Source organism: Lepidothrix coronata, unplaced genomic scaffold (genome assembly GCF_001604755.1).
Source record: "Lepidothrix coronata isolate B3197 unplaced genomic scaffold, Lepidothrix_coronata-1.0 Scaffold59, whole genome shotgun sequence".
Taxonomy (NCBI): Eukaryota; Metazoa; Chordata; class Aves; order Passeriformes; family Pipridae; genus Lepidothrix; species Lepidothrix coronata.
In genome coordinates this window covers 1,360,383-1,432,471 of record NW_016690239.1, presented here as the reverse complement: position 1 = coordinate 1,432,471, position 72,089 = coordinate 1,360,383, and the positions used below count along the sequence as shown (strand labels likewise).

General features: G+C 36.5%; 1 protein-coding gene across 6 annotated transcripts; it reads right to left on the bottom strand.

The window, feature by feature from the left end:
* Positions 1–14,166: 14,166 nt before the first annotated feature.
* Positions 14,167–46,919, bottom strand: SLC39A12 (solute carrier family 39 member 12). Of its 6 annotated transcripts, none has more exons than XM_017817288.1 (13): positions 46,784–46,919; positions 45,318–45,670; positions 41,095–41,376; positions 38,398–38,605; positions 36,797–36,999; positions 32,771–32,942; positions 29,833–30,005; positions 27,915–28,067; positions 26,598–26,708; positions 24,240–24,303; positions 20,078–20,236; positions 18,587–18,774; positions 14,167–14,307 (listed from the first exon to the last, which is right to left on the bottom strand). In XM_017817288.1, exons 2-13 carry the CDS (start codon positions 45,585–45,587, stop codon positions 14,179–14,181), a joined length of 2,112 nt encoding a protein of 703 aa, XP_017672777.1. In that variant the 5' UTR covers positions 45,588–45,670; positions 46,784–46,919; the 3' UTR covers positions 14,167–14,178. The 6 variants fall into 6 exon arrangements, with proteins under 6 accessions (XP_017672777.1, XP_017672778.1, XP_017672782.1 ...); XM_017817289.1 differs by having other exon boundaries at positions 36,797–36,969; XM_017817293.1 differs by having other exon boundaries at positions 45,552–45,670.
* Positions 46,920–72,089: the final 25,170 nt, after the last annotated feature.

Here is a 72,089-nt window from a genome sequence, read left to right as displayed (position 1 = left end):
CGTAGTTCAAATTAGGTCAGGTTCTCTGAGCATTGCCAGATAAGTCACTCCAGAGAAGAGATCATATTTTTCTAGTTTGATTGTTGCAGTGCTCTGGGCTTCTATCAGGTATTAAAACTGCCATAAAATGAAGCTGGTTTATTGCAGTTCTTTAAATTTGCTAAAACTGTTGTTCTTCAGAGAATTTATAACACTGACAGCTATTACATAGCCCTTTTTGCATAGTAGCCTGAAACCCAGATCGAAATATTGAGTGTACGTCTCTCCCCTATATGGATGCCACAATGTCATACCATTATGCCAAAGAATCCAAATTTGAGTCCCAATCAACAAACCTGAGCGACATGTTTATCTAATTCCCATTCTGATACAACTCCCCTGTACATTGTAGCTGGTGGTGTTTTGGGACCTGGGGAAGTAATGTAGCAGTGCATTACCTAGTCATGAGCTGGACACTCCAGACAAAGCCACTGCTATCACTCTGATATTGTCTTGCACTACATAGTGACAAAAAAAACAGGGAATGCTATAGCTACACTTATTACCATCTTTTCCATTTCTCAGTAGTAATTTCGCATGAAGGCAATTTAGTTTACTTTGGTGATAAATAAATAAATAAATAGATACAACTCTCACTTCAAGATTTTGTACCAGCCACTGTTTTAAATACACAAACCTTTAAAGGGGAATCTGTTCAGAGAGCTATTATTATTTCCTTGCAAAATGTAATCACTGAAGAGACATGAATTATCCACCTAAGCTGCTGGACCTCTATAAGATCTTGGATAGAAAACAAGCTTCACATGACAGTAACCTATTTTTCACAGCAGCTCCCAAATCTTCTCTTCTGTTATTTTAAAAGCCTCAGACAATTTGATCTTGCTAGGAATTCCCAAATGAGAAGAAAAAATGCAGTTAAAAGAGAGGAATGCTTTAAAATGAGAAAAGATAAATATTGCTTCAACATTTTTTGAAGGTCTAAAGTCTTTTTCTCACTTGGTCTTGGTACAGTAAAAGAAAACAAAATACAAAACAAAACAAAACAAAACTAAAAAAGCACCCCACAATCAAATGTCAATATTTACTGCAAAGCCTGTTTTTGTGTATCCAAAAATTTTAAGGATGACAGCCAAATGTCTTGTCAATTCACTGGGAGAGCCCACATAGAAACAGCCCTTCTTTGTTGTGATATCTAGTGCATATTAAGGGAGTAAACTTTCCTGCCAGAAAAATACCTCTTAATTTTCTTTTCTACTATCTTGCATCTGGCCCATGCCATAAATAAGGGGTTAAAATGAAGTATACAGTATTTGTAAGAATGCATTTACTACCACTTTCATTTTCTCCAGATTTTCTTCAGACCATAAATGTGTTCTCAGGGCCGACATGCAATATACAGGTAGAGTCACCACTAAAATTGTTAGTATTTTTGTACAATTTATGATATGCACAATTTATGACCAGAAAAAAATTACATTTAGAAAAGATCATCCATATCATCTACTTCTGTTTTGTATTGTTTATGACTAAAAGATGTTTATGACTAAAAGATGTCAAGAAACAAATCCCATGGATTGCAAACCAATGAGCTTATAACAATGAGAAGAATTACACTTCTCAAGGAAATGCATTTTAAAGATTTCACATTAAAAATTTACTTGGAATTAAATATTATTGAAACATAGCCTTCCTTGGGTGAATAGAATTATTTTAGAATTACATTGCTGTTTACAGCACAAGAGATTGTCTTTCATTGTATCACAGTAAAATATGAATCTTAGGGTGAATAAAAGAGCTTTCCCTGGAGGAACCACATGTTGAACATTTTGGAGAAGAAGAGGCTCAGGGAGCAATAGAGACCCTATTGCTCTCTACAACTACCTGAAGGGAGGGTGTAGCCAGGTGGGGGTTGGCCTCTTCTCCCAGGCAACAAGTGACAGAACGAGAGGGCATAGTCTTAAGGTGTGCAAGGGAAGGTTCAGGTTGGACATCAGGAGGAATTTCTTCACAGAAAAGGTGATTAAACATTGGAATGGACTGCCTAGGGAGGTGGTGGAGTCACAGTCCCTGAAGTGCTTTAAGAAAAGACTGGATGTGGGACTTAGTGCCCTATTCTGGTTGGTGTGGTGGTCAGGGGTTGGACTTGATCATCTCAGAGATCTTTTCCAGCCTGGTTGAGTCAGTGATTGATTCTGTGATTTTTTTAAAATTTCATTTGAACTTTTAGTTTGCATTTTGAGAATTGGAGAGTTGGTTTGGATATTGTCACATTTGAGTAGTGTTGTAGAAGCTTGACTTGCATTTAAACAAACTTTCCTGAGTAGGAAGATAGTAACTTGGAGCTGCTTGTTGAAACTCAAACTTCTGTTAAATCTTTGAGAATCAGGGTGAACTGCATCCTACAGTGATCTTTTTAGTTTACTGTGTGATCAAACAACCTAATAGTCTATCGTTGCTTCCTCTCTCAACTAAATTTTCCAAGTTAGGGATAACAAAGTTGCAACACGCCTTATGAACAGACTGGAGGAGCAGCACTACCCCCACCACGGCTCTTTCAAAGAACAATCAGCCAGCGCAGTTGAATTTCCATGACTTAAAGCAGGAGTCAGTCCTGAAACTGCTAAAGAAATGAACCAGGGGCTCTGAAAACTGTTCTAATTAAAGGGTCTCTGATTTATGACATTTGTATTTAATTAAATTATACAACCAAAATGTGTTGAGATCATCTTTGAGATATATTCAGTGCATCATTGTAATTCAGTCACATTTGTCTTTAATTTCTTCCCCATTTCTCTTAAGGTGATTTCTGAAATATAAGGGGGCTATTGCTTTAAATGGGGACACATTCACTTAGATAAAGAGACATCTTATTAACTTGGCATTTTAAAGCTCATGTTCCAGAGTTATGAGCAACTTTGGAAAGACAAGAAGTGCTATCCAAATAGAAAATTTTATCTGATGGGCACATTTTGGGATTAACAAAAGCATTTAAAGCTCATAGTACAATCAAATCTGTGCAGTGTAGGAAACTGAACAAGTTTATTGATAGCAAGGAAACTGTTAACCTATTAAAAACAAATGTTATTCTTTGAATTTCAGTTTTCCAACAAGCTTATTAATGAGACAGTGTTTGGGTACTTTACATATTGACATAGTTTTGGCAGAAATGAAGACAGTTGTAAGTAGAGTTTGCAATTTTTATTTAATTTTTTCAAAAATGCTTATTTGTTTAAACTTTTAAACATAAAAATCTGCGGCTCTAATGTTTCTTGTGCAGCATAAACTGTACTAATTTGAAGGGATGGGGACTAGCTGGGAGTGCTAGACAGAACGAAATAACTATGCAATATCTGTCTCATCTCACCTCCCTTTTCTAGAGTCTGTAGCAGTAGTTTGACAGAGAACACTACACTGTGGGGGCTCTATAAGGTTCGATAAAGAGGACAAAGTCAGGGTGAAGTTGTTATATATGCATAATTTTTAGAGTTACATAAGGTTGTTAAATAACTCCTTTCAATTTGTAAACTCCCTAAAATTCATCTTCTGTCACAGTCTGACCAATTTAGAATGTATCTTTCGAGGGTTCAAGACCTAGAAATTAAGCATTTTCTACGGCGCAGTGTGAACTGTCTTCTGACAAAAAGTATGAGAGATGGTTAAGAGAGAAACACAGATCCCTATGCTTAATCTAATGCACGAAGAACTTTGCTGGAGATAGTAGCTTGTTGCTTTCATCAGGAGGAGGTTGAAATTCCAGTCTCCTACTCCCCAAAGGACTATGTTTACATCACACGACGGCGATGCAGAGGAGCGACACTCCTCTACTCTCATTAGAATTCCATAAGAATTAATTTAAAGTAGAAGATCAGAGAAAAAGAAAAGAAGGAATGTGACTTGCAGGTGGGTTGTGCTGCCGTTCAGAGGGACCTTGACAGGTGAACGGGAGTCTCATGAAGTTCAACAAGTGGAAATGTTAAGTCCTGCCCCTGGAGAGGAATAATGCCACGCACCATTAGAGGCTGGGAACAAGCCTGAAAGTAGCTTTGCAAAGGAGGGTTTTGCCCTTATTTACTTTAAGGACATGTTGCTGGCTCATGTCCAGCTTGTCCATCAGCATTGCCAGCAGGCTGAGAGAGGTGACCCTTCCTCTCTACTCAGCTGTATGAGTAGATGAGATGTATCCGGAGAGCTGGGCCCAGTGCTGAACTTCTCAGGACAAGAGACACTTGCACATACAAGGTCAGCAAAGATCTATAAAGATGGTTAAGGGCTTGTAGCATTTGCTGCATGAGGAGAAGCTGAGAAAGTTGGGACTGATCAGCCTGAAGAAGAGAAGACTTGGGTGCATGATATTCACGAGTATGGATACTTGAAGTTAAATAGTTCTTGTGAAGAAGATGGAGCTAGACTCCTCTCAGTGGTATCTAGTGATAGGACAAAAGGTGATGTGCACAAATTGAAAGAGCGTGACTGAGCACTGGCACAGGTTGCCCAGAGAGGTCGTGCAGTCTCCATCCTTGGAGATCCTCAAAGCCTAGCTGTACAAGACCATGGACAATCTTCTCTATCTGAGCCTGCTCTGAGCAAGGGTGGTGGGACTAGAGAATCTCCAGAGGCATCTTTCCACCTCAGCTCTTCTCTGAATCTGTTACTCTTCAGCCTAGCGAGCAGTTTATCCCTTGTGGATTCTAGTGTTTGCTTGAAGAAACTGTAGGACCTGGAGAAAATGCGCAAGCAGTCCTTGGAACTGGTACTAGCTAGTTTTGGACTAGCTTTTGAGTATTCTGATCTGCTGTTAGGTTTTATGCAATTTGGCAGAACTGCTTTCTTCAACCAATATCTAAAAGGGAAGAGTGACCAGATTCAGATCTTCAATGGAAATGGTGTGTGCTCTCAGGAGAGGATTAGATCCAGTTCTCCAAACGCAGACTGGTTGAAGGATTAAGCCTGCAATCTCAAAGGCCTGTGAACTGTAGTGACAAAGGGGAGACTGAGATATTTTGCTCTTTTTTCATTAGCCATACTTAGAAAGAGATGGTTTCTGTACAGGATATTTGGGGCTTTTCACTGACAGTTCTTTTCTGTTCTATTGCCCTTGCACTTTCTTGCAAAGTTTAGTGCAGAGGTAAGACCATACACATAAGAGAGTTTCTTTTGTTGTATATAACTACTGATAGACAAATTGACAAACTTACCAAGCCCTTTCCAAAGTGCTTGGAAGTCTCTGGGGTTTGTATTCTGTTGATCTGTGGTAGAAGTCTTTACATTTTCTCATCATTCTGCAGAACTCACCTGATGGGATAACATGATAGACAAGGCATGGCAAAATCTCATTTAGGAAGGAACTCTCTTCTTCATCAGATTTTCCCTGAGAGAGTTTGATTGATTATTTTCTCATTTAAGTAGGTAATATGGAACACTGTATAATTAGAGTGAAAAAGGTACATGTAGCCAACAATAGTAAAGACAAGCAATCTAGTGCCAAACTGTTACATTATCATTGATGATTATTATCTAGCATCACAGAGATACCAAACACTGCTTCTTCCCTGTCACTGCATGGGGATGTGTTCTGTCTCATTTGTCTGATCTTCATAGACCTAAAAACTGCAAGGACCCATTCACACTGTAAGGTGCAGTACCATGTCATTTAGAAGCTTACTTTCAACTCCTTTTTCTTTTCTTCGCCTTAGAGCAGATTAATTATGGTAGAAGTATTTGCAGCAGCCTGTCTGTCACCAGAAAACAATAACACAAGGCAGCTAGAACTGTAGGGGCAGACTTACTGGAAGGGTATTACATGATCTGGTTAAACTTAACAAATCAAATTTGCTTCTATTTTGTTAAAAATCAGTTCCACAATGGATTAGCTAATGAAGTGTCATTGCAGTGACTGAAGGATGTAAACCAGATATAGGTTTTTGAGTTGGTCTGCAGAAGAGATGTTTATATCTTACATTTTAAATAGACATAGGGGATAAATGAACATGCAATGTGTTTTTCATCAAACTTACTGCCTAAGAACTTTTAGTACTTGAGAAACAGTGCTGGTTGCCAGCTGTATTTCAGATGATCTCCTTATCATGTAGATCTCAGTTACAGAGGCACTGTGCAGACTTGTGGGTTTTATTATAAAGAATGCAAAAGCCCATGTTGTCTTTTGTTTAAAATATCACAAAGCAGAAATTATTTCTTTTAGTAAAATTTTGCTGATATAAAACTAACCTGAGAATTCAGAAATGGTTTATGTATTTACAGGCTACAAAGTAAGCACTGATTTTAGGAGCATAAGGGAGCAAAGTCTGAATCTGATATCTGATGCTATTTTGTAACCATAAGTATAGTGAACGTGAATGTGTCTTCTGCCAAGAATCTGTGTGTCTTACCATGTGAACCACCAACTTCACTGGGGAAAACTTGGCAATTCTTTTTAAAAGGTGGTTATTCCTGAAATATGTAGGACAAGACTGCAGAGAGAGAGGCTATTTACTATTCAAATAGCCATTTTGAACATACAAAAATGTAATTCCTGAGAAAGCCAAGGGCTTGAAGGTTTGTTCTTCCTGTCTGACATACCTTTTGTGCTGTGAATTCTGAAGGAAGAAGGAAAGATATGTAATATGTCTTATATGACATTAATATGACATATTCAAAAGCAACTCTTGATATTGCTGTGGTTTGCATTCAGACCAGAACTACAAACTGCATGAACATATTGCAAGCTCTTATCTACTTCAAGTCCTTAGAAATTTTCAGTTTATATTACCTAAATCAAATAATTATCCATAATTAGAAACTATTTTTCTATGGCTTTTTCTGTAGTACCAGTAGGCTGTAAAAGTGAAAGTGGTTAGCAATTATTTTACTGAGAATTTGCAAAACGTCAGGCACTTGCCCAGTGTCAGTTAATATGTCTCAGCTGGGAAGGAATAACTTTAAAAAAGAGTAATTGAAAATGTGCAGGAGACCTGATCACTTGTGGTCTGGTGTAAACTGACTGGTGAACACCAGTGTTGGTGTTTGCACCACAACACCATGAGGTTTAAATAATTTGTTAGGGTTTTTTTGTTGTTTCTTTATTTTTTGTTTTAAAGCTGGAGTATGCTTTCTGATAACCAAAAAAAAAAAAAAAAAGGAACCTCTTCTGACAAATAAGGTTTTCTCCAAGACTGACAAAAAGCACCACTTCACTCAAATGAAATACGTAACAATTACTTCTAGAAAACACTTCTATTCTAGAATTACTTCCATGAAGGAGAATCAGGGTCAAGAATGAGGGGTTAATTATGTGCAATCCAACCTAAGAATTTTTATGGTGTATTAAAATATTACATGATAGAAAGGAATTTACAGCAAACAGTCATGTGCCTTCTTAGTCCACCCTAATAATGCCAGAAACACCAGATACTCAGCTACTCTGTTGTCTAGAGAGAAAACAAATGGCATATTTTTGCTAATTACAAGTAAAGAAAGCCAAATTGAAAACTAGGTTTTATGGTAGTAGAAAGTGATAGAAAATGGTCTATGCTCTCTCATAAGCTTACTTTACTTCTCATTACTTGAGATAGAACTGAAATCCTGCACACAAAATTATACTGATTTCATCAACTATGAATATGTATTTTCCAAACTATATGGCTATGAACATATGGATCATATTTTTTTTCAATGCCTGTCTCAAGTTTAAGAGTTATTAAAAGTCATCTGTTTAGTAATATGTGAACTATTTCCAGTATTAAAGCTCAACTTCTCAGCCATAACATTTTCCAGAAACATTTGAGGGAATTTTGTGGGGTTTGTGTTTGCCAATGAGAATGGACTACCATGAGGAGGGAGTAATATTTTTTATGTATTTGTTGTTTGTTTTGTCATTTACACTTTCATCTACAAGAACTTTCTCTTGGACACTTCCTAGTTCTGGCTTTCTTGCTATGTATCTGTTTTACCCTATTTGTCTTAAATTGAAAAGGAAGATGCTTTGCATTTGTGCAGGATGATGAATCACTGTGCAACTTAGAGTGTGTTACCACTTGTGTTCATTTCTTTACCATATTAAAGAAGAAACCTTATTCTCCATTGCGTCTTTTCCTCTGAAGCCTTGTGCAAAGTGCACAAAAAATTATCATCAGTGAAGTTCTGGAGTATAACAGAATGATTCTAAAGTGCTTGGGACTCCTCATGTGGATTGCACTTGAGAAAAGAATTGCATTCACGGGTCTAGCTCAGTGTGGATGTCATGTTTTCTGAATGTTGCTATGCTGTCCTGGGCATACTACACTATCATACATATATTGTCCGCTTGCAACTTTCTAACCTTGCTGATAACTATAGTTACTTGCTACTGAGTCACTGTACCACGTATATAGCTGATATTAGGTTGTATACTTAAGTGCAATACCCACCCACTTCTGGATTGGGATGGCAGCCATAAAGTAGGTGTACTCTTGCTTCAGAGCTCATACTACACCTTTGCACAGTAATATGTAGATGGCCTTTGAACTCCTGAAATTAGGACACACTACCAGCTGTTAATGATGAAACCACCCAAGACCACCACAACACCACCAACACACTGATGTGTGGAATCAAAAGACTGATTTACTTGTGTTCAGTACAAACAGCAGTGTCTCTCCAATAAGAGGTGTATTGCTGGTACCACTGTGTAGATAACAATATCTCTTTCAGTGTGATCCTCAGCAAAATTTCCAACATTCTGTTTCCCTTTCAGAGCATAAGAAGTCATGAATAGTTGCAACACAGTGGTCCAAAACCACCAGTGTGAGTGGTGGAGGAGAACAGGTAAGAGCTCATATCATATGGGTTATGGTATTTGCATAGCAGGTCACAGGACAAATATTAGAAAGTCCTTGCCAGACAACTTAAAATGAATTTTCCTCCAAGGTGGTGTGCTGGGAGATACAATGACAGGGACACCTGGGACGCTCTGAAACAACTGTCAGACCTGAGCTATGGCTGCTATTCACCTTGCACGTGCCCCAGAGAGGACAGCCTGGGCATCTACTCAACACACCAGTGCAGGCATTGTCCTGGTGCCTTCCCTGAAGCATGAGAGTCCATGGAGACGAAGTTGGTACGATCTTAAATTAAGACTGGAATATGTCATAATAATTGACTACTCTATTCCCCTTTGCATATCTCTTGTCATCCCTCTGGAACAGGTCAAATTAGGTCCTGCTGACCCCCGGGAAAAGGATGAGAGAGGGTTCCCCAGCCAGCTACAGTGGTACAAAATTATGTCTCATGTAGAGACATCTATAGCACTGCATTAGCAGTTGGTTGGCATTATCTTGGGCCAGTATGTAAATGGTTGCTAGGTGCACTTAGGGTGACAGGTAGTCCTGTGTTTGATGCTCTCTGGCAATGTCAGAGTTGAGACCCTGGGGCAGAGAGACTGCCTAGACACGCTCCCTTTAGGTGCCCTGCAGCTGTAATGTGGAGTTGGAGCACCCTGGGAATCCCTTGGGTCACCCTGGCTGCTGGGGTCCTGTGGATTATTGCACTGCTAGAGCCTGCACTCAGAGGGGTATCGGTCAGACTGCTTCCATGGTATCTTTTATATCCATAGCCAAGACAACATGAACCATCTGAGAATTTGCCCTGAAGTGAGCTGTTGCAGGGTCCTACAGAGACAGCTATAAAGCCTTTGATCATCCTGCTGCAACTGCTGAAGTGCCACGCTGAGACGCCCCCCTCTAGATTCCCCCTGTCTGCTCTGTTTCCTGTCACCTCTGCAAGGAGAAGCAGCACCAGCCCTCTAGATTCCTGCACCAGGATGCTGTTCTCCGCTGACGGAAGCTTGGCAGTGATTTCAATGCATCCAGATGTCTAGGCAGGGTCTCCCATTGTGCTTGGTCCTGTTATCAGGGACATAAAAGGAAGGAGGCACTTCTTACATTCCCCTACGTGACCCAAAGCAAAAGTTCTATGTGTGGATTTTTTTGTTCTTTTGGGGAGAAAGGAATGTAGGTGGGTCTAGTAAAATAAATTGCAGGACTTTTTGTTTTGATTAAAGCTATTGTGTAACAACTGCTTGTATTTTCTGTAGTCACATTCCTACAGCTACACTCACAATAGAAGGCAGCTTATTTTCAAAATGAGAGGAAGACTTGACAAAAGGTTGCAATTAAGAAAGAAAACTAACAACATTGATAAAATATGCCCTTATTATAAAATTATTAGCCCTAATCCATACTTCAGACAGCTATAAACCTGGTTTTGGTTTCCAGCTGCAGGCTAAAAATTGTTACAATGATAATGAGCTTTCTCAAATGCAATGCATGGTGATAGAAAACCAATCCAAATATAAATAAGAAAAATATTTTTCTTAAATGAAAGAGGTATTTTTTTCTCCAGAGAAATGCCACATTCATGTTTAAAGCATAAAATAGAGTAAAGGAATAGACAGCAGTATTTAAAACATGCAGATGAGCTCCAGAAGGCATTAGCATAGCTGGCTGCAAAGAAGATATTATTTATCTTAGGAGTCACTGGGTAATGTGTAACATATACAGAAAAGAGAGGTACAAGGTCAGCTCTCATGCTTAGAAGTGATGGTAGTTTGGAATTGGAAATATTTTTTATGAGGCCTTCTGCCACTTAACTTCCAGGAAAAAATACTGTGGCAAACGAATTTTGTCAACCTTTCCTTTTCTCTCTAATTTTCTGTGTAGGAAAGCAAGATATTTTCTATATTTTTCATCTTGAGAGTTCCTGAAAACTAAGAATAGATGAAAGGGAGACATGCTAACCAGCTTCTTCCAGAAAAATTCCTATATCTACAGATTCATGTATTTTAGGGTTTCAAAGGAACATTGTGATTATCTAGTCAGAACTGCCTGAGAGGCTGTAAAACCACACCGAGTAATCTCTCCATCTCTACATCTGTTTGAGTAATTGCATACCTCTTAGAGAGATACCTAGTCATGATTTAAGGTCTGCAAGTGATGAAGTTCTGTAGTCCTTACTCAGGATTTGACTCAGTGAAAACACTGGCATATTATGCTCACTGTCAGTTAGGTTTGAAGGAACAGAAAGAAATTTAACTTGCTTTAAAACAGTTCTGTTTCAAATCTGTATGAACAAACTCTACAGAACTTAAACTGAAAGAGAATGCATAATAAGAACACTTGTGCACAATCTTCCCTTTTGTAAGGACACAAAAACATATTCTATTATTTTTCTTGGAATTTTTAAAGAACATTGACTGAAAAGATGAATTCTGCAAGTGGATCTCTTTGGTTTTAAACTTATTTACTTTTCTATTTTAGTGATCTCTAGGAAGAGTTTCCAGCCCTCTGTATGACATATTGTTCCTAACATACATTCTAGCCTTTTTTTACCTTCAGTATCTTTTTAAAGACACCAATGTAAAGAGATTTACAGTAGAGGCACTAACTGTAAGTAGTGAGATAAGTTCTCTCACAAGTGCCACAGGATTTCAAACTTCCATAAACTAATGAGACTTCAGGTGTTTGGATTTGACATCAGAGCAAAATAATGACTGAACTGCTCACTTACTGACAAACACCACAGAAGCATAAGAGCTCTGTTGCAGAAATAAGGACTAACTGGCATTCTGATCAACATATCTGTGCCTGTGGCGGGAGCTGTATAAATATATTTGGTTGTTAATGTGACCAAGCTACCTGAAAAATACATATAGACAAAAGATGGCATTTTCTGAACAGATGTGGATACAATATGTTCACAGATCATGTCAGGATGTGAACCTATGCTGATATGCAACTTTAAAGTACACACTGCCAGAAATTACTTTCCCTATTTCAGACATATTAATAAATAGTAGAAAAATATTTCAGAATATAATATTATCAAAACATGCTCGTATTGGTAATCTTGTTTTCTGTGGTAGTGAACATTAGGCCTACATAAACATTCAAACTATGGTAGCTCTTCTCTTTGAAATAACAAATGTTTCCAATATTCATTCACACCATCTGATACGAGAATAGATTTTGCTTACGTCCAGTGATGCCCTGCTATTGCTTGAATTGACTATCACAGCTGAAGGTCATGGAGTGACTCGGTGCCAATAAAAGCAGATGAAATACTGGGAAACCACTTTTTAAAAATCTTACCTTGCTAAAAGGAAGCCCAATTGCCTGAAAAAAATGTAAACTTTGAAAAGATAAGCATCAGTCATGGCTTCTCAGCTCACCTTTTAAAGTTACATCAACAGAAAAAGCAGTCAAAATACTTGCACACCTATATAAAAAAAAAACCTAGGATTTTACTTTGGAGCTTAAAAATAGCTCAGTTCATTCCCCTAATCAGATAGAGACTTCCTGTGTGACTGGGAGTAAATTCCTTGGGACAAGGTTTCTGAAGGCACGTAAATGTCTACATTTAGATGCACATTGGAGTATTTCCTGCAGATTTTCATAACTAACAAGCACTGAAAATCTGCCTTTAAATTGATCTTTAAGTGGTTTTTTCCTAATGGTTAGTCTGTGAGTTATTAGGATCATCATGAATGTGGGCTATCATTGAATCATAGAATATTCCGAGTTGGAAGGGACTCATCAGAATCATCGAGTCCAACTCCTGGCCTTGTGCAGGACACCCCAAGAATCACACCATGTGCCTGAGACCATTGTCCAAACGCCTCTTGAACTCAGACAGGCTTGGTGCTGTGTTTTCACTTTATATTTTTTGGATAAGTAAGTTTGATGCCTATGAAGATTTTGAGAACTGACAGGTCTGACAGTTTACTATAGGAGTGTAGACTGTTCCCACCTATAATATGAGAATAATTGTACCTTCACTAGGAGCTATCAAATAAACACAGGACACATTGTGAGAAAGTTATTTTGTGTCATGATGTAGCCATATTTCAAGCTTGACTTAAACAAGGAAAAGAAAATTTCCAGTTGCTGCATAAAGAATATGTTTTTTTCTGTAACTTGCTCTCCCTATTTCCACAACTCATCAAAGAAGAAAGAAAGAACACAACATACAAAAGTGTAAACTAGGTAGGGAAGAAGTCCTCAAATCAGAATTTGATAGCATGTAAATACCTGAAATCACACAGCAGAGTGCTGCTCAGTACATCCTGGTAGTTTCTCAGCACCTCAGAATCAGGGCAGATTTTGTATATTTGTTTCAGACTTGATTCTTGCATACTAAATTAAATGAATCATCTCAACTTATGCAGAATTTCCTTGAAATCAAGAGGACTAATTACACAAAAATCACTCATGATTGGAGGAGTTGCAGTGAGGCCACATGCACTTAAGCCAATTGGAAAAGCTCTTTCCAGAATGCACATTGCATATGTATGAATAAGCTAATTGCTGACAGGAAGGCACTACTGGTGTTTATTAAATGCAATGTCTCAGAAGCAACATTTGGCTCAAGGAATTCCTTCATTTGAGGAGCTTGGAAGGGATATCAGTGAAAAACAATTAAACATATTTCTTATAATCCTTCATAAGCATTTGCTTTGAGCAATCATCAGGGGTGAGATAATGCAAAAGCGGAGTTAGGTCAGTGCTTAACTGTCATAGATTCCATCACAACTGTATTGCAGTTTGAAAAGATTTCTACATCATAAACTTTTACACTTGTCATTTTTTTCCTGCCACGGTGGACCAGTAAGATATTACTGCTGAGGATCTTTATGTTGACGAAGTAGACAGTGCAGATATTATGAGACTGGTACATGCCATTTAGCAGTCTAGTTTCCCTATGCTTTTTAGATTTATAGAAATACTTTAATTTTTTGTACTAAGAGGCAAAAAACCATTTCTTATCCAAAATATTCAACTATGGTTAGTCCACTTTAATTATTGTATATAAAAGTGTTTTATTCTTTTCTTCAAATCAGACTGGCAAAGATCATTTAGAGCATTCAACTAGAATGGTCTCAATAAAAACTAATCAAAAGCTCCTGTGAGTTTGAGCATGGGATCTGGTAAACTCAGTAACAAATAAAACATAATTCTAAACATTCATGTTCACAAAAAAAAAAATAATTACAAAATCTGAACAATAAGTTAATAAAGTAAAATAGTTATCTACTCTTCAGATATAAAATCCCAGCAACTTAATTTATATATCACTATAGCAGATATGATAAAATTATGAATAAATCTATCCACTGTCATAAGTGGTACTTCAAGATTTCCAACAGAAAACTTATATTTTAATTTTCTGTTCATAAATAGCCAAAAGTAAGAGGCAAAGCCAGCCTAATAGTAATCCAAAGTTCTGTAGGAGAAACATCAACCAGGGTCGCCGCGTCTGAATATGAGTCATTTCAGGAAGCTAAAAAAAGAATAAGACACCAGAATGAGAGCCAGATACATTCATCTGTGGGAAAAAAAGTTATGGGAAAACAAGGCAAACTTCATTTAAAAAAACAAAAACTTTTCAAAATGCTGAGCTTCTGAATGTAGTTATTAATGTGCAGCATTTTCTGTACATTGTAACAAAGCTGATCTTTACAGTGAAATATTTAAATTAACCAAATATATGGGCATTAACCGAATACTCATTTTGGTTCTTTTACTGACAAGAATTATAAATGAGATTCTGAAATTTGTTAGCCTCTCAATAGTTTGTAGCAATTTCATATAGCTATCTGCAAGGAAATGCTTATTTAGTAAAATTAGTGATTCCCTTTTGTGGGAATAAATTAGTTGGAGTATTTTTTGTTTGAGTTCTAAATATAGGGTCAATCATGCTCTTTCTGAAATAACTGGCAACACTCCTATTTACTTGGGCTTTAGTAAATGCACAAGAGGAAAAGAGGATTTTTTAAATATGCTTGAAAAAAAAGTGTTTAATATTTTTCTCTGTGAGTTTTAAATCATATAATCATACTAAAAACTACCTCACTCTAAAAACCTTCCACTCTACATGGTCTCTTTTATCAAAGTTTTAAACTAAATGTATGTCTAAACAGAGCCTGTGAAAATGATGCCTCAGGCTCAAATTCTCTTAATATTTTTGCTTTATATCTTATAGACACCAGGGGAAACAGTAATGACTGCTAATACTTTCACATCAACTCAGGAAATAAATATAAAGCAATGGTCTGGTGCTGACCTCTGGGTTTGGTTGGGATTTTTTGTCTGCTCCACTCGCAGCCTGCACTTGAACAAAGCTACTGAGTTCCTCTGCTCTTTGGAACCTCTTCACAGTAGCTGTAACAGCAGCAGCCACTGGGAGACAGTGGAGTGGTGCTGATCAAGGAGGCTAACAGGAGTGTTTGCTATGCTTATCATTCCCTCTGGTCAGAGAGACGGGTCTCAGAGGCTGCTTCTTTTGCACTCTTCTTTCTCTGGAAGTTGTCATGGGCCCAAAAGAAAACTGTAATGGAAAATCAGCCTCCCCTTTAAAGTTTTGTTTGAAAATAACAGGCAAACCCAAACGCCCTGGATCTTCACTACAACTAGGCAGTGGTTGGTTTATGAGTTTATGGTACAGAAACTCATGTAGTTATACTTGATCTGTATTTAAAGATAATTGGAAACTTTTAACCCAAAGCAAGTGCAAACACTTCAAAGTTCTGGATGTAAATCAAAATCTGAACTGACATTTTGTAAATGCCCAGAACACATGGGTTTTGTTGTGTATTTAAGCAAAAACTGTTAATTAGGACCGAAACCTGAATTCAGAGTTCCAGTCTAGACATTCAGTCTTTCTTATTTATCCTTATAATCAGTCTATTTTGTCCTCTTCTCCACTGCCTGAGTGAACAAGTTCTCCAAACTGGAAACTTTTCCTCCTCCTGCTGCAAAATTTAGTCTTTTCTCTTATTGCTGTCAGTGACAATTTCTGAGTTATACACATTAAGTTTCTAAGAGAGTTTTTAAAAAGAATTCTCATCAGGTAATGCCCTTCCCATGTCCAGTGCTGGTGTCTGCTCCCTCCATCTAACCTCTGTGCGTATTATCAACACACAGACCATTTCTGTAACCATATCTAGTGTGACATCCCTGCTTATCTGTAAAAATAAAAGCTGATTGCTGTCACAATATCAGCTATGGTTCCCCAATTCTCTCTGAACAACAAAGTGTGCGGTACAACAGAGTGAATCTCGTTTAGGAAGCATAAGCCTATTCAACCAGCAGATGCAAACCACTTCAAAAATTGAGGGAATGTAGCACCACATCAAGGGACTACTCTATTCTCACTCCAGTTCATGTTATCATGACCACACAAAAGATAAGAAGAAATAGGAAGCAGCATGCTGAAAGGAGGCATGAGAGGCCATGTACTGGTTAAAAAGGAGTTCTACCAAGCTGGGGTATATATGGCATGACTGTTGGACTGCAACAGCCAAGTAAATCACTTTAAACACTTCTCCTTTATTTTCAAAATCAAAAATATTTGTAAGATTAGTCAGAGCAAACATCCGTTTTGCATAATTTCTTGGTGAAAAATGATGAAGGATATAAATGATTTTATCTTTTGACTTTTTTCAGTTTCTAAAATGATTAGTCTACCCTGCTTGCTAAAGGAGCTAGAATGTCATTTGTCAAAATGAAAAACCTTTAATCAACCACAGAAATAGTTTAGTGCTAACTTGACTGCGGCAACTGTTTCACAGTGCTGTTCTGTCAATAAACCTCCACTCATACCCCTCAATGTTCCTCAATGCAGAAACCAGTGAGGTTGTTCAGTTTTACTGAACTGCTGCTCTGACAAGCACATGAATATGTGAAAGCCCATGAAACAAGTACCGAAAATTACAGTCAAGCTTTGTATTCCATTAAGTGTTTGTACACCATTGGCAGGAACACTGATTGCTGTTTGTAGATGAAAATGCAGCAGAGAATAGAAGCTACTTCTGAGCAGAAAGTTGAAAAATACATAAAGAATGGCTCATTTTCTTGACATGTACTATACAAACATACAAAACTTTTCAGATCTATAGATTCCCTTAGTGCTACATGAATAATTTTTTAAAATAAAATAATCCCTGGGATATTTGACACTTCTGACAAACATAGATGAGCAAACCAGAGAATATACAGAGAAATAGATACAGAGATACAGAGAATATATAGAGCCTATTTATAAAAGGTATTGAGAGAAATAAGATCCTCCTCTCTCTCTTCTTTCTCCACATCAAGACCAAGATCACAATGACAAGCTGAGAACAAGGGAAAACATGTCCCTGTCTCTGCCTGGAACTGTATTATCTCTTGGGATTTACAGCTGGCACAGTGCTTTGAAGACTCAGGGAAAAACATGGTATTGTTCTAGAAGTTTGTGGATCCCTGATGAATGCTGATCCTACATTGATTGCAAATTATGTCTATATCATTCTTAGCCTATTAGTAAAACCATGCCTACTCAGTAGGTAGGCAGCCTCATTTCCAAATTTTGCAGTCTCAGAACAAGCTGCAGCTTGGTACACAGTGTTCTTGTCTGTTATTTACCACCTCAGTCAAGACTGTTGACACATCCACAATCCTGAGGCAGTTCCCTCTTAAGCTCTTAGGAGCACTTTATGTTCACTTTAGTTACAATAGCAAAAATAGGATAAATACTACCAAGGTCTGAGGTCAATTATTATAAGCAGGATTTTAAATAGGTTTTAATACTGGAATCAGGTTTAAAGTATTATGCTTGAACCTGGTAACTAATGTCTCAGGCATAAGGTGGGGGGTAGTAGTGAACACAGCTGAGAGACAGCCAGGCTTGGGGAAAACACAGTAATAATTTATGAAGTGACATTTTTTTTTCTCCCTCTTCATCTAATCACTCAAAATATTCCATCTCTGTTCAGGAGCTTGTAGGCAAGTTTACAACAACACATGAGAGTGAAAGATCATGTGACAAAGCTGGGAAGGCAATCAAGTTCTGCGTTGCTACAAGTGTAACAGTTAGCCATCTCTTCAATAAATGATGGGGCCTGAGGCATCTGCATGAGCTAGGGTACTTTCACATCTTTGTACAGTCCTTAGACCTTTCTCCTACTGCATATCTTCACACTTTATTTTTCTATAGTCAGATCATTGCTATTGAACTGGGACTATGAAAAATATTGGGCAAATACAAAAACGTTAGGGCAATGTGATGGCTTATGAATCACTTAGGAGCTCAGCCAAAACTAAGACAGAAAGGAAGAGTGTGGGATAAGCATCTTTGCATTTTAGTTCAGAAACAGCAAATTCGTATTGCAACAATGGATGAAAATTATATAAAGAAAAGGGCACAAAAAAGTAACCAGCTTCTTCAGGATTTTAAAAAACCCTGCAGGTTCAAATGTTTAAGTTTTACTAAGTAACTAAAAATATATTGTTTACCTTTCCCCCTTTAAAAGTCCTTTATGCCTTTCTCATATATTAGCCTCCTAGTGGCCTTTATTTCACCTTTTCATTACTAATGACACCTAGCATGAGAAGGACATGAAACAAAACCAGATTGTTGTTCTAAGTACTGTACATGCACAGGGCAGATGACATGCTCTTCCCAACAAGCCTATAAACTCTTTTTCTCTCCAAGTTCATCCACCTGCATTTGTCTGACACTCATCTATGATGTGTGGCTAAGCTGAAAGGAAAATATACCCATAGACTGAAGTTCTCACCATTTCTGCTAAAGATAAATACAAGAACATTCCAGCTGTAACAGTAAAAATCCAGTTTTGAATGGATGGGTCAGTTGATAGAGAAAGGCCAATATAAAGTCCTAAGAATGCTGTCAGTGCACTTATAAAATTCATCAGAATTGCAATCTTCGTGGGGAGCCCTGTACTTAGCAGCACAGCAAAATCTCCTGCATAGAGAAAAAGACAGAAAATTTATTATTTAGCTGATAAATGTATTTGGAAGACTATTGGTAATAAAACATGAAGAAAAATAATTCAGACATGCACAAAGATAGTGAATGGCATAGGGCTGCCTTTAGCTTTCTGTAGAATTTAACTCATCTCATATGAAAAAAATACCCAAAACCTCAAAACAAAAAAAAGTAATATTTACTTTATTTGTTTAGCTGTTCCTAAAGATAGCATACAGTATACAGGAGCAGCTTACTGTTAGTTCTCAATGTTCCATGACATTTCCAACTTGGATACAAGCAAAAGTGAAGTCACATGTTTTCCCAGAGTTTCTAAATCTTTCTCCACTGGAAACTTGCCAGTTCCAAACATGTGGGTATATTTGCAGGATGATGTTTGAGTGTTTTACAGGTGTTACAAGTCAGAGTAACCTATGCCAGTTTGATTCCAGTTCGAGATTTCATAACAGGCCCACAGAAGAAGATTTTAAAAATTCTACTCTGTGACTGTAAAAATGCCACTGACACTAGGGCATTACTGCCCTGGAATTAAGAGGGTCTGTCTTTGGAGGTCACCGTTGAGTATTTAAATTTTCTCTGCTATTCAAACAAGAGTCACCAGTTTTACAGCAATTTCCCATCCCATCTTTTTGTTTGGGGAAATTTTCTACATAGTGCATCAATTCTTCAGTCATTTAAGGATGGAAATGAGAATCTGCAGTTCTCATCTCAAACTTTCCAGTTTATACGTGTTCATCAACACAATGTGAGGAACAGCTTCAGCTATGCTGAAAGTTTTACCACAAGAAGTTAATTGAGGACAATATTCAATAGAACAATCTTCCTGTCCTGTCCACTGGTAAAATAGGTCATATACTTTCTTTTAGTACCTTATTATTCTTGATTAGCAGCAGGAAGGAGGGTAACATGGGGAATATTGAAACTGCTGCATATTGAAAGTCTTGGATACCCATTGTGTAAGGCATGTCCATTATGCACACATGGTTCTTGCTCTCAGCTTATAATTTTTTGTCTCTGTACACATAAGAATAACAGGTCACCCTTGGCCTGATGTCCCTTACATTTGGAGAAAGTGAGATGGGATGGCATCCAATAATGAGTGCAGAAGCCTTCCCTGGGTTTTGGGAAGGGGAAAGAAAGTAGGAGTCTTTCACATTAATGTTATAGTTCATGATGTTATAAGCAAGAATTCCCACAAATATCATACAGGAAAGAACTCTTTGGGAAACCTGGAAATACAAAGCCAATCAGGAAAAATACATATATATATATTTCTTACCCATTTCATGAGGAATTTCATGGCATAAAATAGCAACAGTCGTTGTCACACCTGTTTCTGTTGAGGATGAGAATGCTGCTCCTATCACTAGGCCATCAGCAAAATTGTGAAGACTGTCACCCACCAGAACCATTATTGCTAACAAGCTGATTTTCTTACCTCAGAAAAGATAAAAAAAGAAACAAACAAATAAAAAGCCCAGAAGTTTTAACACAAACAGATATTGCAATTTTTGTTATTTACAAATGATTTGGTTTTTTGGTGACTTTGCATTTAACATTACGATAATAGTCAGAGGAAAATTGTGTTTAACTTCTTTTCCCTTGTTACTGCGTTTCCTTCGATACATTTAAAACTAAAAAAGTGGCTTGCAGTACAATTCACAGATGGAAATACCAGGAAGTAATTTCCTTATTCTTACTAGGTTAACTATTAGACAAAATGTTAGGTTTGAGTCTAGTCTCAGGATACATCCTAAGGGTTTCTATTAATCATTCTTTATTTGTCACAATTCACACAAGTTTTCCTAGATGTTATTCCTAGATGTTATTTTTCTGGAAGTCACAGGATTGCACAGCTATACTGAAGATGAATATTTGGTCTCAGGCAGCTGATTGTTTTAATCCTGTAGAGCTTGCTAACACTGAATAATATTTGCAGGGTCTATTTTTTATGAGACTGTATTTCAGTGAAAGATAGAGATGAAAGACAACAAGCCTTAGAGTATCACTACTAGTACAGGGTTACAGTATGCTTATTTCCAAAGTTTGTTCCAATCAATTAATGGCTATTATGCTCATAATACTTCTATCTGGAGCACCACTGATGGGTGCAGGTGGCTGTTTGTCTTTCCCATTCTGTTCTGTGACCTCATTTTAGCATGGAACAATATACTGGCTGTTCATGATAAGACATCTGACATGAGTGGAAAGGTGCTACTAGGGGTGCAAACACTGAAATCAAGCTAGAGAATTAGGGACAGTCTCTCTGTCCAGCCTGCAGCACAGACAGCTGGGTGGCATGCTGAATGGATTCACAGGGAGAGAGTTTATCTCTTCAAGTAGCAACAAGGCTCCATATAGGTTCAATGTCTAAACTTAGCAACACATAATGGGCTCCCCTATCCTGTACTTTGTTTTATTCATTCTATCCACAAGCTCACAAGCAGGACTGCCTAATGTTTCTCAGGAAACTCATCCAGCTTCCCTCTACACAGAATGGACAGAACATTTTGAAAAGGGCTGGTTTCATGCCTGAAGAAGCAGGGTCGTGATTTGGGCCCTAAATATGTATTTTCCTGACTTTTGATGACCCCCATAGTCATAATACGACAGACTAAGGACCTAAAGTGGAGCTGTACAAAACTGCCTGAATATAGTTATTACCAGATTTCACTTCAGTAATGTTTCTGAGAGATGACTGTTTTATAGTGACAGGGAAGATGTTTTTCTTACAAAAACTGGCTAGAAATGAAGTCTTCAGACTATTATAAAAAAAACACACAGCACATAAAAGCTTAACAACCGTATTCAGAAAATCCTCCCTAGTTGCCTGGGAGCTCTGTGGGTTCAGAGGAATTGGCAGGCTTGCTAGGTTTTCCTGCCAGCTTACAGAGCCGGACGTGGATGTCCCCAGCTTGTACAGTTCTTTCTAAACACTATGGGCAGTTTATAATCAATAGTGCAGAGCATGAATTACATAGAAATAATAGATTATTGCGCTACATTAAGTTTGTGATTTGTAATAAGCACTAGTAAGGACGAAATTGTGGCCTGCCCTGAGATCTTATTAGTCTGTTTTGTTCAAGTATCTTATTGTTGAAGAAGATATACCATGATTACTGGAACTCACTCCAGCATGTTGTGTGTAATGTAACATAGGGATCAGGTTAACATTATGGTGCAATTGCAAATGTAAGCTTCGTGAACTTACTTGACAGAAAGTTAAGAAGATGTATGTATAAACAAATCTGAATGTTTATCTTAATTTACTTTCAGCCTATTTTAAAGCAGCTTTGTTACTGGCAATTATCTCACTGCATTATATTCCAACAGAAACTATTAACTATAAACTTATTATCTTAACTATTTCTACAAAGCCTCTTCTTCTTCAAAAATCTTATACTTTTTTTTTTTTTGCTTAAATAGAGAACCAGAACTCATAGCAAATTCTGTTCCATAATTTTCATAAAAACCCCAAAACTAATGGGTGCAGGACTTCAATCATAGATTACACTTTTAAAGTTTTGAAAAAGAGTTTAAAGCAAACATTTATCCATAAAAAGATCTTTTTCCAATGTTTCAATGCTCATACTGAAAAAATATTTCTAGTAAAGATAAAGTGTCACTGAGTATACCAAATATAAAATGCTACTGTTTGGTCTTTTCAGATATTGACAGAATTATTGTGGATAAAAGAGGAGGGGGCCTGTGAGACATTTTTCGCTTCAGAAAGCTTCTTGCTTTCTGAGTCACTCACTGGCTGTCCAAGGTGACTGACTCCTTTTTCAGTCCTACTTGACATACATTTACAGTGAAGCCTCTCCGTGGACGAAATGCCAGGCTTCTGCCCTAAAGCTGCAGATTCCATTCAGTTTTGGGGAAAAAGCACCTAAAAGTTTAGCTCAGTACCAAGGTACTCAGGTATGTTTATGCACTGAGCCATTTAAAAGAACTCTAACAATACAAACTTTTCACAGAATCACAGAATATGCTGAGTTGGGAGGGACCCACAAGGATCTTTGTGTCCCACTCCTGGCCCTGCACAGGACCATTCCCAAGAGACACACCATGTGCCTGAGAGCATTGTCCAAATGCTTCTTGAACTCTGTCAGGCTTGGTGCTGTGATCACCTCTATGGGGAGCCTGTTCCAGTGCCCAGCCACCCTTTGGGTGAAGAACCTTTTTCTAATATCCAACCTAAACCTCCCCTAACACAACTTCAGGCCATTCAGGTCTTATTACTTCTCACCAAAGAGAAGAGATCAGTGTCTGCTGAAATTAGGTATTCACAAAAAAACCCAAACAAACAAAATCCAAACCCAAACAAAACAACCCCCAAACCCCAAAATAGCCCCTCCTTTCCTACTAAGACTTCATTTACTGATTTCTAATATGGAGGTAAGACTGAGGTATCAAGATAAAATGATACCAAACAAAGATTATTGAGAAACTATCACAAAATTAGTTACTTAGAACAAATAACATTGAGATGACTAGAAATTAGTGTGTGCTTAGCACATAATGATGATTGAACTGAGTGGAAATATCTAGAGATGAACTACGAAGTCACACTCAAACTGGCACTGGATTGTGTACTACTGGAGACTCGAGACTGAAGAAATGAAAATCCTCAGAAATGGAAATTAAGTCCACAAGAACAGAGGAGAACATTAAAAACCTAGAAGATAATGACATCATTGAATAAATCACACTAATGATCTGAGATCTGAGATCACAAAATTAAGGGGAGTTGATTATAGTAAATAAACTGATTTCAATTAAAATCTTATTCCCTCAGGTGAATGACTGCAATTCTACTGAATTTACCAAGGTCACAAGGTACAGTCAAAGGCAGAATCTGATTTATACTCTATTTTCCTATTTTTTTTTTATTAAGCAGCAACAAACACAGAAGACAGGAATTATCTGAAATTGTCTGAAGAAAACAGATTATACTAAAACTGAGAGCCATCAGGATCCTGTAATTTCACACCTGTAATAAATCATTACTGGTTCAAAGAGGCTATAGCTTTACTGTGTAAGAGAAGAAGGAAGCAGAATTATATTAGTATAGTGAGCCAACAAAACAAGCATTCCACCACCTTCAGAAATAAGCCTGAGCTAAGTTTATAATTACAAAAATCTGTTTTGTATTAATTTTTGAATGTTTCCCTTTAAGAATAGGCTTTAGAAAAATAGATTGCAACAGTGAGACAACAAACACTAAAGCAAGGACAGTATAAGACTAACGAACTTCACAATTACAGGGCTGGCAGCTGAGAAGGTCTTTAAGTAGAGATTAAATTATGTAGCCAGGCGCCATCAGATGTGGCGACGTAGCACATAGCAAGCACAGAGCTAAGCCAGCTTCAGACTTTCAATTCCATCTTAGGTCTGAAGGATTTTCCTGTTACTTGTCTAGTCTTTTTATTGATACTAACTTTTTTTGCTGATCGCCTTGCTCTCCGGAGGAACTTCAGCAGATTCAGAATCTTCTGGGCTTCTCTAGTTAAAAGTAAAGATAATGGATCAGTGTTAAGGGGCTCTTCCAATTGCTGCTATAAATACTGGAAAATGTCAACTAAGTTCAAGCTATTTGAATAAAAGATAGTCAATTGTTATTTGCACAGATATCATTAGAATAATTTATTGACCACTGGCAGTGTGATTGGTACTGCAGAAACACATGAGAAAGAAATCTCCCTTGCCCAGAAAAGGTGACAGTCTAATTCAGGTAGGAAGATATTCAAGCACTGTTGTTGCCCAAGAAAACCATATTTCTGCTTGAATACCTAAAAATCTGAGCCAAATGTAAGACTAAAAAGGAGATTATAATTCAAATTACATGCTTTGATTTTGTCATGACTAGAACTGTAGTTTCCTGATGGAGAAGGTGTCCATAGGATTTCCAAGGAATAATAGGTAGAATCTCTGGCATTCATATTCCTCACAGTTACTCTGTGAAAACACAAGACTAAGAAAGATGATCATAGATAGGTTTCACCCCCTTTCAAAATACAGGGGGTTTTCTTCAGTGTGGTGCAGCCTCCAGTGCCCTGACTCTTGGCTTTTATCTGGGGCTTTGTCTTGGCACTAGACATCACTGATTGGGCATAGCAGCACACGAGTAGACTTCACTACAAGGAGAGAAATTTACCCTTATTTCAAGTGAAGAAAGAGGCAGTATCTTCATCCTTATCCTAGAGAGTTAATTTGATGCATCTGCCCCAACATTTAATTAACAGATATTGCAACTGTGGGGAGAGAAGGGAGAACATGAGCAATCTCTCACTCTCCCTACCTCCCTGGGGCTTTGTTTTCTGACTAGAGAAATTATTAGAAATTCATGTGAGGGAGGGATAAGTCAAAAAACTTGTTTGCTTGAAACTAGAAAAACTGAATTTATCATTACTACTTTTTTTCCCAAAAAAGTGGGAAAACCTATTATGGTAGCCAGTGAAGAGTCAACAACAGCACAAGAGTTCGGTGTTGGGACAGCAGCTACCACTCCAAAAACTGTAGCAGGGATGTATGTTGAGTAGAAAATAGAATATATTAATTGGCTGGCATTAGCCTGCTTGTGATGTGGGATATGTGCTGTAGAAGTATGAGGAGAGAAGGAGAAAGAATGTTTTTCAAATTCTGCATTTTAAAGGAAAAATAAATGTCTTGAATTCCTGTGATTGCAGCTAGTCATATGAATTCCAGTAATTGTTCCACTTCTCCTATAATATTTATTCACATGCCACTTGTTTGAACTCTGAGTCAAAACTGCAAGACTAATCACTGACCTGAAGGATTTATAAGTTTTTCTTAGTCAACAAGTGTTTGTCTTAGTATTACTCACATGATTCTGAAAAATTGGCTGCTCTTGTACAAACCAGTTAAGCCAGGATAATTCATGTGATCTATATAGAACTTTGGGGGGATCTTGCAGCTGAGTGGAATGACATGATCATTCATTATCATAAACAGGAAGCTATGACGTGGCTCACAAATTAGTAAACATGTTTCACTCGTCTGTTTGCTCTGTTTTCAATTGAGAGTTTCCCAATTGTGTTTTAAAGATTAGCAGTGACTCATGAGGCTCTTGCCCATCACAACTAAATTAGTAAAATGGAGTTCACATTATGGATCTCTGGAGAAACTGATTTAAATAACCTATGTACATAGGTACTGCATATAAACTGAGAAGACTTGTTGGAAACAAAAAAAAAGAAAAAACAGGTTAAGAGTTATGAGTCAATGTAGTTTGCAAGGATTTATCTCTCTGGATACTATCTATAGGCCAATATAAAACCATGTAACTTTTTATAAGTAAGTACCATTCCCATATATCCAGCTTGCTTACGCTACCCTTAAAATCTGTGGAAAAATGCTCAAGAACAGTCCAAGGTTTAATCTGCTCATTAATTATGCACTGAACTCTCACTGTAGAAAATCATGAAATTTTTCCCCTGGAGAATCTGCCTTTACATATAATCAATTTTTTGAAAGAAGGAAAGAGGAAAATCTTCAAGAATTTTATTAACAAAATGTAGTGCAGGAGGTGAATTGTTATATCAATCTGAGACACGCTGAAGGAAAGTTATTGTAAAATATTTGCACTTGAAATCTCTGTAAAAGCTCATTACAAACTTCAAAATCTAGAGATTCCTAATAATCATGTCATGTAATAACACCAAATCAATATAAACTGAAAAATATTACTGATTTATTACATTAATTTGGTTCATTTTTTTGAGGAATAGAGAAAGAAGAACATAAAATCAGGGAAGTATGTCATATTGGTAACCTACCAACTGTATGGTTGAAGTAGATTTGCCTCTGCCTGAATGTTCATTTAATTCAGATTCCACTGGAAGATCATGGGAATGTCCCCAGTGCCCATTAACTAAAGAAAGGCCCTGCTAAATGAAGATGCTTTGCAATTAGTTCTGAAACCCATGAACACAGGTGTAGTATTTCTCAGCCTTTCGTGAAAATTTAACATTTTTAAGAATTAATTTCTTCAAAATGAAATCTACTTTAAAAGATTGTTGGCTGGCATCACTTGTTTCCTAATGCCTATTTTCTTAAAAAACCCTGAAAAGTGAATCAGATAAACCAGTGACAACCATATGGGTGTGATACAACTTAATTTTTTTTAAAAATCAAATTAAAACTTGAAGCCGAGATGGATATAAAAACTAACTCTGAGAATTAATCTAGTTCTCAGTAGAAAAAGTTAAAAAAATTGTGGGATAGTGATAAAGCCCTTCTCCCAAATAAGTAACAAAAAGGACTTCTTTTTACCAAAAAAATAAAACATCACCAGCATCAAAATATTCTCATTCTATTAATCTCACACAATATTCTTATGGCTGACTCAAAGATAATGGGAATAGGGACTCATTGCTGCATATCTAAATCAGGCCATTCTTTGCACACCCTGCAAAACAGAACAAGCAAAGGTTTAGCCTCTTAAGCGACATAAAGATTGTGTCTCATGCTGAGAAACCTAATGAGCCATCATATTTTGTGTTACATTATATCCTTGTGCATAATCATATTTTTAGGCTCCATCAACACTGAAATAAAGTAATAGAATTACTATAAACATGTCAGTGAGCAAGGAGATAATATTAATATAGGAGGTTAGGCCCTACTGACTGCAACGTACATATTAGATTTTCAAATCATTGAGATCAAAGACAATTTGGAAATTTTTAAAATTTTCAAGATCATTCTTGAAAATATCTTATGCTTACATCTATGTCTTTCTCCTTTTCAAACAGGGCCTACAGTAAACAACTGCCATTGCTCTTTCACATGGATACATACTTTTCACCTGCTCCTATGTGAGTCATAAATGCATGCTTATGGAACATATTCGATCAACTGTTCCCTTCTTGAGTTATAAATATATTGAACACATTCATGTAGCATTGCACAATCCACAGAGCAAAGCAAAATAGAAATTGAAGGTCAATCTGGTAGGAGCACTTAGGAAAGCAATTATCAATGCTTCATTTAACTCACACAAATTATATTTATTTTCCACAATCATTTTAACACTTTGTGCACTGTAAAATCTCAAAAGAGATTTTTAAAGGATAAATTGTAGAAAGCTTTACCTGTTCACGTGGTGTTACCAAAAGAAAGAAACACTTTTCTATCAGAAAAAAACCATGAATTCCTCCAATTATTCCCAAAAGTTTCCAAATATATTCTTTTCCCTCATAGAAATGTTCTATGTCTTGTGCTTCATGTTTATGTAAACCAAGAGTCTGAAATAAAAGAGATAGAGTTAAAAAAAATGACATGGCAATGTTTTAATTTTTGCTAGAGCAAGCCACAATGTGCTAATTCAATTTATTCTCAAAATTCTCTTCCCTCAGTTCTTTCAAATTTAAATTGTGTTTTGAGCTAATCCTCTGAATAATAGATAATGAAATTAATTATTAGTAGACTCTGCTATACGTAATCTCTCAGTGGTGGAAATAACATAATAACATTATATTTTATGAAATTGCCCTTTATGTATGTGTGTGTTTGTATATATATTTATATATATATATATCTCATTTGGAGTACATTGTCTATAAAGTCTATAAAAATTACTTGCATCATCTTAATATTTAAGCTTCATATTGAAAACAGACAAGGAGCTACTGGAGAGGGTCCAGCAGAGGGCCACAATGATGATAAGGGATCAGAAGCATCTCTCTTATGAGGTGAGACTGGGGGAGCTGGGCCTCTGTAATCTAGAGAAGGATCTAGATCTCTTAGCTCTAGATCTAAGAGAGGATCTCCTCAATACATACAAATATCTCAAAGGCTGGTGCCAAGACACAGTGCCAGATTCTTTTCAGTGGTGCCCAGCAATAGGACAAGGAGTAATGGCCATAAACTAAAACACAAGAAGCTCCACATCAACACAAGTAAGAACTCCTTTACACTGAGGTGGCAGAGCACTGGAACAGGCTGCCTGGGGAGGTCCTGGAGTCTCCCTCTCTGGAGACATTTAAAACCCACTTGGATGCGATCCTGTGTCATCTGCTCTAGGTGACCCTGCCTTGGCAGGAGGCTGGACTAGGTGATCTACAGTGGTCCCTTCCAACCCTAACTATTTTGTGATTCTATGAAAACAATACATAATTTATTAATGCATAACTAATGCATAAATCCATTTCTACCGGTGGGTGTACTTCCATTTTTTCCCAGTGGCACAGCACGGTAGCCCTCCCTTTGCTCTGAAAGTGAGGTCTTTAAAGGCTCTGGATACATCACTTAAAACTGGTGAAAGAGAATACTTTCACACTCCAGAGGTGTTTCTGAAATAAATGCATTTGTCTGATGTTCACTGAGAACTTAAATCATTCTCCCAGTTTTGCTTCCAGAGATGACGCATTGAGTACAAAGAATATTTTGACCAGAATCTCAAGTGAAGCTGTGAAGCTCTCTTTCTACAACCGCTACAATTCTACTCATAACATCTGTGTCATATCAGAGGAGACTTAGTCAAAAGTAAAGGAATACACGATGGAAAATTTGGTTCTGTTTTGCATGCTATCCTGTTCTTAAAATTTATTTCATGAATTTAGGACAACATCATAGCACCAATTGTACTACACTTATAGGCTGACAGCTCTTGATTCTCTGGAAAAACATGTGGAGGGGACTGTGGATGCCTCATACAACCCTTGAAAAATTTCTCTTGAGACGGTTACAGAATATGCCTCATGAAAGAAATTAATACACATCTAGAAACTTGCCTTGCACAAGACTTGTGGGGTTTCTGAAAAGTTTGTTTTGAAAACAGGAGCCTTATTTTCTTTGAATTCATCATTCATAGATTTCAGCTTCTTACTACTTGTAACGTCTCTCTGAACTACAGAGTGCAAATGTAACTGGAGTGCTGGGTAGATTTAATGGGAAGTTTATTTATAAACAGATGAGCATTATCCGGGTTTAAATAAAACTTTTCTTTGTGTACATGCACACACGCATATGTTTCAACATTTTAAAAGCACTGAAGTGTCTATTACTTACCTGAGGAATAAGATGTAGCAATGCATCTCCAGAAAGGGTTCCAACAGCCAAACCGACAAACAGCTGTAAAACGAGTGTATAGATTTCTTGACAGGAGTTAAATAAAATGAGAGTTGTACCAAACATAGATCCAATAGTAATAAGTAAAACAGCAACAGTGCTGTAACCATATTCTGTAGGGGAAAACAAATGAAACAAAACAAGGGCGCCTTTAATCATCCAGTATTTGTATTTGTGTTTGAGTGTTTGTTTTTGTATTTGTAATTGGTTTTGAGGGTGTGTTTTGACACCTCTATGCACAAGCACACAGGAGAAGTGATTCATTGTTCCACTGTCTGATTTCAGCTGGGATTGAGTTAATTTTCCTAGAAGTTGGTAGAGTGCAGTGTTGTAGATTCAGTATGAGAATAATGTTGATAACACATTCATGTTTTGGTTGTTGCTAAATAGTGCTTACCTCAAGTCAAGGACTTTTCAGTGTCTCATGCTCTGCCAGTGAGGAGAGGCAGAAGAAGCTGGGGGGAGCACAGCCAGCTGACCTGAACTGGCCAAAGGGCTATTCCATACCACAGAATGTCATGCCGAGTATATAAACTGGGAGACTTGGCTGGGAGGCGATGATTGCTGCTCACAGATGGGCTGGGCATCAATCAGCAGGTGGTGAACAATTGTGTTGTGCGTCACTTGTTTCTCTTGGGTTTTATTGCTCTCTATTTTTTTTGTAAATAAACCAAGGTGTAAAACCTCAGATGGATGTAGGGATCTAATTTAGGTTCTAAGCATAAACATTTTGGTCCAAATTACATTTACAAATCTGCTGTGGACATGCATCCCTTTAGTTACCACATCAGGACCACCAACTTATTTTTCTGAGGTTACTGGGATTTTTTTGAAGGTTACTCATAATTCTTCAGTTACGCACCACTCACATTTCCAGCCTTTTGCACAACATAAATTCTGATTAATCTGTACGAAATCTTATGATGGAGGTAAAACAGTGAAGAGAAACACACATAAAGGAACTAATGCCAAAATATTCAGAACTGTCACTTAATGTTTCACACTTTAAAAGCACTGCAAGTGCTCAGCACCTCATAAAATCAGACAGTAAATTTCACAGACTGCAAATCCAAATACAGGGTATAGTAGATATTTATGGAAGGTCAGGCCTTGGTGACTGTCAAAACAGCACAGCCTGTCAGTAAAATAGAACTGAGAATAAAATTAATGAGCCCATGCTCAGGTCACTAGGTCACACATAGGTCAAACATGGAGTTCTTTATCTGTATCAAGACAGCAGAAGTGTTCCTGTGGTCACGAAAACCTTCCTTTGTCAAAAAGCAGAGAGAAAGGGCTGCAGAAAAGGGTCTTATTAATTCCATTATGCACTTGAATAGTTCAGTTTTTCTCATCTCTCACATTTATGAGATCACTAAAATATCATTGATTAGGCTGATGGCTTTAGACTTGGAAGGATCCTACTTAACAGTGAATTTTTCATCAACCTTGCATTTGACCTGATTAAATTCCTTTCTTTTCTTTCTTTTTCTCTTGATTCCCGATCTCAAAAAGGGTCATATCTCTGTAGCATAGAAAAGATCAAAGCAGTAAAGACTGCAAAGTGTTCAGGTAATGAGAAAAGAGAATTCATTAGAAAGGACTGCTGCCTGTTGAAGACCATAATGATTTTTCCTATTCTGTATGGGTTTTTTGTCCTATAACCATTATTGGAATATCCATGACAGTCCTTCCACGTTTTTTTTCAATTTATATGCTGTTCCATAAGGATCGTTGGCCAGCAGGCCATGGGGAAAGTTTAATAGCTCCTAAAAAATGTAGGTATTGAAAACATTGATTTGTAGCCTAAAAAGTGCTGCTCTAGATGCAGGTGATTATGGTTAGATACGCTTTCCTTTTTGTTCATTCCTGACTACCAAAATTAATGTCCTCTGTAATACACCAGCACACCTTGGTTTATAACCACTTCCCAGATATTTTTGGTTTAAAGTAAAAAAAAAAAAAAAAAATCAAATAAACAAAACCACAAAAATAAGTTGGAGGTAATTTTTCCTGACAAGTTTCCTCCTTCAGCAGAGAGTCAGAATCTGAATATAAATGAGTATTCTAAAAGTTAATAACAATAAAAAAAAAAAAAAAAATCAAATAACAACACAGTAAGAAGCCCTTAAGTCATATCAGGTTTAGATTTTTTTTTATAAGGTAGAGTGAGGGTTGATTACAGGAGAAGTGGAATCAACGGAAGAGATGGGGCAGAAATCACTGGAAGAAGTGACATATGAAGGCTACAACTGTGACTGGAAACAATCTGATTATACTCTAACTCAGTTCTTATTCCAGCTCTATCACACAAGTCCTGCTGCCCTGTTACTGTTCTTTTGGATATTTTCCTCCCCACAGTAACATTCTCAAAGCTTCTCTGCTGTAAACTATGTGAAAAACCAGTAACATTCATGCAGAACTTCTCTATATCAAGCATTTGCCACATCATGGTATAAAATGCCAGGCAATGTAACCTTGAAGCTATACGTGTAAGCAGTGCAGCATTTCCAATATAAATCTGGTAAAAATTTCACAAAACAAGTCCTTACTGCCCAGCAACCTACAGATGAGGACCTGTTATGGCCCACTTGCTGCCAACATCGAGTAGTCCCCAAATGGAGAGAATAAAGCTTAAAACCTTACATAATGAAATAGAATTCCATCTAATATAAAATTAAGACAGTTGAATCCCCTCACTTTTCAATATAGTACTACTATCTGAGATGTATGTTATGAAGTTATGAAGTGCATAAATTACAGAGTGCATAAATCTCCTCATGTTTTGGTTTATTAATGAATGAAATGTCTCCAGAAGTTAAGTCCCTGCACCTCTTTATCCAAATTTAAGCAATACTTTGTTAATAACAACATAACTCACTTTCTACAGTTGTTGGCGGAAGTCTTGTCTGCTTGAAGTCAGGAAGCTGACATGAACAACTTAAAAGTTGTTGAATGATAGCTGGACTGATTTGCTTGAAGTGGTCTTTGGAAATGGAGGAAGAACCATTTTTCAAAAATATCTTCACAAGTTCATTGGCAGAGAAACAAACCTTTGTAGAAGAGTATACAGAGTTACTGAACATGTTGCATGTACCTGCATTTAATGTTGAGGTTAAATATGGAATCTTAGAGGAACACAGGGTGGTACAACCTAGAAAAAACTTAGGGTTTATATACTCTTTTTTGATTAAATTAGTTTAATTACTTCAATTAATTCCATTTTTTTCCAATTAAACTTGATGCTACTATATATTTCAGAAAGACCAGAATCTTTGGAATGAAGCAGGACAATATCTATGAAAGCTAGTTAATATCATAAGGATCTGACAAAATAATCTCTCTCAACCTTTTATTGTCATATGTGCTAAGAAAAATATTTTACAGAATATCACAGAATATGCTGAGTTGGAAGGGACCCACAAGGATCATTAAGTCCAACCCTTAGCCCTGCACAGGATCATCCCCATGAGTCACACCATGTGCCTGAGAGTATCATTCAAACACTTCTTGAACTCTGTCAGGCTTGGTGCTGTGACCACTTCCCTGGGGAGCCTGTTCCAGTGCCCCACCACCCTCTTTTTAATGTTAACACAAATCATATTCTTAGTCATTAATGTAAAACTTCATTGTTTGCAATAATAGTGCTATTAATATAAGATACTACATCAAAAGCAATACTTAGATTTGTTCTTGTGATGGATCTTCAGTAAGATATGGAAATACATTGGAGATTTTTAATTCTTTAAATAATGGTATGTCACTCTAAGGTCAGCAAACTAGATGTTACATAGTCTAAATTTGGTCTAAAGACTGTTTACTAATTGTATTATTAGAGGTATTTCAGAATTTCAGCTGCTTTTTGTTCTTGTTTGGAATATCTCTTTGTCAAAAGAAGGATCTTTTTCTTGGGAACCTTTATATTTCGACAAATTTTCATGAAGAATTGCTTTTCCACCTCCAGGATAAGACTTCTAGTAAAAACATGACCAGTTAGCACTAGAACACACTTCTAGTGGAAATTTCTGTAAACGCTTTTAGAGGAGTCCAGATCAAATATGTTATCTTACTTAAAGGAATAATCTTCATTTCTTAATCTCATCTGATGAGCTGTGATTCAATTTAGAAAAATATTTTTTCTTTCATTTAAATTGGTCTACATCTGAGAATCAAGGGATTCCTAAATACTTTTTTATAATCACTGAAGCTTACGCTTCTTTTGAAATAAAATTGTTATTTAAATTAATTTAAAAAAAAAAGTTGTTAAATATAGTTACTTTTAAATAACCAATTAAAACCCAACACCTTCCTTCCTTTGCTGATCCATTAGTGAAGTAAAATATGCCTTAAAGTTCATTAAGAAGCTGAATTAATCGAGCACTGATAAATTTATTCTGAAAACCACATTAAAGTCTTCAAGATAACAGATGATTTTGTCACCTGGACCTATCGTGTTCTTCCTTCAAGCCAAAGGAGAGCATGAAGACAATGAAGGAGCTACCATATTGGAAAAGACCTTAATTTTGCCTATTCTAGGCAGAAGTTTTGATGCTAGAAGTAGGGAACATCAACATCTGGTATCAAGCTGGTGGTTATCAAGCTGTTGGTTGATTATGAGCAGCATTGCTGACCAGTCACAGTAGGAATGATATTATTTAACACCTTCACTAACAAGTTGAGTGATGGAGCAGAGTGCACCAGATAGCACCGACAGCTGAAATCCAACTGGACAACTAGTTATATGCTGACTGGCATGGCTGCTGTTTAGAGGGTTCTTGACAAGCCAAAGAAACGGGCTGACAAGACCTTCATGAAGATCAGCCAAGACAAATTTATTGTGCTTCAAACGGAATAACCCCATGCATCAATGAAGGCTGGGGAAAACTGACCAGAAGGAAGGTAGGTTTGTAGAAAAAGCCCTTGGGGTGGGTTCTGACAGATGGCTTGAACATGAGCCACCAGTGTGCCCTGGTGGTAATGACCACTAACTACACACTGGGCTGCATGAATTGTCCCTGGGGGACACCACTTGTGACCAGCTGCCAACTGGATGCAGCACCGTTCATTATCACTTGCAAGCCCCAGCCTTTTAAGCTTTCTAACATAGAGAGGCAGAGCACTAACTCTCCATTAGTAAAGCAACTATGTGCGTACTCCTGCAGGATGGTACTGAAGAAACAAGTAAATAAAATTTGCATATTTTCATGTGAAAAACTGAATGGATGAATGATTTTGGTTTGCAAAATCCATGTTTGTTTAATGAGAAATAGTAAAGGAATACAGATATTGTGACACAGTTTAATGGAACTTAAGATCATTTGTCTTATTAGATCACCTGCTACTTTCTTGTGTTATACACATTTGTTAAATGTAGAGACAATGACGACTTAAAAAGAAAGCAATGACATTTTTCCTGTGATAATGTTTCAAATAATGATTCCTATCTAAAAATTAGATTACAGATCTTAATGTAGTTAGCAAACACAAACCATAAAAAAGCAAATTCCTTGTATGTAGCAGAATCTGTCACTAATGGAGCACAATTACTATGATAAGTGCAGAAAACATGGGACAAAATTAGCAACACAACAGTGAAACGAAGAGTTCTAATGAAATATGTCAAGGAAAATAGATATAGTTAGAAAGAAGAGGAATGGAAAAAAACCCCAGAGAATCTAGGAATTAATACAGAAGAGCAATTATGTTCTCTCCAGATGTTTCTTAGTGATTTTTTTTTCATATATACAGAATACTTGGCTCTCAGTTGACTGCTCAGATAACTCCCCTAGATACTTATCTTTTGAGCTACAGTCAGTATCAGAAGTTCAAGAAATCAAATACTGAGGTTCATAAATTCTTCTATTACTGGAGAACAATTTTTCTTCTTTTACAGACAGTGTCACAACTGATTTCTGTCCTTCCTAGTTTAAAATTTATATGAAACATATTTAAAATGACCTTAATTTAAAGTTATTTTGAGACCTCATTAAAAGCCTCATCATGATGATCAGCATGATTCTTTTTTGTGGGCAGCAGGAAATAAAGAAATCTATTGATAGAGTATGCATTTCACATTCCATAAAATTACACAGATAAATATCTCTCTGAATGGCATTTAACCAGATGCAATTTGTCTCAGTTCCACATCATATAATGACCACACAGCAAAAGTCAATTGCACATCACTCATTCTCCTAAATGGAGAATAAACATTGTCACTGAGTTAATGTAAATTGTAAAAAAATTTAAAAAATAGAAATGTGTCCTTTGAAGTATATATTTCAAATGTATACACCAAAATATATACCATTTATTTTTAAATTCTTAGGATAAGGATAAATTCACCTGCACTGAGCCTTCAAAGTCCTCAAAGAGGATACTGGGTAGTAGCTAGGACTCTGTCTTACAGACTCTCTACTTTCTAAAGAAACCTTCTGGATTCCATAGACAGCTATTAAAAGAGTTTGGAAATGCCCAATCTTCAGTTTACAGAAGCCTTTTAAAAGTAACTTTCATAGAAATAATTTACTTTTTTTTCCTTAGTACAAAACAACCCTTCTTTCTACCAGGTCATTTAAGGGGGCCTAGAAGCTCTATGACATAAGAGCACAAGAAATCTCTAATAACTGTGTGAAAACACTTCAGTCATATTACTACAGTCATCTGTAACTATTCTGTTAGCCCTTCCCAGCTACATTAATCACATGGTAAACATCCATAAAGTTCTTTCCCCAATTAATATTTAAACAAATATAACTATATAAAAATATATTTCCATCAGTATCAACATGACTTTTTGAAACTAATACATTTTACCTCAGAAGTTATGTACTGTTTGCAAAACAATTCGAACTTTTGTCACTGAAATTCTGTGACCAACACTATAATAACAGAAAAACAAATTAACCTGATCCCAATCTGTGTTCCTTTCACGATCTTCAAAATAGCCTTTCAGAGAGTCTCCTTTTGTATGGTTTCCTTTGAATGGACTATTTTTTCTTCCAGTATCTCTGATTGCCATACTGTAACGTCTTCTTTTGTGACTGTGGAATTGTCCATTTACAGTGCAGGTCTTTTTGGCTGTAAGCACATTTAGTAGTTGTTCTAGTTCTAGTAATTCATTAGAAAACAGATACGTTACCATGGGAAAACACACATTTAAAAGATAAAACCAAAAATAATTATTAAAATTTTGTTAGTTATAACATTAATTCTATTCCTCATTTAATACTCTTTTCTCAGTTTGGTACTGGAGGCAATTTATACTTAACAACTCTAGAAGTTCAAGACACCTAGATACTCAGCCTTTCTTGTTTTACATGCCCCACTCAGATGTTTTGCCTATGACTGTCTCAGAAGAAAACAGATGGGACTGAAAGGTAATTCATCTTTCATTTAATCATCAATCTCTTACAAAGTTATCTAGTTATTGCTAAAGAACTTCACTGTTCTTAAAATTTTCCTGTGTAAATGGAACTCCACACTAAGTCATCATGGCCAGGTATTCAGATCAGAAGACAGATCCTTCATAGGGTGTCCTGAAATCAATCTTCAGGACACTGTGCTGCTCTTGCATTTCAGAAGTGGAACACAGGACAGCAGATTTTCACTCTTTGCTTAATCAAGAAGCATGCCTGCTCATAGCACTGGAATAGGAAGGAGGGGGTCAGGATCCCTAATCCAAACCTGAGATAATGCAGGGATGTACGCCATGACATAGCTTAAGTGCAAGGGGTGCTTCTGGTGATGAAATTCTTGGTTATTTGAGGGGGCGTACCTTATCCTATCTTACTTATCACCTTCCTTACCCCCTCATTTTTAAATAAAACCATAGTGATAGTTTCTGTAAACCTTAGTTTGTCCACTAGAAATGAAAGCAGCCCACAAACTGATTTCAAAGGAGCTTAGGTCAATGAGAATAAGAAAGTTTCTATGTGATAATCCTTTAATGTTGCTAATCAGAAAATATAAATGGTATACTCTTAACAGTAAATCTTACAAAAAGGCTTCTGATAAGAAGTTTGACTACTTTTTTTTGGCTACTTAAGCAAACAGATCTGTATATCTCCACTGAGGTGTGAGTTACTAAAACATCTAATCTGGCTACCATACAAGAATTATCCCATCTATCCCTAAAAGAGTCCTGCAATGTATGAAGATCTGCATAAAGAATTAATGTAAGTGAAGCCCCAGTGAACTCTGCCCTCACAGCTAGATTGCCACCCTCAGAACTCTCTTGGGTAGTTCAGACGGTGCTGTGCAATTCAGTTATAAAATATTGTTGAATAAAATGTAATAATCTCAGTAGAAATTTGCTTTATACCTCTCTGAGAATTATCAAAATAAGGAGGTTCTTTTCCAACCTTGTTTTTAAATTTAGAAGAGACTACTTAACAACTTTAAAATGAGGACCTAAAATGAAGTGCAAAAAAGTCATTTAGGCACTTAAAGATAGTTTACACAAAATGTGTGTTGCAAAAGGCAACGAGAGATTAATAAATAGCTTACCTGTCACTTGGAGCTCAGTGGTACTGTTTAGAGAACTGAAGATATATTTTATAAAGAATTCTGGGGAAGGCAAACTTGCTTTCCCCATGCAGACTCCCTGGAGAGCCAGAGTAATGATTAAAGCAGCCAGGCGTGGAAGAGTGTTTTCATCGGCACCATCTCTGTCCGTTATATCAGCATTTTTCTCCAGAGTGCTCACATCAACACACTGAAATCAGGAGAAAACAGCATGAAGACAGCCCTGGTCACCTTCATTTAAATAATCGGAGTGACAAGAAGAGAAACTGGGAAGAACATTTTCACAGACAGTCAGAGTAGAAAAAATTAAGATTGAAGTTGTAATTGACAACAGGACTGTGAAACAAAGGACATTTTCATGAAAACAGACATAGAATTAAAAATCCTGAACTTTTATTCTGTGTCTAGTGGGGAAGAAGTACAGTTCTTCATTCTGGTTATTTGTGGTTAGTGTTATTTTCACTTAGTGTTATTTTCATGCCATTTCTATTATTCCAGTGTCCTCAATTGCATCTACATCTACTTCCAGAAAGTGGCAGAAAAGGGAGGAATTTTCATTAAGGCACAGGTAATTGACTTAAATAATATAGATTTTAATTCTTCATCTTAAACTTCAGTGAGAATTCTCTAAATGATTTTAGTTCCCTATATTTTACATGGAAACAATATTTTGTTATGGAGTAGTTATCTGGGGACAATATGGAAAGATATAATTTTGCAAATAAATAGTGACTTCTCTTCTGGGTGACCAAAAAGGAACAATAGTCAGTGGTGTACAACCATGTGTGTGGATGTCTGCAGGTCTGTCTCCATTACCTGGAAACTCATCCCTGTTTTCTTCCATTTTTGCCTTTCTTCTTACTTACTTTCTTACTTCACACATTAGGGTTTGAAAGAATACAAAAGCAATACAACAAAGGCAAAAAATATTTTTTTCTAACTCATATTAACTAAACTAAAAAGACTACTAGATGAGCAAGTACAGCAGTCGTTTATTTTATTCATACTCATCTCTCTGTCTGTAGGGCATAAACACTGCAGAGAGGATGTTGGCTGGCATTTCTTTTCCTGTTCGTTCATTACACATCAAAATTTCCCCAACCCAACATTTAATCCCTCATTTCAAATAAGATATTAGGTGCTATGAATGAGAAGAGGATATTTTCTGTGAAACCAAAACATATAGTCACTAAAAATTCTTTTCTTCTATTACTACCTTGCATCATTGGTCCTTTTTCATAATTCAGGTGTTGTGATTCTATGTATTATGCTATCATGTTTTGAGTACCTTTCATAAAAAACCCTCTTTTCCCTCAGGTCAGTGAGGGGTGAAGTTTCAGTTACTGGACAGGCTTGACAACTGATTATACTGCCAGCATAAGCAAACAGAATCCACAGTAAAGCACTTTCTGGGTTGTTATTCTATCTTGACATTCCAAATACACACTGATGCCTCTTTACAGTTGCTCAGATACTATTGGAGTTCTTGGAAATCAGCACGTTCACCAAGACTCAAAAACAAAAGTACTGGTCAATGAATAATTTATGATGGGAAATGTTTACATAAAGAAGACAGAAAGAGGAACTGGAGGCCCTCGATATTCTGGACACAGCCAGCTCTCCNACCCATCTTCTGTTTGTGCAGAAAACTCTACTACAGTATAATGTAAATTAAAATCCAATTATATGAAAAAGAAAAGGGCAAATTCAAGCTTTGCAGTATACGAAATTTAACTTAACATTATGAACAGATCTAAGGGGCTACAAACAGGAGGTCAATCTGCACTTCAGGAGTTATCTTAACAGACAAAAAGCTATTTTATTGCCCATTACAAGGAAAACATTTTTTCTTAGATTTTGAACTCTAAAATATTATTCTATTATTGTAGACGTAAGGAATAATACTTGAGGTAAGGAACAATAAACAGCAATAAGAAAACTCACTGCATGTTTCCAGACTCTAGTAATGATGATCTTAGCTGAAAATACTCAATATGCTTTTTTTTTTTTAACTTTAAGCTTATCTGTATCAATCTTTCTACAAGGTATATCTGTGCTGGTAGGTAATTAGTCACAAATGTATGTGTTCCAACTGAAGGAAACCATCATTTGGATAGATTCCTTATTCCATCCTGCTTTGGATGGACATGGAAGTGTAGAACCTGGCAAGGATTTCATCATAGCATAATGATTCATTACTTCTCCTGTACAGCCAGATCAGTTGTGGAGCTATTCTGCTTTATACCATTTAAATACAATCACTGTTAGTGTATACATATTTATATATATATACACTATAAAATACTAAGAGATGAGAAAGTATTTTCTGTCCTTGGAGCCAAGTGCAAGATCTTGCATCTACACAGCTATGCTCTTTTCCATCTGCTTTAAGCTGGTCAACTGCATCTAAATTACCTATTGAGAATGGGCCCTGATATGCAGTATCTCCCTAGTCATGTCTCAGCAGACCCTGTGGAAGTGCTAGGTAGCCAAAAGCAACTCAAGGAAAAGGCTATCATTAAACAGCATGTATAGCAAAACACCAGTGTTCAGCCTGTGCTCTCACACTGTTATTTATGGTTTTCTGGCAGACCATGATACTGACACAATGTCTGCACTAACATATAGGCATTATATCAGTAGTAAATATGAAGCTATATTTACTTATGTTTTCTTTACCTCGGTTTCAGAAGTTTTAAAATGTTGCCTTACTGCAGTTAAAATATCTTCAGTTTCATTCCGTGAAAAATAATAACAGTCTTCATCATGTCTTAAACTAAGCATACTCTGCAGGTAAAATTTATAATCCTTATTATTCAAGCTGAGTTCTGGAGAACATACATCTCTGCGATGAAGAATGTAGTAGAGAAGAATAAGAGAAATTCTCTCAAATACTTCTTCACTGAGATGGTCTTCTAAATCTCCTCCAGCTACTAGCAACAAAGCATCTGGTTCAAGGCACTGTGAAGAAATAAAAATAAATAGAAATTCAACTCAAGTAACACACTGCCAGGCATCTGCAAATACAATTAGGAAGGACAGAAGGAGAAATCAACTTTTATATTCAACGACACAGATGCAGGCTGATGGAATGGCAGGAAGAAGGTACAGGTAATTCATTGCAGTTCTGTGGCCTCAAGATCACGCTCTGTTTTTTTGTCCAGTGCCACTTTTGTTTTTAAGAAATATCCCAGAGATGGGGCTTTGAGCAACCTGGTCCAGCGGAAGGTGCTCCTAGTCATGGCAGGGGGGGTTGAGGTCTCTTCCAACAGAAATCATTCTATGAGTGTACTCTGTGATTCAATGATTTGATGATTTAAGACTCACTACAAATTAGGACTAACTCTGATCAATCATTGTAGAGATTAAAAGCCTTCCACTGGCTTCAAAAGATTATACTTCTTGTTATAAATATATTAGACAAGGGTTATTAGGTAAGGCTATTCATATTTTCATCTGTGCATTCTACGTCGTAAGATAAAAACCATAGTTAACTCAGGGTATGTAAACAGAAGTTACATCATATTTGATGCACTGTTGAAAGAATTAATTGACCCTGTAATCACACAGCTATTTTTATGTTTTTCTTAATGAATTCTGTTAACTGCAACAATGCAATACAGTGCAGAGAGTCAGCACAAGGTCTCAACACCATTTAGTCCTTCAAATACATTTCAAAAGGGACTGAGATTATGTACTCACCCTGTCCAGACTTTCTGTCTGAGCACAGATTTTTTAATACATGTATATATACATATGTATATTTACATATGTCTACATAAACCTAATTTTTTTTATACAAAGACAGTTTCCAGAAACTTTTGCCGGCTCAAAAACAAGTTAGTCTTTAAAATTAGACAAGAAGACTAATAGAGGTCTATGTTAGGCTATGAGAAATAAGATACTGAACTCCAGAATAAAGAATCTTCCTTGAAGAGATCCTGTAATTAATGTCATTCACTGTTTATCTGCTTTTTTCCAACAGACTCCTTTCCAAGCATGATATAGGTGTGTCAGCTAATCTCAACCATTACAGTAGAGTAGCTGAACTGTACATTTCAGGGAAGAAACTACAACATATGAAGGTACCATTGAAGGAACAACACTGTACTCTAATAAATTCATGCATACATACAGAGTCTAGTTTTTCAGAATAAATTGTTTGTGGCTACCAGCATGATATGTTGGTCAGTGTGGCTCACCCTATATGTTAATTCATTTTTCTGCACTGAAGCTGGGTCAATGGTGTGTTCAGAATCCAGTGTTCCTTGGAGGGACTGAGAGAACTGCTACTTTTTAATATAAATAATTCTAACAAAAATTCTCAAAATACTGATTCTAAAAAAAATCCCAAGAAAAACCCTGTGGATATTAATATCTAAATTAACTATTTATACTCATAAATTAAGTAGATTGCAGTATACTCTGCTGTGTCCTGTTTACATTGCCTATCAAGGTCTGTAAGTCTAACTTTTTCTAACACATTTCTCTGAGAATTAGTATTTGGGCTAGGAGGAATATGGCTGTTCTATTTTCTGTCCCAAAGACCTCAAGTTAGTCAACCAGCCTTTATGAACACTCAGTACAATAAGCACACTGCATGTAGTGGAAGATTTTCAAATATTTCTGTAAGATTTCAAAATCCAGTGAGGATAAATTGTAATCAGTGAAGCCATTGTTTGCTCTTGCAAGGAAGATGACTAAAAAGAAAATTGCTAATTGGAAGGAAGCAGGTGCATTGTAAAAGATGCAGTTACTCCACAGTATATGCCTAGCCGTGGAGAGTGACTCCTGAAGAGATATTAAGAGGATAAAAATTGATTCATCAATGGTTTGGTTTTGTTGGGTTTTTTCTGCTACTAATATTTTAGAGGAAAAACATCTGCATGTCCTTGATTTAGAAATTCTTATTTGCTATAAAAGAGAAGCACAGAACGTGGGCAGTGAACTCTGAGTTTCTTTTGTTTAAGGGGCCAGAAGTTCAGAAAAAATTGTCTTACCAATGCAAGAAATATGTAACTTCTGTGTGCTTAGGAGATAAAGAAGTGTCAGATGCCACTCAATAGCTGCCAGCTCCTGGCCAAAGAGTCTTGGGTCCAGTATGTAAAAACAAACCAAAAGAAGTCTAAAAAGAGTGTTAAACTTTCACTGCTTTTAAATGCCCATTAGAGACATCATTAAAAATAATAGTTAAAAAATTTTGAAAACAAAGTCATAGTATAAACAGAATCCTGGATTTAGAAGAGAAAGTTGAATCTGAAATCAATTAGTGATTCCCAAAAAGTATGAGAAAAAAAATACCAAGTTAAGGTGGGGCATTCTGTTTCAAATTTTGATGATCTTGAAGGATAGCACTTCTTGCAGAGTTTTTGCTGTCTTGGTTTACCAAATCTTGTTAAATCATCATGGAAGATTTAAGCACAGTGCCATGTGGGCTCCATGTGACTGAAGATGCCACGTCTCTCTCATGGATTTCCTATAGACAACTGTATTCCTGTGGCACTGGCACAGAAACACTGGCAGTACAGGATGTGTGCAGTGTTTCTGACTCAGCCAACACCGAGGAGCACTGGATATGGTGAAAGTCCTCAAATTCTTCCCACGGGAAATTTCCAAGATGAAGCCTGAAGAGAGCGGCCACACTGACCAAAGTCCCAGCTAAGTTTCCCTTAGTTTTCTTCTATCCAAGGTCATAGTGGGAAGACTCTCCACAAATACAGCGCAAATACATATGGAAAAAATATGCCAAGCAAGAGAAGAAGAACAAAGAGAACAAAAAAACCTACAACCCTGTTTTGTGAAATTTAGGAGGACCCATGTTTAACACATTCTCAGCTTTTGATCTGGGTCTATATCTGATACACATCTGTTGCCCATATGTGCATAATCTCCTTCATAAAAAATATATGTCCATTTAGGCATCTACATTACTTATGTACAAAATTTCGCATTTGGGTTCATATGAGAAATGGGAGCATTTATTGAAAGGGTCAATTAAGTAAGTAGCTGTCTACTGCATAGGATAAAAAGATCGCCAATTCATTGGTTTGGCAGATTGCCGAGAATAGTACCTCATGAAAGCCTTCACCTTTATGACCACCCTCATTATTGTGGTATAAAGTGAGACTCTGCTCTATGTAGGTCACTGAACAACGGTGCCAGAGCCAGAATAATGTCATTGAAAGCCAAGACTGACCAAGCCCTTTGTCGTCCTTTTCAGCGAATTGCCCACTTAGCACTGTGTCTGTCCTTTCTTCATTGAATCATGAATCAGTTCTGCAAATATTCTCAACTCAACTAGACAACCAATCCTTCTGTGAAACTGTACCCTGGACTATTTCCAGTTTCAATTTGGATTTGTAGATTCATTGTTCTGCCTTTGATTTTCCTTGACCTGAACTGCTTACCAAAACCCTCCTCTAAATCTTGAATGATTCAGTGAGGTGGTACATAAATCTGAGACAATCCTGTCTGGGTTTTATTTTTATGAAGTAAAAGCAAAAAAAAAAGCAGAACTGGTCCCCAGTGTTTAACTGTGCCTTTCCACAGTGGAAATCTTGAGCCTAAAATTCAAACTCATGCTTTATTGTTAGATCAGATTTAAGTAGAAAAATTTTGGTTGGAAAACAAACATTTAACAACTTCTAAAGGAAAATTATTAGTGTTATGTGACTGAAGCTTGGCATTTTTAAGGAATGCATGTCATGTTTGGAATATCTCTTCATGAGCTTAAGCAATAAATAATAATTCAAAATTAAAAAAGCAGGGACATTTTTTTTTTCTGCAACAACAAGATTTTTACATGTTTAGGTTCTGTATTCAGGACAGTAACACTCTAATAAATAATGTTAGAACTCACTGACGATGCTGTAAAGATATCCTTCATTAATTGAAGCACTAACCATATTACAATCCTCTTGCATGCCATAAATCCGCTGTGGGCATTCAGCTCTCTCCAGTAACATTTTGACCAGTTCTCGTGAATGGTTCATGTGGAGCTCAGTGTTTTCAGCTGAAAGAACGCGTAAAACTTCCATCAGATAGCCTCTGCTGGGAGCATAGCTGCCATCCTGCCCATGCTCTTCCCCAGGCTGTCCTTCAGCAATGAGCACGCTGAATATGAAAGCAGAACATACCACCCCAAGAGCTGAATGCTTGGTCAGAAAACACATCTCCTCTTCTTGCAGTCAGGGATCTGCACTGAATGTTGGATTGTTGTTTGCACTTCAGAGCTTAAACTGGAAACCTGAGGAATCTGAATGGTAAAGGGGAAAAAGAAACCCCAACCCCTTAATTAGTGTGAATGCAATATGTTTGAAAGGATTTATTAATTGGTCGGCTAAGCTGATTTGCAGTGACAAGCTGTTTTTGAACAACAGGGAGCCTGTAAGGGCTTTACAGCACGGAACAGCAGGAAACTAAGACAACCATGGCCTTAAAACTTCTGTAGAATTACCAACAAGAGGTCGTCTGAAAGTGCCCTTCCCTCCTCTTAAAAATAAAGTGTATTTCTTTCACTTTAGTGTTATGTTACTGTATTCACTAATAATTCCTTTTGGTAAGAACAGGAAAATACCATTGCTTTCACTTTCATTCCATTATGAAACAGGTTTCTAGTAGCAAAAATAGCTGTAAATAAATATTACTAGTGTAATACTGATATGAATGTGCAGTAATTATGTTATACAGCAATGATAGAGAGCAGGTTATATTTTCAAAACACTTTACCAATGTTACTAAACTCCAGCTATACAGCACAAAACAAGAATGAACAGGACATACTTAAAAATTAGTCATGTTTTATGATCAGATGAAAGAGTTACAAAGCTGAGGTCTTAGTTTCACTCAAAGAACTCAGTGAGTAAACAAGACAAACACACACCAAGCAACAAGTTTAACTTGTTAACTCTAGGTACAAAAGACATTTTTGTGCTATAAATCTGTCTTGTCACTATCCTTCCTGATAAACCACCACCTCTGCTTTAACACTAATCTATCTCAGTAGCTAATCACAAGAAAAATGAGTTTCACCTCTGTTTTCCACAGAGGTTTTGATTTTATTGATGGGCATATGCTGGCAGTGACATGCACACCCAGATAATAATGCACATGTGCTAAACAGCTACACATACATTCAGCTTCTTCTATCTGCAACATAAGACATGCGTCTTATTTTTAAGGAACCCCTGCTAACAAAGTATTTAAAATGAAAAAGAACGACTGAATTCAAATGGGCATTCACTCAGATAAAGGTTAAATGTTAGGAAATCCTTTGGTCTTTAGATATATTTTACTGTTAGCAGTTAGGAATATGTAACATTGTTACAAGGATGTTACAAGCATTTATTTCTAAATGTTATTTTCTTACCTTCTGAAGGGAAAAAGAATGCTGGTGTATCTAGCTTTGTGGCCTTCTGAATCCTGAGAAGTATTTAGCTGCTGGAAGTCCAATGTTTTTAAAATTCCTTGATGGTGCTCTGGAAGTTGGAGAGGATTAGTTTATTGCTGCCTTGAAAAGTTTTCAGTTGCTATGGAGAGAGCTGCTCTTAAGGTAACAATGGAGGTGGATAGGAATTAGTACATGTTCTTCTTGGCAAGTTCTAAGCATCGCATTGTTGAAGGCATTTCACATATTTTAGTAGTTATCATTTTATGTAAACAGTATTTTAGCAGTGCAAGATGTACAAAATTATGAAAGAATGTATTTCATCACGGCGGATAATACATGCAAGCACTCAACTGTTCTCTACACTACTAAATTATCTGATCAAATCTACAACAACCCCAAATTTCTTTTTTTATTAAACTATTACTACTTTTCGAAAATACAAGAACAGAGTAGAACAGAAATCTTTTCAAGCACCTCCATAGAAAAATTATATTTTTTGTTTGCAAAACACTGCCTGGAGAGAACACTTATTCTGTGCTGCATTTGCACTAACTAAAAAACTGGGATACCTCAGACTGTGGTGAAAAAAAATTTCTTTCACCCACTCAGATTTTCCAGAGGGATGCTGTTGGCATTTACCTCACCATGCCATTACAATATCACTGCGCTGGAAGTTAGTGAAAACTGTCACAGCTGACAGATTTACCCAATGACAGGTACACCAGTCAAATCATTCTCCCACCTTCCAAACCTTCAGTGATATTATGAAGGACTATCAGCTCAGCTGGCTCAACAAATCCTGTGAAGCAGAAAGCCTGTAGTAATAGAAACACCATAATTCTCTTTAAATCTAGATTGACAAAAAAATCCTGGGTCCTAAACTGTGTGTAATATCTCCTATAAGATGGTGAGCTCAAAGGGAACAGACTGAGAACTGACAATGGATACTGACTATAAAAAAATTAAACTGTTAACACCAGCTTGAAGGAAGAGAAAAATGTAAAGAAATGTTCTCAAAAATACAAAGTACAACTGCATAGAAGTATGCACAAATTCTCGTGTGACCAAGGCTTAATATTTTAAAAATCAGTCCTATGATTAAATATTCTTTTATTTTACTTCATAAATTACAAACTATATTTATCAAACTAACATTACTAAATATGCAGCTTTATGCAAATGAGAATTACAGAATTTTTTATATAAAAATATATATTTTTATATGAAAGACTGAAAAGAAGAAACACATGATAGTATGCATGTTCTCTGGCTATTAAATAATATGCTCTATCAAAAAAAGCTAACCAGATCCAGATTTGTTCCACTAATAAAAATAATTCCTGAGATAATGGAAGAATAGCTTCCAGCATTTAATTCTGGGGATTGCTCAATCTCCAAATAAACATAAAATAGGTTTATCTGTATATAATTTGGTGGTTTGTATATAATTAGAAATTGAATCTAAGAATTAATTCCATCCAATTAAAGTGTACAAACAGCGGGAGAGTTGTTTCAGTTTACTGAGAGAAGCTAACATTTAAAAACACATTTGATGATTTATAGCTATTGAAAGCTGCTGAGAGATTTACATAATAATAATGGCTACAACTTACTTTAACATTTGTATTGCAGACTGATGGTAAAAAAAGGAAACATTCAGTACATTAAAATGTAACAGATAATATTTGATACATGCTATTACAGCTAATTCAAAGGAGAAAGGAGAATTCACTTCCCTTTTTATGACTAAGTGTTGCAAGCCTTCTCTGGCTTGGAAATGAATTTCTCAGTGGTGGCAAAATCACTGATGGTGACTCAAGGCTCAGCTTCTGCTTTTACCCTTGACACTGTGATTTCAGTCATGCCATTGTCATCAAAGGATTATTCTGTCTACACAGCACTTGGATTACTACTTTTGAAGTAATTTGCTGGCATCAGTCGCTAAGTCCTTTTTTCAAACCCTTCAGTAGCAGCATTATTTCCCTACTAGCTACCCATCCTGAAGCTGTGCCAACTGATAAAATGGGACAGCAATAATAACTGAGCTGTGTAGTTAGATGCCCATTAGAAGTTTGCTAAGATACACACACAGAAATAAATCACTGGTACAATTTAATGTCTTAAAACCTCCCAAAGAACCTATCACTATTAATGTGGTCTCGTGTTATGAGACTTTACCATTTTGGCTCAAATTTTATTGCATGTCTTTTGGTGAATTTTAATAAAGGGGAAAAAAGGTTCATGCACAACGCTTATAAGCTAAGCCAGAGACCCTCCATTTAGTGTAGAATGATAATATGCATGTAAGAAAGAACTTTAAAAGGAACTTGAGAGTTGGGGTAACTCAAATTCAAGTAGCTTACCATTCTAACATGACAACAGACTCTATATGGCAAAACCAGAGTTATGATGAACTTCCTGATTAAATAAGCAACTTAAACATTTTTTTTAATTATTCCATTCCATTATTTATTATTGGATTCTACGCTACACAAGATACTTAAGTACCTTAGCATGATCAAGCGAGGATCTGAGCTCAAGAATTTGTAGAGATAATATTTTTTAATTAGTTTGAACAGTTACCATGGTAGGGTACTTGCAAGAGAGTAACTAGTGTTGTTGACAGACATAGGTATATGTCCCAGTTAAAATATGTAACAGAAGAAATAAGATAAAGAGTGATAAAAATGGTAACTTCATAAAACTCTTATTTTTATTTCACAATTGGATTCATGATCCCAGACAACTGCATATGAGATTTTATCCACGTACAGATACAATTGTTTGTATTTAGAAATCTCATATAGTAATATCCTAACTTCCATTCTCAGTGAAAAGGAATGAAGGGAATTTTCAAATGGCATAACTAGATGTAGAGCATGCAGCAAGCCCTCTTTGGTTATAGGATTTTTATTTAGTTAGTTTTAAGTGAACCAGTAAGACTTACTGCAGTTTATCTTGTTTCTCCCATCCTTGCACCTGCTGCAAGAACAAAAGCAAGTTGCCCCTTCACAAATGCCATGGATAACTCCACTCTGCAATTTTCTGGGTTTCAAAGGATTGGTGAATAAATGATGTAGGAACAGAAAGCCTCTTTAGAGAACTCACTCTGAGATGACAAGGACATTCCCATGAGCTCTACCAACATGACAAATGTCTTAATTTTATTTGCACAGTAGAATGGGAGTGGATATAGGCATAATTTTAGCAAGACCCCTGCTGAACTTCATATCATACTGAAAAATGCAGCTATATAACTCTTATTCTTTCAATACTCTGTAACTCTTTTTGATGAACTAAGCAAATGCCTTTTTTACTTTTTACTAATCGCAGCAATTACAGCAAACACAAGAGAATCCTCTGGTACTGCAGATTTCCTCCATGTTATTAATGTGATGTGTGCACATTGTATAATTACAGCCATAGGCAGCATATTGACATATGAAAGAACTACATTTTGCATGTAATCTGTGTAGAATTTCAATATATAAAGCATCTATGCCAATGAATCAATGCCAGAGCACTGTAATAAAAAATGTCAGTACTGTAAAATTACCAGTCAATTAAGCTTCTTTGGCATCACATGTCAATCCAACAATATTGCATATATTAAGGTTGCCAATGAATTAAAATAAATAAATGCTATTTAAATTATCTGAATTACATATATTAGCATAGAGTTATATATATTAATATATGTACCTGGAACTAGTCTTGTTTTATTTAAGGATTGCAAAATTCACCTGTTATTAGAAAGTTTTTCTTAGACCTGGAAATCTAGTTACATTAAAGTAGAACAGAAAGAAGCCATAGATTACTTCCACTCTAGGCCAGCAAAGCCCTTATATTTTATAAAATATACCTCCAGAAGTGCCTTCTCACATATTACAGAATTAAGGTGATATTTATTGTCCTAAAATATTACTCTCATGAAAACTGAGTTTTTAAATGAAATTAAAGTGTTCATTTATATGGAAAGTGTAATCTAAAACTTCATTAATTGCCTCCATCTTACTACAGACTTCTCCCTCACACAATATCTCTATTGCTCACAATCTGGCTAAATTTAAAACAAACAAACAAAAAAACCCAAAAAACATTGAGATGTAGAGGTAACTATCAAGACTATTCAATGATAACAATTATGATCAAGAACCTGAACACAATGAGAGATAGTAGTATCTTGGGCAAGAAAAAGAGGGGTTTTCATAAGGATGGATATGTTGTTGCTCATTTTTAAGTTTAAGAACACATGGGGAAAAAATGCTCTTGTGATCATCCTTAGAAACTTTATCAGCCTAACTTTATTGAAGGCATCTAAACATCAAAGTACAGCCACCAAACTATCTAAGTCAGCTTCAGTTATCTCACCTCCCCTTATACTAAACAGATGCAGAAATCAGCTACTAAGCTTTTCACTGCCTATTGTGTTGTTTAGTCCTGGAGTGTTATCAGAATATTATCATGTATACTTTCTTCCTGCTCCTTTAGGTTTCCAAAGAAACCGGGCTAAAAAACCAAGCTGATCTTTCTAGCAGTGTCTTATCCCGTCCAAAGCATTTACAGTCCAATTACGCATGTTGAACTATTAATTTAAATATCTCAAATGAAATATTAGTATGTAGTAGAAATGTAGTATTACTGTATAGAACACCAAGTGATATTTTAATGGGAAAAAATAGGTTTTAAAATTGAAAAATAACCTTTGACAGTTATACTGTTCACCTTGCAGGAAACTGACGTGTTGTATGTCGCATCTTCAGCCACTGACTTCCGACCCCAAAATATTGATTTGTTCCTTTCCTGCTGATACTCATCAACTTATGCTTGAAAAGCACTCAAATGTTCTTTATGTAATCTGCGTGTTTTTTCCTTTTATGTAAATATTCATAAAATATTTATAAATAATTTTTACTATTAGAGAAATTGAGATAAGAAGTGTTTACTCACATTACTTTTTGTTTTTCAAATTATGACTCGGTGTTCAGTTGTTCTAAAGAAATTCTCACAATTGGGGGAAGTCATTGCAGGCAAACACCTGTTGCCTGAGAGAAGACTGATATTTGTCAAGGTCTACTAGTCTACCTAAAAACCAAAAGAAAAATATAAGTTTCTGGGTCATGAATACAAGCCAGGATGAGGGGAGGGAAGACAGTTTCTTTCTTTCTCTTTGTCTTAAATTCAGGAAGTTTGTAGTTGGAACCAATACTATAAAGAACTTACAAAATAGTTGAGTGACTAAATAGGCCTCAAGTAAAAGATGTTGAAGCAATAAAGGTGAAAAGAAAAAAAAAGGAAAATCCTAAAATGAAAGGACAATGAAAGAAAACAATTAAGCCAAATACAAACTTCATTGCATTACAGTGACCTTAGTTTTCACCTTTATTAAAACTGCAGACCAAATACTATCTCCCTAGTGTAACCCTGTATTATATCCATTGTTCAAAGGTTTGGTAACAAGAGTAGTAAGGGGGAAGTTTGTTATAATGTTCATATTTTATGAAAGAAGCTTTTTTCTCTATATATAACCTAAGTAGTTAAGCTAAATACCAGAATTCTCGATAAATGCACATATGTAACATTTATATTCTAAATTACATGCTTTCTTTTTTCCTAGCCTATAAGAAACATACAAAATCTCAACTACTATTTTAACTTTGCAAATACAGTTTGAGTTAACACACCATATATTCTTGTAACATTGTTCTATTCAATTTAGGACAAAATTCTTATTTTATCATCAAGACACATTGTTCATTCTGCTCTGTGTTGGCCAAAGAATTCTTTGTATCCTGGTTAGTAGAACAGAATTGTTATATTTTAATAATACTTCAATTAATTTAGCATGTCTTTGTTATTGATTGTGTGATTTTTTGTTTCAGTTGTGGAAGGTTCAGTATGTATTATACCAAGAAGCACCAGAATAACACATCATACTGAGGGGAGATATTGGTGTCTTCACTGGTTCCTCTCCTGTAAGTGAACATTTAAAGCAGTTTAGGAAGTGTATATAAGACCTTCTCATGATGGGCAACAATAGTGCTTATATAAGCAGTTTATTATGTCTGCATGTTCTCGGTACACAAACATATATAAGAGAAGTATGAAATAAATCCAAAGAATATGAAAAATAATCAAAAAACCCTAGGTCTAATTCAATATGATTATTCTGTCAACATAGCGGGTTTTTTTCCACTTACTAAATTCACCTGATGAGCATGTGTGATTATAACCATAAACATTATTAGCCGTGAAGTATTTTTAAAATAATATTCAAATGTTCATATCTTTCCTCAAGATATTTGGCCATGTGCATGCAGCAATTACATTTTCCTGTTTTACGATTGCACAGCCTACTTCACTCCCAACTCCTGTGGATGAGTGATGAATGCAGGTCTTAACCCTCCATTATTTCCTGTCTTAGAAACCCTTATCACCCTGTAATGTATGATTGTTATGTACTATTACATTTCACAGCATATCTAAAACTCCAAGTCTCTAATTCTTTCTGCTTGAATATCTGAATATCTCCTGTAATCTCTTGACCCAATGTCATCTGCTAACTTCATGCCAAAAAAAAAATTAAGAAAGTATAAGAAAACTCTAAAGATTTGAACACTGGGAGATCACACTAGCAACCTCATGGCATGCCAATCAATGCCTTTTCAAAGCAATCTACAACCTTCTAGATTTTTATCACTCCAAATAGTTACAAACTTATTATAGTGAAGTCCTGGCATATCTGATCCTGGCATCTGCTTTGTACAGAAGACCAGTCATTTAGAAAGAAACCAAAATTTAGCTTCCTACTAGTTTATTAGTTAGTCCCTCTTTATCAGCTTTTGAATGGAAACAATTGTTTATTTTATAGCCAAAAACATTTGCTTTCATAAAAACAAAAATTAGCAAAATATAGAATTAGTCCTATCTATTTGTGTAGATACAATAATAAATTACAATATTGAAATTATTCAAATATTGAATATTGAAAATATTGAACATATTGAAAATAAAACCAATAGAGATGTAGATTATAAGAAAAGCTTTATTTAACATGTTGTTATACTATATCAAAGCACTTGGCAGTAGTAACACTTTCTCAGATCTTTTTCAGTCTTTTTTATTGTATTCAGACTGTTTCTAGGTAAGTAAATTTGTTCCGGCAAATTCAGCTGGAAGCTATCAAAAATATATACATAACCAGCCAAGTCTGAAATTAATGTTTGCTCCAATACAAAACAGAGGCACAGAGTAAGTGGACTAATTATAAAGACAGTTATTCCCATTAGACAGCTGTTTCTTAAGAACTAAAAAGCTGTTAATGCCCTTCAACTATTGAAGTTAACAGTACTGGTATAACCGGGGCTTTATCCCATTCTGGTCTTTTCTGGTTTCTACTTCTTATAGCCAAGTCAGATGCTCACTGACTGTACTTAAAAAATCACATAGATGGCATCACTTAATATCAGTGTGAACACAGAACATCATGGAGGGCTGCAAGTTGAAAAGCAGATTTCAGGCACGGACCTTGAACTCCTCTCCTTTGTTAAACATCTCAAAAACCTCATCTTATTGCCTGAATATTTTCTGAAATCCCTATAAAACGACTGAAGGTACAGTACAGTTTTTTGCATTAAGGCTATTCTTGTATCACAAATAATAATGGGGAGCTCGCTTCACTTACTAGTGAAGACACACATAGGGATCCTGGCCATGATGACAAGGAGTGGGAATAAACAAATAAATAGTGGTAATGCAGAGACATTTTGGAACTAATACAGAATGATGCATTTCAGGGCTGAAGCCCCTCCCTGTTGGGCATCAGAGCAGAACATTCTCTAAAGCAGCTGGTAGTGGGACCAGTGGGACCTGAATTTCATCAATCATGGAAAGCCTGGTAATACTCAGCTACAAGTGATCAAGCACAAATCTCACTCATTGTGATGTTGGTTGGTATTTTAAGCTTTAATTACCAATTTTGAACTGTTACCACCCAGACAATCTATGGCTAATCAGCACCTGTAAGCTCCCACACACTGTTCTAAGAACTGCTTGTCTGAATTTTCTATTTAGTTCTAATTATAACATCCTATATAGGAAACAGTGACAGTCTATATTAAAGTTGTCTTTTCATCAAAACAGCAGTTGAAGATTTAAAGTAAATAACTCTTCCAGTTTCTGAGCATTTGTGCCCACAACTTATCTTGAAAATGCTCCATGATGTATAAAACTTCCACTGTCAACTTACCAAAACCAGCTCTTTGAAAACACGTTTTACGAAAAATGATGTCTTTTAGAAAACTCAAGATAAGATAGAAGTCGACTTCATATAGTTCCAATAAGACATTACTTCCTACTACCTTCTATTCAGTTAAATGGAAGCATTTCAACCTATGTCTTCCAGTTTACAGTTTTTAAGGACAAGAGGGATCATTTAGGAACATTACACAGTTCTGCATTAAAGCAGGACAAAAAAACTATATCACAGAATTTCTGAAATAAACCCACTGCAAGTTTGTATTCTGTGATATATTTATGTACAAAATTCAGGTCTTATGAAATCTTCATTTGAAGATTTAACTCATCCATCATCAGGAACATTTTTTTCAGACCTTTGTTAACCTCACCTTTAATATGCATGTGTCTTTCATCCAGTGTGGATTTGTTTAGCTTCAGGTACTATGTTTTTTTCACTGTAACTTCAGCATGACTAGACATTAACATCAGCCTTTTTTTTTCTTGTTATTTTAAAAAGTATTTGAGGGTATATTTATATTTCTCTATATAGACATACAATTAGAAGATGACAAAGTACAAATTAGCTAATTATATTGATAAATCAAAATAGAGGATTTTTGACAATTTTTTTTTAATAATTGTTACTGCATCTTCTCTTAAATATTATTTTTTAGGATAAATTTTCCTTTACTAATGAATGGAGAATTTGTACTCTTTCTGTTCAACAGGACATCCTTAGTTACTAATAATCATCCTCATTTAATTTTTAAAAACCTCCACTTGTCCAGTTTTGCTCATCATTATTATCAGCTCTAATGAAAGAGTCTTTTTCAAGTATTAGTCACGTATATTTTGTTTAGTAATATTCATATACACATACACCTATATGAAATCAAGAAATCAACAGGCATCTCTAGGCATCAGCTTTCAGTGACCAATCCAGTTACAATGGCCTTTAATTTTGAATTAGGCTGTGTAGATTTTGGTAGGTCTGTAATGCTAACTTCAAAGCACTGTGCTTAAGATAACGTGCTCAGCCTAAAGCTAACAAAAAGATTAAAACGAAGTAAAAAGGACATGAGTTAGAAATCCCCACAAGTAAGAGCAAGTTACATCTTAAAAAGCAAACCTGCAGCATAGTGACAATTTCATACCAACAGTCCTATTGTAAAGATTTTTCAAGCCTTTCCCTCTGCCTTTCCTCCAAGAGTACAGAAAGAACTAAAGGCTTTTAGTTTCTCCTTTGTTCCCCATGTCTCATCTCTACAGATAAGGACAAGAAAAACATCTATTAAAAAAAAAGATTTAAAATTATATTTATGAGGCAAACACTTACTAGCTCCAATACCAACAACTATTCAGGTAGTCTTGAACTGCAGTCCATGCTAACTGTCTGTTAAGCAAGTGCTTGTACTTTGAGTCAGCAGCTAAGCAAGCTCTCATGTGTGCTACAGATTTGTACTGAAGGGCTCAATGTGAGTAACTTGTGAACACTGAGGCAGAAACTTGCCTGGACCCGAGGGTCTGCTACGAGCAAATTATCTGCTTAGTATGACAGTAAGCAAGCCTCCTGCAGCTCTGCTCCTGCTGTGGTTCTTGTTCCCATGATGCCTTCCACACACTTGGAAATACGTGCAAGATTTTGAGGTATGCAAGAAGAACATTTATTCTAATTGCCTTTTTCCCACTGCCTTTTTAAACATACACACCCCCCTGACACAGGAATTTGGAAAACCATAAATATAAAGCGTAATCTTATTTTTCACATTTTATTTAGATGAACTTAGAGTGAGTGTTTATCAACAATTAGATATATTTTCTTACACTTAACAACATACAGTCTGCAACCCAGTGTGAAGTTCAAAGTAGCCAAGTAAAACAAGTCAATGGCTGGCACTCAAAGCTTGAAAAAGAAAGCCTAAGTGGATTAGTATGCAGAGCATTAGTGCACTGAGGTAATTTTTAAAATTAACTCTCTACAAGGAGGGTTGTGGGGTTACTTTACCAGAATTTTATTTTAAAAAGCTGTTTTGTTTGGGTTTTTTGTTTGTTTGTTTTGTTTGTTTGTTTTGTTTGTTTGTTTTGTTTTGTTTTGTTTTTTTCTGCAGAAATCCCCAAAAGAACTAAAGAGGAAGCCGAGACAATGTTATATAAGCGGAAAAAAACTAGGATTCTTCAGAAACCAGTGGCAAAGTGAAAAAAAAAAGGGAGTGTGAGTCTGTATTCACCTTCAGATGGAAGTCTGGAGAATGGATAGATCCTATACACTGGCTCTCTGCTCCATCTTCTGAGTGATGACTCTCATTGAACTGTTTCTATGCCTCCTTTTGAGTGACGTGGAACTCTTCTACAATTAAATTTTGTCAATTAAAGTCATTAAATAACACTAATATATTGGCTGCCTGCACACTGTTCTCTCCAGGTATTAAATCCAGTTTGTTTTCTTACTGTGGAAATCTGAGATTCACCTGCTAAACACTACTGTCACATTGAAAGAGGAAAATATATGCACATGAGAAAGGGAAAAATACACTCTGCTCCCTTTTGGCATGCTCCTTGATATTTTCTCTTCTTTAACACATCTATAAGGCTGAATTTAATCTTTCAGAATTCAAATTTCTAGCTCTATGTCAACTAATCAATTCTTCAAAAACCTACAACCTTTACTGTAGAGCTGACACCCTTAACCTGCCTGCAACTCTTTGGTCTCTGATGGGAATATTTTCTATGAAAGCATAGTTCCACAAGGCCTTTTAACATGTGCACAAGGATCACTAATTGGCTTTCACTTATTTTTTTTAAAGACTACTTTGCTGCCCTTATTATACATAATTTAGTATAATCTTTATTGTCTTTTCTCTTTCTTTTATTTTATTTTCATTTTCCCCCCATATTTAAAGAGGAGTGGGTTTTTTTGGTTGTTTTTTTTTTTTTTTCCAGTGTGATCTCCTGAGGTAGTCAGGCCTAAGCTGACAAGAGTCAGCTTAGGCCTGTGTGTAGTCAGGGTGGATCTTATCTAAATTTGCTGTATGTGGAAGTATCTGGACAAGTCACCCAAGGCTTCCTATACAAACATTGGAGAGTGAGGCATTTCAGGAGGCAGTTTGTCTGGCCTATTTCACAACAAACTTTTGGATGAGAGGAATTGCACTGTAGCCTCTGCAATTATATTTATAATAACTTCCTTGACAGCTAAGAGAGCCTGGAGAGATTGTCTTTGTTGTAGACATCTGTACTATTGACCACATTTTGCCAGTCAAATCACACCCTGTCTCTATAGGAATTCCCCCATTCCTTTCACCCCAGCAACTCGTTAACAATTTTACCACTTCTGAATATATTTGATAGAGAAGCAAAAATCTCCAAGATGTTTAGTTCCTGCAAGTTTTGTGCAAAACAAGGACTAGAAGGAACATTCTACTAGTACCTACATGCGAGAAAGCTGTAAAGATAGGACTCAGCTATAGACATGAAAGAAACTAAGAGAAATGTTAAACCATAAAGCATGCTATTCAAAATGAAGAATCCAAGGAAAGATTCAAAGCCATTGGACATGATCAGTCTTCATTCCATCTGATACTTGTTTAATTTAGAAAGGCTTTCCAATAATTTTTATATTCATGAAAAAGAATTCACAGATTGAGAGGCAGTTTAACAGGATGTTGACCACTAGAATGTAATGGAGCAATCCCTAATAAAAAACATCTGTGGAAGCAGTAATTTATGATTTCAGGAAAAAAATAAGCCCTTTTGCTACTTCAGAACCAGATTTTATTTCATTTTTTCAAAGAAAAATAAAAATTTAACAAGGTAGAAGGTTCATTGATCTTTTTGGGAAGTGAAAACCACAGTAATTCTAGCCCTGGATTTAAAAAATATGTATAAAAATAATAAATGATAACACGAACATCATCAAGAAAACAGAAGTAAAGGATTTAACCCTGGGTTTGTTTAATAGTTTTTATTTTTACTGTTTTGGCTACATTATATTAAAGATTATCAAGGTAGACATGCTGTAATTATCTCCTTCCTATCCCATTTTACCACTGCTGCCCTCTGCTGTATGGAACAGTTTCCAAGTGTCTTTATTTCTCACTAAGCTTGTGAATGATTAGTTTTAGAGGTAGATGTTTAAGTGCATATGCCAGATTGCTTTTGTTTCTTCTTTTAACTTGCAAAGAAGTTTATTTGGCAACAGAGGAATATGAATTTTTCAGTATGACTTAAAATTGTCAAAGTAAATAATTATCAAAGATGATAAATGATACATAGAAGAAATGTATTGTCAAATTTGTTTTGTAAAGTAGAATGACTTACTTCAGGAGATATATGCTGCAATATCCATGACATTAATGTTAATGTCTTTTTAAATGTCATCTTTCAGTGAATGTGAGGAGGCAGTAAGAACAGAAGAAAACCCAACATGAACAATCTATAAATTCATATCCTTCTCCAGTACAGTTTGTTTCCACCATTTCTCCCTTTCTTACTCTTTTTTTTTTATTTTTTAATCCATCCATCCATCTGTACATCTCAGGAGAAAGCGCTATTCTTACATGCCATGTTCCCAGCAATAATAAACCTGTTATCTGGGAAGATGTAACTTGCACTGCAAGGCAGCCCAATTACGTTATATACCTCTGAAAACACCCTCAAATGGGTACACATCAAACTACCTATGCATTTAGCTAATAAAAGATGTTTGTCACAGAATCTTAGCAATACCCTAAAAATGAATATTTTTTTGTATTTTTCCAGCACAAAACTTAGCCTACGCTCATCAATAATTTAGCCATGTTTACAAATTATGAAGCAGCTTTTTTTCTTCCCATGCATTTTCTACAAGATTCTTGATGAAAACCCTACAAAAGTCCACAACTTTTGTCAATTTTATTCTGTTTAATAGGGATCAGTATTTTCAATCACTTTTTGACTGGAATCAGAATAAAACTGCAAGGCAAACCTTATGAAGAGAAGGATGGGAAGTGAAATGAAAGGAATAACCCAAAAGACACTCAGAGCAAAAGACCATAAGATATAAAAAACATCCACTGGCCCTAAGAAATGTTTTACACAGATTGGCTTCTATCACAACAACAGAAAATGTTATTTAGGCAATGCATGCAAGCCTGACACTATATGTGGTCCATTCCCTTCACATCCCATGCACATGCAGTCATTAAAATTAGCTGTTAGAGAGCACACCCATGACCATGATTGTTGCCTTTAGCAAACATGCTTACACACATGTTTTCCACATATCTTTGTGAAAATTCCTCTTTGCACTGCCTTCATAAGATCCTGCACTAAAATTTTTTGGAAATTCCCTACCAAGTGTGTAAAATAGGATTTTCTTTCATCCTTTTTAAATCAGTCTATTAGTTTCAATTACTATACTATAAAATTTGATCAATAATGTTTCTGTATCCATTTTATCCATAACCTTCATGATTTTGCAATCATTACCAATATCTCTCATCAGGTTTCTCTAGACCAGATTTAAGTATTTTCCTTCTAGTTCATCTCTCATAAGGCAGTTGTTCTATCCCTAAATAATTTTACTTGCCTTTGTCCCCATTGAAACCCCATGTCCTTCCCATTCAAAGAATACTTAGGATGTGGAGAGTACACTACACTCTCGATAGTTGAAATCAAATGTACCTACGTGGGGCTTTTTTGTAGAACTAGCAGAGCCCTTTCTTATCCGCTTGTATTTCTAAGCAAACACTGACAACAGACATTTAATTTAGTTTACTATCTTAATATAACACAGCTCCTGAAATATTATATTGGTTTGTAGGTCATCTTAACATTCATATTGATGGATAAAGGCAGTAATCTGTGACCAGTTAAGCATTTTAAAGGCATTTACTCAAACTACAAATATATGTTGCTTGGATTTACCAGAGTTGCACATGAACGGCATCCTGTATTCCTGAAGAAAATCTTGTTTCTAAGCAATTTCCTGGTGTCTTGGCGAACATTTTCTGTGAGCCATTATTAATTTCATGCAGCACTTTGCTAGCTCAGAAAAGTCAGAGTTGGTATTGCTTCCTGTTGAATTGAAATTTGGGGAAAATTACCAGAACACTTTTATAAAAATAACTGCTTATAATTTGGGTATTTTCTACAGAACTTCATGAATTTTAACAAATTGAAATATGACCTTAGACTGAGTGTGAACAGATTCAGTTCTAGGGAATAATATTTAGAGTTGATGACTGACAAGTTTTACTTGGCTAGCTCCAGTTTTTCTAAGGAATGAATACTTGTTTGAGTGACTTCTCTTTCTCTCTCCCTAAACTACTCAATCCTACTCCCTTCCTAATGTTCCTGTTTTTCAAAATACTCCTTGTTAATATCTAACATGCTAAATGCTATCCTTGGTGCACTTAAAAAAAATACAATTTCCCCAAACTGAAACTAATAAATTAAACTGCTTACTTTCAAGCTGTTTAAAAAGACGTAATTTTTCTTTTATGTTAGTGTCTTTCAGGTTTCAGCTAGCTCCATGCAAACACAGGATACAGTCTGCTTCTGTTTTCTTCCGGCTTTTTTAGCAATATAGTCCAATTTCAACAGGCAAGTCACTTGGAAACACCATTAGGCTAAAAGCAAAAGAAATTAAAACAGCCTGTGTAGTGATTCATGGGAAATAGGAGTATAATATCTTTATTTTTGTAGTGACTGCTTCCAGCTGCCATATAACAATACTGGAATGATTAGTGAGAGTGTTTATATGTAAGACAGTGGCACAACACGTCATTCTCAGTAATGCTCCACAAATAAGGAAGTCACTGCCCAATGGAGTTTAAAGGTGTTACCCACTGTACCAAGAACACAATAAAGCTTCTTTAGTCTAATACTGCCCAGGATCTCTGAGTTTCTACCTAAGCAGAAACTACTTAAACTAGGAAATACTGGGCATGTGTATAGACACATTCTACCTTGTCAATCCTGGGTGATTCTGTTGGCTAGGGCTTGCCAGAGTGATATATCCATTACATTACTTGCACTATTAACATAGTTCAGCAAAGAGCTGCTCTGGAGGGAGCCAGTGTAAGAGAAGACTAGATAAATATACTAACTTCCTCTGTAGACTCATGTTATATTTTCTTATTTGTCAACATGAATTCAGGTGCTTTTTACCAGAGTTTGGATAGTTGAACTGACAGGCACCGACATTCACAGCCACAGAGGCAGTGCCACACACAATAGCAGACATGTCTTGTCACAGGGAGTTGCAGAAGTGCGTCAGCAAGTGCAGTACTAGACACTAGAACAGAGGACATGCTAGCAGTACTAACCTCTACCTGCTTGAGGGTGGTACATTTGAGTGTATACAGCCTTTGTTCTGTTAGCCTGCCTAAAACACGGTCGTTGCCTGTATAAAGACATCGGCCAACAGTTTCCTTTACAGTACCGCTGTTCCCAATCATCTATGAGAAACACTGTTGTGTGACAGGGATGCACTAGGGCCATTACTGATGAAATTTTTAAGGTTCTGTTCATCACGGAAATGGCCATTCATGCTTTTAATTCTGATGGTCCTCTTACAGTGACTGGAACCTAGACCACTATGTAATAACACAATTCCAGCTGCTCCAAGAGGAATCTGGCCTTATTCAACCACAAGAAACTGAAGTGTACAGTTGTACACCTGGACACATTCCATGATATTTTATTTAAATATTCCCATCAAGTAAGCATTTTTGAATTTCAGTTTCTAGCCTTAGCCATAACTCAAATTGTGAATTCATCCTGAATATTACTCAAGGCTGAGAATCTTAAACTGATACGTAAAACACCTTCATAAGTGGTTAGTTTAATAAAGAATCCATTTATTTTGATAAGAAGGGAGCTTTTAAATCGTGTATCACAAAGAATCATACACGAAACATTAAGGATCACAACAAAAATTATCAAGACAAAGAATTCATTAGAGTTTGATTACATATTATTCTACAAATATGGAAGGCAGCTGCAACACTATCACTAAAACCTACCAAGCTTTCATTTTTAATTTGCTAATTGAGCCCATGAATATTCATGATCCCAAACTTGTAGCAATTCCGCAGTTCATTTGTCTGCTATGTGATTTGTAACATTGCCATAAAAATCCAGACTAATAGAAAATGTCAAAGAAAACTAACAGACTGTGCAAATTTCCCTTCTTTTCAGATTGTACCTTCGCCTCTATGCAATAGTAAAGTACTATCCTGAGGATCCTATTCAGATTTAAATTCATGTCCTTCTGAACAGTGAAAGCAACTGACCAAAGTTTATAATTTAGAGCTCTAAATTTGTACCTTTCTCTGATTCATCACAGTTTAGAGAACTGGTTTTAAATTTTTTTCTTAAAAAGATGGCATTTGCAATGGTCCATAACTTATCTACAACAAACATAAACTAAAGATAAAATAGTAAAATTAGTGAACACAAGTACGGCACCAATAACTTTGCACAACAATTCCTTAATATTGGCAATCATTCTAGATTACTCTCAACAATTTAATATAAAGCATTGGATTAATGTTTAATATAAAATAACCCTTCTAATAAAAATTAAAATGTGTGACTAAATATTAAGGGATTTAAACTGTGTAATTTGAAAATATTTCTTTGTCCATAAGTTATTCATCTGTGAAACATAGTTTGTTACCACAAATTTTTAACAATGTTTGTTTTAATAATACATTGTGGGACATGCCCAAAAGATAGGATTTTTACAACCGTAACAAATTTCCCTGACAAAAGTATTTACAAAAGCGCAATTTATGCCATTCTAAAACCAATTCAAATACAAAAAATAGCTCACTGGTTGGGACTGACATTTGCCATGCAAAATCTATCACAACAGATGTCTCAAATTTCCTGAGACATTTTCTTAAGGAAGGAAACATAGAAGTATATCAGCTAGATTCTCACAAATTATTGGACTTGAATCCATCGATATATTTATATAAGGCTCCAGTATTGCCAGTTAATGCATGATCTTCAGCTTAGAGCACTTGATTAGAATAAGCAGAGCCTATGCAGGAGCACGAATAAATACAGTTTACATTAGGCATACTAAACCCAGCTTACATTTTTAGCATCAGTAGTTTCAAATAAATTTCCCAGGAAGCAGCTGTACATGGCTACAGGCTTGTTTACATGTAGCACTTTTATTTCAGTTTTGAGACTGATATTTAAACTGGTTTTGCTAAAGTTGGAAAAAAAATGTTAAACCATCATTTGTTTTTATATAAATAAACTTTGCATTTTTTATTTTCAATTGATTAAAAATCAAGCTACATTTTAGTGAATATGAGGGTATCCAGAAGGCACCTATCTCTGAATAAGTGATAAGATGGTTGAATGGATGGTGGTTAAAAGGCTGCTATGCTGAAAAGCATTATTAGTTGCCCTATTCTAGGTCTTTACAGGTTAAGTAATTTGCATTTTAAGTATCCTTAGATTTGAGGGGAAAAGTAGCCTGTTCCGTATTTCCAGCATGGTGCACAGACAAAAACAGTGCTGAAGGTTCAGTACTTAGTCCCAAAGCAAGATTAAAGGATATTTTTAATGTGAGAGGAATAAAAGGCCCATACAGGAAATCTTGCAGGAAATAAGACAGCATACTTCTGAAACAAAGTGGACATTAGAAAAACAAAGAAGGGAGATTGTTTAATGTTCGTTTCTCTTGTTGATGGTAGTGGGAAAACATGTAATCTCTTTGTAAAATAAACAAAAGATACAGTAGAAGAATAGCTTGAATTGACTCAGATAAGTCTTATAGTCTCTGGTCTCTGATCAAAGCAGGTGATTACCATGCTGTTTTCTGACCTTGTAATCTATTAATCACGTGTGTTATACAAATATTTATTTAAATACAAGCAAGTTGGCATAGCCCTACATATTGGCCAAGCATATGAATCAATGGAAAAATATAAGTGGCATCATAGAATCATAGAATAGTTTGGGCTGGAAAGGACCTTAAAGATGATCTAGTTCCAACCACCCTGTCATGAGCACTAGATCCAGTGAAAACACTCAACATTTTCAGAACACCAAACATATGGATTTCTACTCATGTTCTGAGCTCCTATTAAAGCACTTGTATGGAAGTCCTCAAGATAGTCTCTTAGTAAACCAAGCTAGAAGCCATCCCCGATGAAGTACATATGTGGCTTTTAGTGTTACGGAAAAGTGTCTGTTAGTCAGTAAAATCTATCTCTATGAATGATTACATACAAATACACAGATCATATTTCAGGTTTGTTTTCAAATGCTGGAAAACCATTATGTAAGCAAGCATGGAACTTGAATGTATATTTTCTGCAGTAGAATACACTTGGCAATGTCTTATGAAAAGATGTATTTTCTTTTCCAAGACAAAATTAACCATTGCTATGAACTGTCAATTCCTGAGTGGCAGACAAAGGAAAGTTAGCTGAGTATTTTAGACAGTAAAGAAACACTTTATGGAAATCACACCAGTGGACGCATGGCAGAGAGAGAAGTACATTTTATAGCCCTCTGAGATACTCACTGTAAAGTATTTAATCCCTTCATGTCTCTGAAAGGACAATACACCTGCCTGTGTGAAAGCAGTGATGAAGACAACAGTCTATTGCTCAAACATGACTGTTTCCAAAAACAACAGACTCCATAGGCAGTAGCTGAGAGTCATGTATCTTTTAGAAAGGTTTTCAGGCACCTGACATGTTTATTTAAAAGATATGTCATAGGGTCATATTTGATACTCAAGATTTTGAAGCTTATTCTTCAGTTGAGTGAAACTCACTTTTTTCCAACTTTGTCAATAATCAAAAAAAGAATTAGTAGAATAAGCAGTACTACAGTACCTTAAACCAGAAGTCCATCTATTAAATTGCCTTCTCTCTTACAAAGTCTAATAATGGACACTTACAGGAATGTAGAAATAAGTATATAATGAAGGATTCTTCCTCACTATATGATCCTGTTTTCATTGAATAAAAGGTTTAGGAACCTCCTGAGCCAGTGGTCAGTCGCATTTGGATGACTATGTTCAAGAGCCCCTCTCGACCTATTCTCCAGAAACATGGCAAATCCATTTTTGACAATATGACATCCCATGGCAACTAAAAAGCTCATTTTTGTATAGGTTTCCATAATATTTACCCTTAATCACCTTGTCTTACACCGGAAAACCTTGTTGCATCCAGCAACCCTGTAACAATGTTGCTAATGTTAACTGTCACTGCACAGGTATTTTTAGGGTTAATTTTCCCAAATACATTACTTTGACTTTCACAGCACTAAATTTAGTTTCCATTTCATTATCTCAGCTCAGCAGTAGACAAATCCTCCCCAGGTATCCATACTCAAACTCTGCTTTTGACAACCACGAATACGTATGAGTAATCAGTAAACTCCATCATTACTTCTTTCTTCCAGGTGACTCAGGACTTTTTGAATAGCACATGATCAATATTCTCCATGTCTATGGAGACCTTCTAGTACAGTTGCTAGGCCTGATTTTCCAGTACAAATCCCACATTTACTCTTCTATAAACTGTCATAGGTATTTCCTCATTCTTTCCTTATTACTGTTTTTACTGTTCTACCTTGTTTAAAATTAATTATCTGTCTTAAAGTACTCAGGAAACAAAGCTTGTTTTAGAGACCAATGTGGTATTTGTGACTTGCTATTCCTTTGGCACTCTAGACGATTTCAAGAACAGGTTATGTACTACAGCAAACACCAATTTCTAGTTCTTTCAGAACAACTTCTATGATTTTTTTTCTTAAATTTTTTTCTTAGTATATGTAAAATTTGAGGAGAATGCAATTACAGTGACCTTGACCCAACATAATCAGGGCCTTGTGTTCTTGGGATGGATTAACCTTCTGTTGTGAGTTTTTGCTCCAAAAAGCAGTGATGTATGAGAACACACACATGTGCTGTCTGCATGACAGCCCATCCATACGATGAGTATAATGCTATGTAAAGAGAACTGAAGTCTTCCATTATTACTTTTTTCTTCATTTGAAGTCTCTCAGTTGCTAGTAGTCAATAGCATCTTAGTGAATAGTTTAAAAAGACAACAAGAACAGAAGAAAATAAATGCTGTTGCTCTCTGATGTGTCAAAACCATACTGCTTCTAAATGCAATTCCATTTCACTTCTTGAGAAATCTGTAAAGAAACAAATTACCAATGTTATAGTCTGGGAAAAAAAAAACAATAAAAACAACAAAATGGACATTTACCGAAAGACAACAAATGGACATTTACAAAAAGACTAGTGATGCAGGGAGATATACTCATCCTACATTAAGACAAAAAAGTTGGAAATAAAAGCAACCATATTTATATCCTCAAGAGGGGCAAGTCTGGTGTGTAAACAAGTTTCTGAAATTGAGCCAGAAGAATTCCTGTCAGTTCTGCGTCTCTAATGATAATAAGCTAATGTTTTTGTAGACTTTTCAATGTTAAGATTTAAAAGCAATTACCTGATCTTGAGAATGCTTCTGTGAGATAAACACACATTATTATCCCTTTATTAGCAAGGGTAATGGAAGAATAGAGTTTTTGATTTGCCCGTAATTAACTGATTACCAGAACCAACAGTGAATCACCCACTCATCCTCTCTCCATTGCTAATATTGCTCAAACTGACCCTAATAGTGTGTATGAAAGCAAATGCCTACCTGGAACATTGTGGTGACTGTCCCACAAGACTTGTGAGAAGAAAAAAAAAAAAACAACAAAAGAAAAAGAGAAACATAGGAAAAATATCGTTTTACTAAATCTGTTTCACTTACAAGTCACACATAAGAAAAATTTGTACAGACCACCTTAAGCTAAAAAAAAAGAGACAACTCTAGCTGGAGAGAGAAGACCAGGGTATTATCTCATTTGTCATCTAAAAAATTAATTACGAACTCTGAATCCCTTCCCTGTCATCCCCACCGCAGCCCATCCCCTTGCCCCCTGCCTGCCAGGGCCTCACGCGGCCTGCTGGGATCAGCACACGGGCAGCGCAGTTCACGTCCTGGACACCTCCGGCTGAGGGAATTCACCCCTGCAGCACAAAAAGCCTCCTGTCAAGGCTCAGATGCCGCCTTTGGCCCCGGAGCTCCGGCCAGTGGAAATAAACGCCTCAGCCAAAGCCGGGGCTCAGCAGAGCCCCTCGTTCTCTCGCTCCCCCGCTAGATGGCGCCGCCGGCTGCTACGGGCCATGGCGCCGCTCGGCCCGGGCGCCATCTGGGGCGCGAAGCCCCAGCACAGCGAGCCTGGCGGGATCGCGGCCGATCTGCTCCCATCGCCCTCACCTGCTCTCTGCCCCCGACCCCTGGGAGACTTCCCGCCCCAGAGAGCCTGACTGGCTCTGGCAGCTCCCATGAAGGCGGCAGGAGAGGTTCCCCCGCTGCCGGGCAGCGTATTTAGGCTGGTGGGGCCGGGGCCGGGGCTGGCCGTGCGAGCCTGGCCGGGTGTGAGGTGCGGGCCGTGCAGACCCCGGCCGGGATGAGCCCTGGCATCGGCGAAGGCTGCGGGACTTTGAGACCGGGGCTGCACATGAATGGGGCAGTCTCACCACTCGTTCCTTTGTGAGGCTTTGCTCGCCACGTGGGACATCGGCGTGGCTGCCCTTGCAGTGCGGGAGGATGGCCAACTCAGGGAGTCACCCCGGGGCTGGGGTTGGAATGGAAATCACACAGTCCAGCCCTTGGCATCGAGAAACGCTGTTATCTCCAAGCCTGAAGATTCCACATCCCCTCTGGCCAGCCTTTGCCAGGTTTGGAGACACACCCCAAATCTAGGTTCTTTTATTGTGTAGAAGATACACTCTCCAATGGTCATTCCTTAGCCCAGTAGCCAGCCATGGAAGACATCTAGAAGTGCTCCAGGATGGAGAGGATCCTTCTTCAGTTGCTTTGCAGTTCTAGGAGGTAGAAATAAAAGCTTACTTGTCGGCTGTGTCTGTTTTTTGATGAAGCCCTGTCCTCGGTGCCTGGCTCATGGAGTACTGGGATGCCACTCCAAACTTGTCGTCTCAATGTCTGTGTGATCTTATAGGAAAAACGTTTTCCATATTGCAGCTTGTCTAGAAATACCTGAAACCTCACTCAGACAAAGTTCAGAATTATGCAAACCACACAAGTTCTGTTTCTATTAAAGAAGGGATCAGGTCATGAAGTTGAACAATTTCCTCTGGATGTATAGCAAACTTATGAACAAGGAATTATGAAGTTAAGAACAGATGGGAATTGCTGAAACCCACTGAACAAATCTAATGTTGAGTTAGGAAAAAAAAGTCTTGTTTTGTGGTACTTGAGTGCTAATGAACATAAAACTGTGTCATCTCTTTAATTTCAAATAGTCTTTCTCAACCATAAAACTTTAAAAAAAGTTTTTAAGTATTTAACAAAAGTGCTGAGATTATTATGTGAAGAACTTATGTTTAGATACCTTTCAATATGTGTCTTCCAAACTTGTATATGGTAGATAGGAACTCTTGGGAAATAGAGTGATTTTTTTTCTTGAGAATCTTATAACTATATGACCAGTTAGTCCACTCTCCTTGACATAATCTCTTGATACAGCATTCACTAAAAAACTGTGATGCAATACATTGATCTCCTTTTGATGTTTAAATTTGGAACTTAATACTAAAATTACAGCAGGGAAAGAAAATGCAGGGGAGAGAATTCATAATTCTTAAGAAAATCATTCAAAGTTGTGCCAGGAAAGACTCTGACTGGACATTAGAAAGCATTCATTTCTTTACCAAGAGGATGGTCAAAGACTGGAACAAGCTTCATAGAAAGGTGGTCAATGCCCCAAGCCTGACAGTGTTTTAGAGGTATTTTAACAATGTCCTTGCCAACACACTTTAACTTTTGGTCAGCCCTGAATTAATCAGGCAGTTTGATTAGATGGTCCTTGTAGGTACCTGCCAACTTGTAGTTGGTAGCAGTAGGTAGTAGTCTTGTGTACTCTATTCTTAAGGAGAAAAGAAATAACCTACATTCTCACCACTGCCAGTAAATGGAAGCAGTTTAGCTACAAAAAGTTAGTTTGGATGTGTTTTGAAGGATGAGAAGTGAAGGACCGGTGTTCCTTTGAAAATGTTTTAAAAAATAATTGTTGAGTCAAAGTTTAAAAATGGCAAGATTTGGGAGAATAAAGGAAAGAGAATAAACCAGGGGGAGGAGGAGAATGTAACAAGATGCAAAATAAGTCAATTTCATAGAAGCCCAGAATGGTTTGGGTTGAACGAGACCTTAGAGATCATCTTCTTCCAATGTCCCTGCCATGGCCACAGACACCTTCCAAAGACCAGGTGCTCAAAGCCACGGCCAAACAGACCTCAAACACTTCCAGAGATGGGGCATCCACAGCTTTCTGGGCAACCTGTTCCAGTGTCTCAGCACACTCACAGTCAAGAATGTCTTCCTAATATCTGATCCAAACCTGCCCTTTCAGTTTAAAGCTGTTCCCCCTTGTTCTATCACTACATGACCTCGTAAAAAGTCATGTAGTGACAGCTTTCTTATAGGCCCCCTTTAGGTACTGGAAGGTGCCCTAAGTCTTCCCTGAGCCTTCTCTTCTCCAGGCTGAACAGCCCCAAGTCTCTCAGTCTGTCTTCATAGGAGAGGTGCTCCAGCCTTCTGATCATCTTCACAGCTTCCTCTGGACTCACTCCAACAGGTCAATGTCCTTCCTGTGATGAGGACCCCAGAGCTGGATGCAGCACTTTGGGTGGGGTCTCACCAGATCAGAGTAGAGGGGCAAATCACCTCCCTTAACTTGCAGGCCACGCTGCTTTTGATGCAGCCCAGGATATAGAGTTGGCTCTGAGCTGCAAGCACATACTGCCAGCTCATATCCAGCTTTTTATCAACCAGCACCCCCAAGTCCTTCTCAGCAGGGCTGCCCTCAATCCATTCTCAACCTACCAGTATCTGTGTATTTTTTTAAATAATTTGAAAATTATTTGTTAATAGAGTTCAAGTAATGAGCCATTTCTGATCACTTTTTACCAGTGGAACATGTCGTAATTTGAAACAATTAGGAAAATAATACCCCATAATTCAGAAAGGTTTCATACATGGGATGAGGGCATCATTCAGTGGAGTGGCTGAGATATACAAAATCTTAATGAGTAATGATATTTAAATAATAGTTAAAATTTATCTATGACTAAAGCTAAGATACTGTGAACAGAAATTAAAAATAAATTGTCCAGATTTAGCTTAACTAAAAATTGAACAATTCTTGGTAAACAGAGATTATCAACCTGATGACCAAAAATACCAGTCTTCTATTCTAGCTTAGCATTAAGATCATGAAGACAGTAGGAAATAGATGGGAGACATATAAACTGAATGTAGCCAAAGCAGGTGCAGTGGTTTTATGACAGTCTACACAGAATAGGAGGGGGAACTTTTAGCAGCAGCATTTGGTATGAAACTGAACAAGACTTTTATGCTTCCTTAATCTTCCTCAGTTCTATGTATCAGTGATGGAGACAGAAGCAACAGAGCCCTCATTTCTGATGCTCAGCACAACTTAACCTTCTCAGGGGTTCTCTGCTGTACAGGATACATCAGCGGCTACTCAGGGAAACAGAGAGCAGACACACTTCACTGATTTCTCATCTGTCCTGGCACACTGAGAAGTGTTTGTGAGGGTACAAAGGCAGATGGTTTCCTTGGGAATTGATTTGTAGTTTCTGTCAGTGTTCTTAACATTTGTTTAAGAAACACGACTTGTTCAGTTTCCATTCTGAATCAGTATGAAAAATAAAATGGACAGAAATTTTTGAATTTGACAGATATTTTGTTTCCAAAAGTAATGGTTTTCAACCCAGGGGGGAAAAAAAAATCTATGGGGACCAGTTTTGTTAACTGTTTTCTGAACTAGCCTGAAGCCATTGATGATAAATGTAATCAACAAAGTTTATTAGTGCATGTTGTGCCAAAATGCACAAGATATCAATTAAGAATTGGATTCTGCAGAACTCATTTACTGTGAGATAATTGGTTTAAGCTTTCTTCTTGCCAGTGAGAGT

Coding starts and splice junctions, on each gene's coding strand:
- SLC39A12 (XM_017817288.1), bottom strand. CDS start 45,587: ATGTGTTTTCTGACCAAGCATTCAGCTCTTGGGGTGGTATGTTCTGCT. Junction 20,237..24,239: donor CAAGGCGATCAGCAAAAAAA/GTTAGTATCAAT, acceptor ATCTTTTCTGAG/GTAAGAAAATCAGCTTGTTA. Junction 18,775..20,077: donor TGAAATTCCTCATGAAATGG/GTAAGAAATATA, acceptor TTCTCTATGCAG/GAGATTTTGCTGTGCTGCTA.